The 72,089-nt window shown below is 46.2% G+C and overlaps 1 protein-coding gene across 1 annotated transcript; it reads left to right on the top strand.

Moving 5' to 3' along the window:
- Window positions 1–35,790: 35,790 nt before the first annotated feature.
- LOC149443727 (uncharacterized) lies at window positions 35,791–53,641 on the top strand. The gene is made up of 5 exons (XM_089655351.1): window positions 35,791–35,871; window positions 36,067–36,156; window positions 41,479–41,608; window positions 42,471–42,545; window positions 53,480–53,641. The coding sequence occupies exons 1-5, from the start codon at window positions 35,791–35,793 to the stop codon at window positions 53,581–53,583; spliced, it is 480 nt and encodes a 159-aa protein (XP_089511477.1). The 3' UTR covers window positions 53,584–53,641.
- Window positions 53,642–72,089: the final 18,448 nt, after the last annotated feature.

Here is a 72,089-nt window from a genome sequence, read left to right as displayed (position 1 = left end):
CCGCGTAATCTAATGTGTGCCCACCATTAGAAGTGGGTGGATGCAGGGAGGAATATTTTAATGGTGGGCAGAGATTTCTTCTCTTTTTTTCATTCAGTCCACAGGCTGCATACAAAAAAAAAAAGAACATAGCATATATACCCAACAAGGATCAGCGATGTACTGGTACATCACTGGACTTTGAATGGTTATACCAGGATGATGCCTACAGCTGCAGGCATCATCCTGGTATCATTTGTTTCAGCTGGTGATCGGCTTTCATGTAAAAGCAATGCTAGTGGCTAATTAGCTGCAGGATTGCTTTTAAAAGCAGCAGGAGATGATGCCCCCCTTCCCCCTCTGCCTGCCATTGCCTTCTTAGGCAGTCCTGTGCCATCGGGGGAACCTGAGAATGCAGTCGGTGTTTCTACCAGCTGACCATAGAGCTGATTGGAGACCAGAATGGTGCCAATCATCTCTATAGTCTAAGAAATCAGAAGCTACGAGCATTTTATCACTTCAGTTTTGCAGGATATAAACAGCGCCATTTGTAAATTGGGAAAGCATCTAATCACACTGATCTTGGTTTGATTAGATAATGTAAGGGCAGAGGAGATATCTAGAGTCTAATACACCCCAGATTTCTCAAAAAATAATATATGACAATGCCCATTGAAGTTATAGGGGATATTTGCATTCCCTGTGAAAACAAAAAAAAAATGAAAGGGACAGTGTAAAAATAATTAAAAAATCAAAATAGCTTTAAAAAATGGCTTAAAAGAAAAAAAATCTCGCCCCCCACATGTGCACACCTGTGTGCAGGAGCATTGACCCTGTGACGGTATGTAAACAGCGGTTGCACAATGCATGTGAGGTGTCAGCATGAATGTCAGATCAAGGGCAGTAATTTTAACACTAGACCTCCTCTGTAAATCTAAAATGGTAGCTTGTAAAGGCTTTTAAAACCTTGTCTATGGATATTTAAAAAATGTATGTAGTTTGTTGCCATTGCATGGGGCATGCACAGTTTTAAATCATGTCATGTTTGGTATCTGTAAATTAAATTAATTTCCTAGCAAATCATACGTTTTTTTTTCATGTGAACAAAAAGGCCCTGATTTACTAAGAATTGAGTCTACCAGCAGATGCTGAACATTCAGGCAGACTCAATTCAATAAATCAAGACCTGTCAGTCTTCAGAAAGGCGCCCAGCAAGCTGATTAAAAAGAGTCTACTTTCTATACTCTTTCCTGTTCGTAAATACGAAATGACATTGTGCGTATTTCTAGATGCAATGCTGGATATGTTCGCTAGGTGGCACACAGCCACGGACTTTGTCCCATTGGTGTTTATCTGTTTGCATATGAGAATACTTATAAATTAAAATAAAAAGCACACCTATATTATAATTTTTTTTTAATTATTTTTTGTTGTTGCTGTTTCTCCAAAAATGATCGGCCAACTAATGCATTTCCTAATCAATGTCATGCATTCTATTTTCAAATGTCAAACATTTTCACACTTATATCTCAAATAATTTGAATGTCTCGTTATAATTTCCCAATATAATTATATATCTTCATTCTCTTTATCATGTAACTATTCTAGATTTCAACTCAAACTCTGTCTGCTACAGTGGCTTAGTGGTTAGAACTCATAACTTACAGCACTTGGGTCATGGGCTCTAATCCCAGTCATGGCTGCACCTGTCTGGAGTTTGCATGCTTTCTCTGCACGGGTGTATTTCTGCCAACACTCCAAAGACATGCTCTTAGGTTAATTGGGCCAAGTATATGTCTGCATTTCTGGCCTTAGATTGTAAGCTCCTTGACAGTACAGACTATTGTGAATGCACAAAATATGGACATCAATTTCCAGGGTTCTGTCAGTGCCAGGAATATTGATCAATCAATTAAGATTTTGGCTACTGACTAGAAAGTGAAAAGGGAGTGAATCTTACCTGTGTCCTGTTCTTCTGACAAGTTTTAAACTTTCAATTTTCCTTCTGTTTATATTTCATTGCATTTTTGTTTCTCTTCTCTTAAGCTACGCTCACACTAGCTTTGTCAGCAGGCATCAGACAGACGTTTTGAAAGCATTTTTAACGCTTCTCAAAGGCCTAGGAAAATTCTGCACATGGCAGTACACAGTGCTGTTCACACTCAAGCGTTGCCATTGTGGCGCGGCAAAACTGGCGCCTCATGTCAAGTCAGGAGGAGTTGAAGCCTCCCATTCAATTCTATGGTGCCGCTCCTCAAAAGCTTGGCAGGCGATTGCGGTGCGATTGCGACATGGTTGCGAGGCATTTGTGGAGTGTTAATACCATTTAACTTCATTACAGGCGTTTGTGGTGCAGTTTTAATGCTTGGCAAACGCCTCAAAACCGCGCGTAGAGAATTTGAGGAAAGTTAAAAATGCTTCCTAAATGCCTGTCAAATGCTATAGGGCGGTTTGGCAAGAGTTAGAAATAAATCAAGTGTGAATGAGCCCTTAAACCTCTCTCCTTATACAACTTGACCCCCACCCCCCTGTCATCACCTGTTCCATTTGCAAATCTATGTACAACCGCCCCACTCTTTTTATTTAACTATTTATTTACTGATCAAGTTAATGTGTCTCATTTCCTATCACCTATAGCTCAGATCTCGCATTATTATAAGATTCCTAATTGTATCTCACCACTAGTCTGATTGAATTCACAATTCCTGGTCAGTCCCATTCCCTTACCTATAAAAACCTTTAGGGCCAGTTCACACTACATTTGTTTCAGTTGCTTTTTTCTGCATCCACAATGCACAGAAAGAAGGTTATATGGTTGCCAATGTCATAGTCCATATCAGTGCCTGCATTTCCAGTGCGTTGCAGGTGCTGCCAAAAAAGTCGAACAGGCTGCATTGTTTATGCACAGAACTGTACTGAAACGCGGTAAATTGCCCTGGAACGCACTAAAACGCACATGTCCCTAATTAAATTGAAGAAAAATAAAGGGGAAAAAATTAACTGGAATGGACACAAAAGTGCACTAGAACGCGTCAAAATGCATCCAAAATGCACTGGAACACGCTAAATATGCATCCAAAAATTAAATGCAAAAACGCATCTGAAACACATCTAGATTGTGTTTCTATAGTGTGAACTGGCAAAGAAATGCAATGCCCTTTGCAGATGTGCGCGGGTACCATGATGAAAACTTAATTGCACCTCCACACGTCTAGTAAACACAGATGCATTCACAGCCACTAAAACACATGGCACCACACCACTGTGCGGTTAGGAGCAACACACTTTTAAAATAATATGCATGCAGTATTTTGGTATGTTCCTACACGTTAGGCAGCCCATTGAAATTAAAGGGCTGAGGAAAAAAAAGTCAAAAATGCCCCATTCACACAGGTCCTCTGGCCTGTACAGCATGAATGAGTGGGTTGTTCATGTGGTTGGAGCCACCTGTTACACTATGGGGACACAGCAGCTGTATGAACACAGGTTTTAATCTGACAGGTGTGCAGGCGTGGGGAAGTGGCGCTGAATGCTCACTGTCTGTGTTCAGGGCTGTACACCTGCGCCCATATGCTTGTCAAATTAGGACCTGCAGCATTTCCATAGTGTAACATAGGTTGCCTGCAAATAGCGACAGCCACAAAAACAAACCACTGATTCACACTCTACAGGCCACAGCACCCATGTGAATGAGCCCCAAGACCTCAATTATACACAGCTTTATTTATTAACTCAGTACAGTTTTATCATTTAGATTTAACAGGAATTTGGTTGGGATTGTGTCCATTAATAATGTTTTTAGTGTATTTTTACCATAAATATATTTTGAATATTTTCCCTGGTGGTGGGAGGCTGTCAGGTAAGCTGTACGTGGCTCCGTGATATCTAACAGTGGCCCTGGGTGTTTGCTTGTGTCTGTGCCACCTGTATAATTAGGAAGAACAATAACTTCTTCTATGGAATACCTTGAACCTCTGCTATGTAGCTCAATGTATCTAGGAATCGGACATGTTTTCCACCAAGCACCTCACTCACTGCCCTTGAGATTGCCAATCACTTCAAAAACAAGATTGACACAATTCGCAAGGACATCGCCGCAACTCACACGTCCTCTCAACCTGTCCCCTCTCACACAGCTACCCCCTCATCCCCCCTCTCCCTCGACATAACCCGCAGGGACTTCGTTGCTGCTCAAACTCCCTCCAACCCCGTTCCCCCTCACTCAGCTACCCCCTCATCACCCCTCTCCCACGGCCCCACCACTGCTCTGACCTCCACTTCCACCCCACCCTTCATTCCTCATACTGAAGCCCCCCCAACACTTCACACCTTTGACCTTACTACCATTGAGGAAGTCTCCAAGATCCTCTCTGATGCCCGCCTCACCACCTGCCCCCTCGACCCTATCCCCTCACAACTCCTATGACTTCCCTCCCCCTCCATCCTACGCTCCCTCACCCACATCTTTAATCTCTTCCTCTCCTCCAGCACTTTCTCCTCCCCTCTGAAACATGCACACATCACCCCCATACTAAAAAAGCTCTCCCTGGACCCCAATGACCCAAACAACCTCAGACCCATCTCCCTGCTCCCATTTACATCCAAACTCCTCAAGCGCCTAGTCTACACCCGCCTATGCTCTCACCTCAACGACAACAACCTCCTCGACCCCCTACAGTTCGGCTTCCGTCCCCTACACTCCACCGAAACTGCCTTACTCAAACTCTCCAACGACCTGCTAACCACCAAAGCTAATGGCCACTATTCAGTGCTCCTACTCCTTGACCTCTCTGCGGCCTTCGACACAGTCGACCACCTTCTCCTCCTCAAAAAACTACACTCCCTTGGCCTTATAGATTCTGCTCTCTCCTGGCTCTCATCCTACCTGTCACAATGCTCTTTCAGCGTTACCTATAATGCTACCACCTCCCCCTCACTCCCCCTCTCTGTTGGGGTCCCTCAAGGCTCCGTCCTCGGGCCCCTTCTCTTCTCCATCTACACCTCCTCCCTTGGCCAACTCATACACTCTCACGGCTTCAATTACCACCTATATGCCGACGACACACAAATCTATCTCTCAACCCCCCACCTCACCCCCTCAGTCTCTGCCTGAATCACACACCTACTGAGCGACATATCAGACTGGATGTCACTCCACTTCCTTAAACTGAACCTCTCCAAGACTGAGTTTCTTGTCTTCCCCCCAGCCCGGACACCACCCCCCATTGTCCAACAACGCCACCATCAAACCTGCCCCGCAGGCCAGAGTACTTGGTGTCATTCTGGACTCCAACCTATCCTTTCAGCCCCAAGTCCAATCTTTAACAAACTCGTGCAGATTCCACCTCCGCAAGATCGCCAAAATCCGCACGTTCCTAACCCCAGAAACCACTAAACAGGTCATCCACTCCCTCATCATATCACAACTCGATTACTGCAACTCCCTCCTTACTGGCCTGCCTCGCCGCTGGCTATCCCCGCTTCAGTCGATCCTGAATACGGCAGCCAGACTCATTCACCTTTCCAACCGCTCCATCTCCGCCACCCCCTTCTGCCAATCCCTCCACTGGCTTCCGATTGCGCAACGGATCAAATTCAAAATCCTAACACTGGCGTACAAAGCCGTCCACCACACTGCCCCGAACTACATCACTGACCTAATATCCAAGTACCACCCAGCACGCACACTCCGCTCCTCACAAGACCTCCTTTTCTCTAGTTCCCTGGTATCCTCCTCCCATGCCCGCCTCCAGTACTTCTCCAGGGTGACACCCATCCTCTGTAACTCCCTGCCCCAACCCATCAGATTATCACCTACTCTCCTCTCCTTTAGGCGCACCCTGAAAACCCATCTCTTCAGGGAAGCCTACCCCACCCCCTGCTAACTTGCCGACCTCCTCTGCTCTTCCTACCACTCCATCCCCCACAGCTATCTCCTCCTGTGCCACCATCCCCTCCCTCCTAGATTGTAAGCTCGAAAGAGCAGGGCCCTCAATCCCCTCATGTTTTGCATTGTATTGTTATTGTTCTGTCACATGTTCTGTCCCCCTTTGTAATGTACAGTGCTGTGCGAACTATCGGCGCTTTATAAATACTGTATAATAATAACTGAAAATACATCAATTAATAGTAATGTTTCCCCTGCAAATGAGGATCAGCTCCTTGATCGAGAACAGCGATCTCGCCATGTCCAGATGTGGTCTGGAATTCCACAAAAGTACAATTCACAAAGCCAAAAAATAGATTTGCAAATTACCACTAAACTCTTGTAACTACACTCCCATCCACTAACACTCCCCACTACCACTTCCGGGTGTGCGTGAACGTCTTTCCGCAAACGTGATGTATTTCCGGTATGACAGCTGCTCTAGCGCCTCCTCCAACAGCCGTCTTGGCGTTTATTTGTGCACCATAGCAATTTTCCATGCTGCTCCATTGTGTATATGATATTCGCGAACATATGTTTGCAGTTCTATTGTGTATTTGGCATTGGTGAATATATGTTTGCAGTTCTATTATGTATTTGGCATTGGTGAATATATGTTTGCAGCTCTATTGTGTATTTGGCATTGGTGAATATATGTGTGCAGCTATATTGTGTATTTGGCATTGGCGAATATATGTTTGCAGTTCTATTGTGTATTTGGCATTAGTGAATATATGTTTGCCGGTAAAGGCCAAAGTCAACATAAATTGGGGGCCTAATTTATTACTGTTAAGAGGATTGTAGAAAAAGAATAGCAAGATGCACATTGAACACAACCTATTCATTGGTACATAACACGGTCTTGTGGTGCAATAGGGGGCTTTTAGTTTGTTAGTTTGGACATACTTGCATCTGTGCACTCTAACAAGCTAGATTTGGGAATATTATATAGCTCACAAAATATAAGTGTTAGGGGTGCTAATATATTGAACTTGACTATGAAATAACCCCCCAAAAAATACATAGTCCAAACATTTATTGATCAAATATATATTCCACATTTATTTGGACAGCAGCAACAAGTAGGTACAGTCAACTTCTTGGTGGGAAAAAAAAGAAAAGCAGGATTGATGTTGCTAAAACAGAATGGTCCTGCTTATAAGAGTTTATAATCTATAGATTATACTTCTAATGAACTGTGCTTTCACAGATTACAGCAGGAAACAAACGGTTAATATGAATCAAGCAACATTTTCAGGGCCATAAAATTAACACACACCATCACTTAGTAGGATTATCTATCCACAAAACAGGCTGCAGATCAAAATATCAAGATAAAAATACATAAACTACCAAATTAAATGCCTCCTACCTCCCCAAATCCCCCACACATACATTTCTCATTAGGTTTGTCCTAAAACTGCATTTCAGTTTAAATAAGCAAACTATAGCCAAGTGCAGATTTGGAACAGCAGAGCAATTGACACGTGTTAGGATTACAATGCAAAGATAATAAACACACAATCATTGTACAATAACACACAAAGACACTTTAGAAGGAAAAAAACATTTACAGCCCACATCAAAACACAGCCTGAGTGGGGTCTGGGGCAATTCAGCACAATATCTCTTCCTCCCCAAACCACCACAAGCACGGACTTGCTGAAAATAACCTGGCCTATTAATAGGTAAAATCACCCACTGCTGCAGATCTTCATATAACATAGGTTGGATTTGGAGCACGCCAAACAAGGCCCCACCCCCAATGAAGGCCACACCCACCACTGTCATTCATTTGGTCAGAAAAAGGGATTGCACCTTATTATCCGGCACCAATCCTCTTCCCACCTGCGTTTACCCTTAATATACAGGCCCCACAAATCAGAGTCAGAAAGAAAGCAACAGTGAAGTGTACCTGTGCAGCATACAACAGAAAATTGATCAGGGATATGAAGGGAAACCCCATGGCAACATTTATTGGCACTATGGGCACAATTCACTCCAGATTATCGCATGAGTTAAGGCAGTTACATGACCACATCTCGCATGCAATACTGAAAATGTCAATTGACTTTTGCTAGTATGCGGGATTCCACATAAATCGGAAAAACACTCCGGAAATCAAACATAAAAAGACCGTACACCCCGGTCACATCAAAGCCGATTTAGAAATTGTGCAACTTACAGTGAAGTTGTTGATGTCTATGCAAATCTCCACGAAAGTAGTTCTTTTCTGCATTTTGTAGCGATTTCACATATAGACTACAATAGAAATTGCAATGCAAAACACAATTGAAAACGCAATAACTCGTTGGGAAATCTACAGAAAACACGGTGAAATTGCCAACAAAAATCGCAATTTTAAATCGCATCTAGTGTGAACCAAGCAGGCAATTCAACAAAGGAAATAAATCTTTGAAGGCATGAGGTATCTGCATGCTCGGATAAGGGTCTGTTATGGATTTGGGGGGGACTCCATGCCATTTTATTTTTTTTTTTTAATCTTTCTCTCTCTCTCTCAGCTCTTGGCTTGACAAACCCTTCCCAAAAGGGAGCGGAGTGCAAATCAGCATAACAAAATCAACCATTAGTTTAGGCCCTTATCTCATCCCATCGTTTGAGATTCACAGCTTATTGCAAAGGTGCAGCTTTGAAGGTGTTTGAACAGACAAGGTCTCATTCTAATCCACATTCTAGGGATCATTTAGACAGAAAGCAAAGATGCTGCCACCAGCACATTTATTTTAGGGCAGCCGCATTCAAACCAACGACCCTAGTGCTGTGAGGCAGCAGTGCTAACCACATCCACGGAGCTGTGACACTTATCCAGCCTATATTTCTGTGTTGTGAATCAACCCTAAGTCCCTGGGCAAGGTCAGTGTAACTAGCCAGATAGCCCAACATTTGTGTCACATTTGAGATGTGTTGCCAATTCAGATGTATGTTTGTTCTATGTATCACAATACAAAGGATTGCAATACTAATACAGGCCTACCTCGGTTTACCAACGCTTCAGTTAATGTAATTTTCAGTTTACGAATAAAAATCCATTGAAAATAATGCCTCGGTTTACAAATTTTTTCATAATTTTTTGCAATATGAAGTGTATGTCGGTGTTGATTTTTAAATGCAAATGCCAGCCTTTTTTTTTTTTCTTCACTATAGTTCACAAGCTTAGCTATGACTTTCCCCAAGTTACAGAACACTTTGTTTCTTTTAAAAAACTAAAAGAAAAAACATTGTTTCCTTTAGGGAAATAAACTCAAAGAAAGCTTTCTCTTTTAGCTGGGGGAAAGTGACAACTGAATTTCTGAGCTATAGTGAAGAAAAAAAAAAAGCGAGAATTACATTTAAAAACCAGCACCATAAAAAATTAAAAAAAAGGCATGGGGTCCCCCCTCCCATCCACAACAAGCCCTTTGGGTCTGGTATGGATTTAGGGGGGAACTTCCATGCCAACATTCTTTAAAAAAAAATGGCGTGGGCCCCCCCCCAAAATCCATACCAGACCCTTATCCGAGCTTGCCGCCCAGAAGGTCAGGAAAGGGGGGGGACGAGTGAGCGCCCCCCCTCCTGAACCATACCAGGTCACATGCCCTCAACATGGGGGGTGCTTTGGGGCAGGGGAAGCTCCCCCCCAAAGCACCTTGTCCCCATGTTGATGGGGACAAGGGCCTCTTCCCCACAACCCTGGCCGGTGGTTGTGGGGGTCTGCGGGCGGAGGGCTTATCAGAATCTGGAAGCCCCCTTTAACAAGGGGGCCCTCAGATCCCGCCCCCCCATGTGATTGAGTATAGGGTACATGGTACCACTACTCATTCACAAAAAACAAAAAGTGTAGTGTAAAACACGGCTTACATCGTGATTGAGGTTGGATCTACTTCGGAGGACATTCTTTTAGATTTTTCTTTTATTAAAGGACTTGTCAAAGACCGTGTCCTGTCTTTTGTATACTACACTTTTTGTTTTTTGTGAATGAGTCACGGTACCATGTACCCCATACTCATTCACGTAGGGGGGGAGTGGGATCTGGAGGCCCACTTAAAGGAGGCTTCCAGATTCTGATAAGCCCCCCGCCCGCAGACCCCCAAAACCACTGGCCAGGGTTGTGGGGAAGAGGCCCTTGTCCCCATCAACATGGGGACAAGGTGCTTTGGGGGGGATCCCTCCTGCCCCAAAGCACCCCCCCATGTTGAGGGCATTTGACCTGGTATGGTTCAGGAGGGGGGGTCCTCGCTTGTCCCCCCCATCTTTCCTGACCTGCCGGGCTGCATGCTTGGATAAGGGTCTGGTAAGGATTTGGGGGGGACCCTATGCCATTTTTTTTTATTTTGGTGTGGGGTTACCCCTTAAGATCCATATCAGACCTGAAGGGCTTGATATGGATGGCAGGGGGGACCCCATGCCGTTTTTTAAATTGTTTTTAATTTCCAACCTTTATTTTTAGATTCAGCTGTCAAAATATATATTGTTTAGACCTTCGAAATATGTAAAACCATTACAGAAATAATTATAAAGGATAAGAAACAAAAACAGAATCAATAGAACTAAGGAAATCAAATTAGAATACAAAAAGATATGCCTAGATACGAATAGTGCTGTTTGACACAGTATATGCAATCGATTGCCATCTTGCAAGAGGATGCCACACAGAGATTTACTATTAAACAGCGTCTAAAAAGAAAGCGCCCACAGCAGACGGCTAAATTGTGTCCTGCACATGCTCATTTCTATCCCTGCATAGACGTTGGAAAAGAGTCTAGTTCTTGACTGTCATGAATTTCCTTAAAAAACAATTTTTTACCCATTGAAAATTTTTTTTGAAATGTAAGATATTGTTTAAAGTGAAGTCCAGATATTTGGGAAAGCAAATTTCAATGTGAGCATGTTTCTGCAGTGAGTTTTTGTTGTGTTAGACATGCTTCTAGCACATCTGCTTTCTTAGACTGATTCCTCGATTGTGCCTAGTTAGTAAATATGCTTTCAAGTCTATTTGTTAGACTCTTTCTTTAGTAAATGTCTTTGCTGTCTAAAAGTAGAAGGACTCTATTGAAAAGTAGATTTTATCCCACGTAAATGTGTCTAGGCACTTTAGTAAATCAGGGCCAAAGTGTCAGAAAAGGCTTGGTCTTCAGTTGGTTAGAAGAGTGAATGATGTGTGGCATAAACTTCTTATGCTGGGCATAAAATGCCCCCACCCCCCAAAACGACCCCTTTTTGGAAAGTAGACACCCCAAACTATTTCCTGAGAGGCATGTTGAATCAATAGAAGAATATATTTTTTTACCACAAGCTTTTGGAAAATGACAACAAAAAAGTTTTACTTTTTTTTACTCAAAATTGTCACTTAAATGATTTACTGCTCACACATGCCATGGGTATATGAGGAATTACTCCCCAAAATACATTCTGCTACTTCTCTGGAGTATGGGGGTACCACATGTGAGAGACATTTTGGCAGTCTAGCCAAGTACAGGACCCCAAAATCCAATAAGCACCTTCCTGACTACCTATCACAGTTTCAGAGGCCCTGAATTGCCAGGATAGCACCAAACACCCCCAAATGACCCCTTTTTGGAAAGTAGACACCCAAAAGGAATTTGATAAGAAGCATGGTGAGTATTTTGCAGATCTCATTTGTTGCCACAAGTTTTTGGAAAATTAAGAAAAAAAACAAACATTTTTTCTTTTCTTTTTTATATTTCAAAAGCTTGTGAGAAAAAAATAGATCTGCAAAATACTCACCATGCCTTTTTTTAAATCCCTTGGGGTGTCTACTTACTTTCCAAAAAGGGGTCATTTGGGGGGGTTTGGTGCTATCCGAAACTGTCATAGGTAGTGAGGAAGTGAAATGAGGAAGTTACGCACCTTCAAACTTTCAAAGTGGTCATTGGATTTCAGGCTCCTGTATGTGGCTAGGCTCCCAAAAAGTCTCACACATGTGGTATCCCCATACTCAGTAGAAGTAGCAGAATGTATTTTGGGGTGTAATTCCACATATACCCATGGCTCGTGTGAGAAATAAATAATTGAAATGACAACTTTTTGTAAAAAAATTCGAAAAAGTTTTTTGTCATTTTCCAGAAACTTGTGGAAAAAAATAAATCTTCCATGGACTCAAAATGCCCCTCAGCAGATAACTTAGTGTGTCTACTTTCCAAAAAGGGGTGTTTGTACTATCCTGGTATTTTAGCACCTCAAGAAATGTGATGGGCAGTCAGAATGTAAAAGCTGTGTAAATTCCATTATCTATACCAGGGGTGGGCAACTGTGGCCCTCCAGCTGTTGGTGAACTACAAGTCCCATCATGCCTCTACCTTTTGAGTCATGCTTGTAACTGTCAGTTTTGCAATGCCTCATGGGGCCTATAGTTCTACAACAGCTGGAGGGCCACAGTTACCCACCCCTGATCTATACCATAGTTTTTATACGCTATAACTTTCACACAAAGCAATCAATATACACTTATTGGAATTTTTAAACCAAAAACATGTAGCAGAATACATTTTGGCCTAAATTTATGACAAAATTTTAGTTTTTTTGGATATTTTTTATGACCGAAATGAGAAAATATTGTTTTTTTTAAAAAAAAATGTTTTTTTCTTCAAAACTTTTTTTGTTTATAGTGCCAAAAATAAAAAGTGCACAGGTGATCAAATACCACTAAAAGAAAGCTCTATTTGTGTGAAAAAAAGGACATACATTTCATTTATGTACCATATTGCATGACCGCATAATTGTCCATTAAACTAGTGCAGAGCTGTATAGCAAAAAAATTACGTAAATATCAGTATCTATTCCACAGTTTGTAGACGCTATAACTTTCACACAAAGCAATCAATATACACTTATTAGGATTTTTTTTTACCAAAAACATGTAGCAGAATACATTTTTGCCTAAATTTATAACTAACTTTGAGTTTACTATATATTTTCTATAGCTGAAAGTTGAAAATATTGTTTTTCTTCAAAATATTTGGTCTTTTTTTGTTTACAGCGTGAAAAATAAAAAGCCCACAGGTGATCAAATACCACCAAAAGAAAGCTCTATTTGTGTGAAAAAAAGGACGTAAATTTCGTTTGGGTACAGCATTGCATGAGCACGCAATTATAAGTTGAATTAGTGCAGCACCAAGTAGCAAAAAGAGACTTGGTCATTAAGGGGGGGTAAATCCTTTGGAGAGTGGTTAAAGACACAGAGCAATGATAAACAAGTGATGGTCACAGAGAAATAATAGTAAATCAAATAGTAATTTACACTGGGTAAAATAAATATTGAACATAAGTAGTATAAGTAAAATAAGTACTGAGCATGTCGTAGGTAAATAAAGGTGCTATTGACATGACATTTTCACCCTATGTTGGTAACAACCCATGCAATCCATACATACAAAGAAACCAAAACAAATATGTTCAGAAATTAACCACTTTCAGGCCACAATGTACTGCGGACGGGTGGCAGCTACAGGGCAAGCGACGTACCCGTATGTCGCTGGTCCTTTGTCAACACACGGGGGCGCCACGTGCCCGAGCGGGCATGAAACCCTACCCCCCAACGTTTGCTGTGTCCAGCGGACACAGTAGAATAAAAATGTCGGTAATCTGAACCCGGTGTTCATGTGATCGCTACGCGATCACATAATCACAATGAAAACAAAGCTTTTATGAATCAATCTGATTCATAAGAGCTTTGCTTCTGTTCCTGGAAAGGTGTGATTGGTCCACAGCTCTCACATGACACATGGGGCCAATCACAGCACCCTGTACCACGTGACCAGCTGGATCCAATCACAGATCACTATTTTATTGAACTGTCAACTGTCAGGGCAGGGGCCGAGGAACGGACAGGAAGGCCTAACAATGTAACGCACTGGCTGACGACAACCACCACCCACAGACCGAAGTCCCTCAGGGCGCGGAGTCTAAGTCCCAGGCTGCCCTTCACCAGGGCCCCTGATGGTGGGGATGGACTTGACGCAGCCAGGAACCAGGTCGCGGCCCCCGAGACACCTCAGCTGCGGTAATGGCCGCCGCCAATGGCGTGTAGCTGGTGGAAAAGACAAAAGAGTAGTCAGACAGGCCGGGTCAACAACAACGGGACAAAACGGTACAGGACAGCAGATGAGAATCACAGGTCACGAGCCAGGTTCAGCAACAGAGGGTCAAATCAAAGGAGAACACAAAGAATAGTCAAGTAACAAGCCGAGTCAGAATCCAGGAGCGTAACGAGAGTCAGAACAGAGTAATAGCAACACAAAGACACAAGTGCAAAGAGCATGTGCGGACCACAGGCTTATATGTCATCAGCCACACCCCTCTGGGGGATAGACCTCAGAGACCTGAAGGCATAAAAGGATCCCCACCATGCTCAGCAGAAATCCAAGATGGACGCCAGCACATGGAGTAACATAACCTCAGGGAAAAGGTAGGACCTTGACAGTACCTCCTCCTCAAGGGCCCCTCCCCCTCCGCAGCTCAACAAAAGGTTTTTGAGGAAAGCGGGTATGAAAAGCGCGGAGGAGGGCAGGAGCATGGACATCCGCGGAAGGAACCCAGGAACGCTCCTCGGGACCATAACCGTGCCAATGAACCAGGAACTGTAATCGACCGCACACCAATCGAGAGTCCAGGATCCGGCTCACCTCATACTCCTCATGACCGTCAACCCGGACGGGACGAGGCTGAGGCAGAGAGGTAGTGAAGCGATTGCAGATCAGAGGTTTCAACAGGGAAACATGAAAGATATTGGAGATCCGCATCCCAGGCGGAAGGGCAAGGGCATAGGCCACCGGATTCACTTTGCGGAGAATGCGAAAAGGACCGACAAAACGGGGAGCTAGTTTGGGTGTGGGCACCCGAAGATTGAGGTTGCGAGTAGACAACCACACCCGATCTCCGACCTGGTATGAAGGAGCGGGCAACCGTCTGCGATCAGCCTGGAACTTCTGGCACTGAGCTGAGTCCCTCAAGGCCCTCTGGATCTGCCCCCATGAAGAACGCAGGGCAGCAAGATGGTTCTCCATAGCCGGAATGTCCTGTGGTGAGAACCTCTCAGGTAATACCGCGGGTTGGAACCCATAGTTGGCCATGAAGGGAGACATCCCGGAGGAGGAGTTGACCGCCGAGTTCCTGGCAAACTCTGCCCAAGGCAGGAGATCGGCCCAATCGTCCTGATGGTCCGAAATATAACACCGAAGGAATTGTTCTAAGGCCTGATTGGAACGCTCCACAGCCCCATTGGACTGTGGGTGGTAGGCTGAAGAAAAGGAGAGACTAATACCCAACTGGGAGCAGAAGGCGCGCCAGAATCTGGACACAAACTGACTCCCGCGGTCTGAGACAATCACCTTAGGCAACCCATGCAGGCGAAAAATCTCCCTGGAAAAGACCGTGGCCAGTTCTTGCACTGTTGGTAATTTCCTGAGTGGAATGCAATGGCACATCTTGGAAAACCGATCGACGATCATGAGGATGACCGTATGACCCCGAGACACCGGGAGGTCTACAATAAAGTCCATACCTAGGTGTGACTAAGGACGCTCCCCATTGGGAATGGGTTGCAGAAGATCCAAAGGGAGATGCTGTGGAGACTTATTCTGGGCACAGATCAAACATGGCGCTACATAAGAGGCAATATCGGCACGGAGGGTTGGCCACCAGAATAAGCGAGAGACGACCCAGCACAGCTGATTCTTCCCCGGATGCCCGGCAGTTTTGGCGTTATGGTAGGTACGCAGCAGGCGGGTGCGCAATCCCTCAGGTACGAAACATCTACCCTCTGGCCTCCCGGGAGGAGCATCAGTTTGAGCCGCCAAAATCTGCTCCCCAAGAGGAGAGGTCAGACTGGTGCGAATGGCAGCCAGGATCTGATCTGGAGGTATAACTGAGATTGGCTCAGAGTCTTCCCTGGACAACTCAGAGTATTGCCGTGATAACGCATCAGCCCTGACATTCTTGGAACCAGGCAAATATGAAACCACATAGTTGAAGCGTGACAAGAACAGAGCCCATCTGGCCTGGCGGGGTGTCAATCTCTTGGCCTCCGAAAGATAAGTCAGGTTCTTGTGATCGGTAAGAATGAGGACCGGAACCGTGGAACCGTCGAGCAGGTGCCTCCATTCCTTGAGAGCCAGAATGATGACCAAAAACTCCCTATCTCCAATCTGGTAGTTGCACTCTGCAGAGGAAAGCTTCCTGGAGTAGAACCCGCAGGGAAATAGGGGTCCATCGGGCGACCGACGTTGAGACAGGAGAGCCCCTACTCCCGTCTCGGAAGCATCAACCTCGAGGACGAATGGCAACCCAGGATTGGGATGAGAAAGAATCGGAGCCAAAGCAAAGGCGGCTTTCAGAGCCTCGAAAGCTACAATGGCCTCGGATGGCCACTCGTGAGGGTTACTCCCCTTCTTGGTTAGGTCAGAGAGAGGCTTTGCCAATGTGGAGAAGTTCCTGATGAACTTCCGATAGTAGTTGGCAAAACCCAGAAAGCGCTGAATAGGCCGAAGACCATTGGGACGAGGCCACTGCAGAACCGCTGCAACCCTCTGAGGGTCCATGGAAAATCCCTCTGCGGAAATTATGTAGCCCAAAAAGGCAACTTGGGATCGATGGAACTCGCACTTCTTGAGTTTACAAAAGAGTTCGTTCTCACGTAATCGTTGCAGCACCCGCTTGACATCCTGGACATGGGACTCCATGGAGGTAGAGTAAACCAAGATGTCATCCAGGTAAACCACCACGCACTGCTGCAACAGATCATGAAGGACATCGTTTATGAATTCCTGAAAAACCGCAGGCGCATTACACAACCCGAAGGGCATCACCAGGTATTCATAGTGCCCGGTTCTGGTGTTAAACGCGGTCTTCCACTCATCCTCCTGTCTGATCCGTACGAGGTTGTACGCCGCCCTAAGGTCGAGTTTGGTAAAGACTGTTGCTCCCTTAAGGCGGTCGAACAACTCAGAAATCAAAGGAATTGGGTATGCATTTTTAATGGTAATCCAATTGAGACCCCTATAATCGATGCAGGGCTTCAATTCCCCACCTTTCTTCTCTACGAAAAAAAAACCTGCTCCTGCTGGAGAAGTAGACTTACGAATGTGCCCCCGTGAAAGCGCATCCACAACGTACTCCTCCATGGCCTTATTCTCCGCAACCGAGAGAGGGTACACCCTGCCACGCGGAGGAGTGGCACCGGTTTGCAAGGATATGGCGCAGTCGTAAGGAAGATGCGGTGGTAAGGCACCAGTGCGTACCTTATCAAACACGTCCCGGTACTCCACATAGTCGGTGGGCAACGCAGAGTCCGAGGAGGCACACAATACCCTAACCGGCCCACGGATGCACCCGGCCCCACACTGTGGAGACCATGAGAGAATCTCGGCTGTTTGCCAATTGAAGGTTGGATTGTGCCTCTGGAGCCAGGGATACCCCAAAACCACCGAATAGTGTGGGGAAGAAATCACCTGAAAACAGGCCAACTCCCTGTGAACAGCCCCAATGGCTACCTCTATCGGCAGAGTCTCATGGGTAACCTGCGGCGGTTGCAGGGGCCTGCCATCTATTGCTTCGAGAACCAATGGGGTAGCACGAGCCTGCAGGGGAATGGAGTGCTGTGCAGCAAACGAGCTGTCCAAGAACAACCCACCGGCCCCAGAATCCACCAACGCCTGAGCCGTCACCGAGCCCTCCGTTCAAGAAAGGACCACGGTGATCAGTGGCTTATCCTTGCGGAACGCCGGGGACGAGGAAACTCCACCCAAGATCTGTCCCTGACATGATCTCAGGTGCGAGCGTTTCCCGGACGGACCGGACAAGACTGCCGAAAGTGCCCACTGAGGCCACAGTACAGGCAGCGACCCTCCCGACGCCGAGCAGCCCGCTCTCCCTCGGAAAGGCGAGCAAACCCCAGCTGCATGGGTTCCCCACCAGACAAGCTATCCCCAGGAGGCATGGGAGGAGAGGGAGGAACGGGTGGAACAGAAAGGTGCCAGTCGATTGGAAGGCCTCCGCAGGCGTTCCTTGAGTGAAGGCCTCTCCCTGAGCCTGGTGTCAATCAGGATCAGAAAAGAGATGAGCTCCTCCAACTCCACAGGCAGTTCCTTAGCTGCAATCTCGTCCTTCAATGTGTCAGAAAGACCATGGGAAAACGCAGCTACCAGAGCCTCATTGTTCCAACCCACCTCTGCCGCCAGGGTACGAAACTCTATGGCGTACTCGGCCACGGTCTGTGAACCCTGATGCATGGTCATGAGCAGCTTGGCCGCCGAGGCGGAACGAGCCGGTACGTCGAATACCCTGCGGAAGGCATCGACAAAACCGGAAAAATCTTGAATCACCGGGTCGTTCCTCTCCCATAAGGGATTTGCCCAGGCCAAGGCCTTGTCTGAGTAGTGAAATTAGGAACCCCACCTTTGACCTCTCAGATGGAAAGGCGTGGGGTATTAGTTCAAAATAAATACCCACCTGGTTGAGAAACCCACGACACTGACTCGGCTCACCCCCAAAGCGCTGTGGAAGAGGGGCAGAACCAGTCATACCTCTGGGCGCCGCTGATGCAGCCGCCGAGGTGGTGGACGCAATAAGTGGAGAAGCAGCGGGAGAGACCACCGGAGTGACTACCGGCCTAATAGCACCAGGAGCAAGGTGTGCAGTGCGTGCAAGCAGAGTTTGCAACGCCTGAGCGAACTGATCCAACAGGTGATCCTGTTGATCGAGTCTGGCGACTAGCGTTGGGAGCGAAGGCGTGCCTGCACCGTCAGGGTTCATGGCACTTGTGTAATGTCAGGGCAGGGGCCGAGGAACGGACAGGCAGGCCTAACAATGTAACGCACTGGCTGACGACAACCACCACCCACAGACCGAAGTCCCTCAGGGCGCGGAGTCTAAGTCCCAGGTTGCCCTTCACCAGGGCCCCTGATGGTGGGGATGGACTTGACGCAGCCAGGAACCAGGTCGCGGCCCCCGAGACACCTCAGCTGCGGTAATGGCCGCCGCCAATGGTGTGTAGCTGGTGGAAAAGACAAAAGAGTAGTCAGACAGGCCGGGTCAACAACAACGGGACAAAACGGTACAGGACAGCAGACGAGAATCACAGGTCACGAGCCGGGTTCAGCAACAGAGGGTCAGATCAAAGGAGAACGCAAAGAATAGTCAAGTAACAAGCCGAGTCCGAATCCAGGAGCGTAACGAGAGTCAGAACAGAGTAATAGCAACACAAAGACACAAGTGCAAAGAGCATGTGCGGACCACAGGCTTATATGTCATCAGCCACACCCCTCTGGGGGATAGACCTCAGAGACCTGAAGGCATAAAAGGATTCCCACTATGCTCAGCAGAAATCCAAGATGGACGCCAGCACATGGAGTAACATAACCTCAGGGAAAAGGTAGGACCTTGACATCAACTCTTGCCAGACAATTCACATGGAAACCTATCACAGTTTCTGAATTTAAAAACTTTTTTGGGTCTAACCCTCAACCTGGGCATTATAAAAAAGAATGAATTGCGGTCATATTTGTGCACAGACCCGATTCATCATAAGTCCATGTTCATTGCTGTTACATTATATGCCCAACATGGACCAGCAACGTTCCCACTGGGGAACCCAAAAATGCAGCAGGCAGTTCCACAGGCTGACAATAGAGCTGATCGGAGACTGGAATGCCTCCAATCATCTCTATGGTCTAAGAGACCGGAAGCTACGAGCATTTCATCATTTCCATTTTGCCGGATATAAACAGCGCCATTTTAAAGTTGGGAAAGCATCTGATCATACCAATCTTAGTGTGGTCAGATGCTTTAAGGGCAGAGGAGAGATCTAGAGTCTAATAGACCCCAGATTTATCAGAAAAGAATACCTGTCACCAGACACAGAGATATTGTGTTGAATGGGCCCAGACCCCATTCATGCTGTGTTTTGATGTGGGCTGTAAATGTTTTGCATTTATTTCCTTCTAAAGTGTGTTTTTGTACAATGATTGTGTGTTTATTATCTTTGCATTGTAATCCTAACACGTCAATTGCTCTGCTCTTCCAAATCTGCACTTGGCTATAGTTTGCTTGCTTATTTAGACTGAAATGCAGTTTCGTACAAACCTGATGAGAAATGTATGTGTGGGGGATTTGTAGAGGTGGGAGGTGTTTGTTATTTTAGCACTTATGTATTTTTATATTGAAATTTTGATCTGGAGCACCGTTCATTAGACGTATAATCTTTTAGATTGTAAGCTCTTATGAGCAGGACCGTTTTATTTTAGTAACATCAATCCTGCTTTTTTTTTTTTCGCAACAAGAAATTGACTGTACCTACTTGTTGCTGCTGTCCAAATAAATGTGGAATATGTATTTGATCAATAAACGTTTTGACTATGTATTTTTTTGGGAGGTTACTTCATGTTCAAGTTCAATATACTAGCACGCCTAACACTTACTTTTGCTACCTATATAACATGCCCAAATCTAGCTTGTTAGAGTACACATATGCAAGTATGTCCAAACTAACAAACCAAAAGCCCCTGTAAGGGAATTCACGTGAGACGGCTGGTGAATAGACGTGCGCATTTGCACAGAAATGCACGATCGTGCACATGTACGGTGAAGATTGGCGCCAGATGGACTATTTAAAAGGTGCCTCTGCATGTGCTGAGTGCTGACTGGTCTTCAGCTGTTCCCCATTTCCTGCTCTTTTCTGTGTGATTTCCTTGTTGCTGACCCGGCTTGTTCCTGACCTGACTCTGATTACTCTCCTGCTTGATATTGGTTTCTGACTTCGGCTGTGCTCCTGACTTTGGCTTGCTTATGATTTGGTACTGTAACGGACCGCCTGACAGTACCTCTATCAGTCCCCTGATAGACTCCGCACTCTGGGGAGGCTCTAAGTACCGGAGCACTTGTTCACCAGGGCCCCTGATGGTGGGGATGGACTTGGAGCGCTCCGGGACCAGGTCGCAGCTGCTAGGTATCTCTACCAGAGGTAGAGGAGTCTGCCAAGGGCTCCCGCGAGTTAAGAGTCTGATGTGAGGGAGCCCAGGGATACCTGAGGGATGGATGGATGGATGAGCAAAGTCAGAGTCAAACAAGCCGCGTCGGTAACTAGCGGGTCGGCGAGGTACAAGACGATAGGCAAAGGATAGTCGGGTCACACGCAGGGTCAATACCAAAAGATCAGATCTATAAGGGAACATCCAGGAGCAGAGTCAGGCAAGCCAAGGGGTCAGGACAGGAGAAGGCAACAAGGTCAGACAATCCAGATCAGAGTACTCACAACACAGGCAACAGGATACAAAAGACCATTCGGCAACAAGCATCTGTGCAGGGCTAGTTTAAGTAGCCCACCCTGCACCTGACAGGCGCCGCCTAGGCCCCAGTGCCTGCCTAGTACTGTCAAGATGACGTGTGCGCCTGGGTCCTAGTGCCCTGCTACCTGCACGTCTTGACAGACGCCTACGCATGTGTAGACCCATGCGTCGTGATGGTCCCTGACAGGTACCTTGCTTTCCGCCCGTTGATGACCCTGGCTATTCCTTTGACACAGCTCCTGTCTCCCATCCCTGCTTCCTAACCTTGCTCTGGTGCACACCTGGCGATCTACCAAACCAGCTCTGCATATCACTACTGTGCTTGACTCGGAGGTTCATCAGTCTTCCAAAGTCTCCAACTGCAAGAGCTGCAAACATCTGCTGGCGCTCTTGTCCCCCTGGTCCCTAAACACCCTCTGTTCCACTTCCAGTGGGGTCAGGGCTAGTGACATAAGTGAGGCCAACCTCGTCATTTCAGTTTCTAATCAGGTACGTGACAGTACCAGTCAGCCAGTGATGGAGTCTGAAAGGGAGGCCTCTGCAATGGGGGACATCTGTCAATCAATCTCTGCCTTGTCTTACATGGTGCAGAGTTTGCAAAGAAATCTTGAACACATGGAAAACCAACTACCAACCAAGTCAGATGTCTCAACAGCCATGAGTCCTTCTGCAGTCTCAGACATAACTACCCAGACAGAGCTCAGCATGATTCATGGAACTTCTCCTAAACCTCCGGGTTCCAATACCTGAGTTTTTCACGGGAGACCGCAGGAGGTTTCGAACCTTCCGTAACTCCTGTGAGCTATATTTTTCTCTGCTACCAAGAACCTTTGCATCACAAAGCACCAGAGTGGGATTCATTATTTCACTCCTTCAGAATGAACCCCAATCCTGGGCACACCGCCTTCGTGAGCAACATGATCCGGCTCTGACTTCTACGGATTTTTTTTTCTCAGCGATGTCACAACTTTACACTGATCCCTTCCGTCGTCAGACTGCGGAATCTATGCTTAGCAAGCTACAGCAAGGCCAAAGGCCTATAGAGGAATATGCAAACACAAATGCTCCTGCGCTTGGGGATGGACTCGATGCTACAACCACATTAAGAATGTCCTGGAACATGCACACCTTGCTGCCCTCAAATGGACCGGGGGAATCCAAATATACTGAATGGGGAAAGAACAAAAAGAGGGCGCACAGGCCTAGTGCATTACCATACAAAATGTTTAATAAAAAATAAAGTAGGTGTTGTACTCACAAACGACAATATAGTCAAGGCACATCATAAAAGAACAGCTGGATCAACACCGCGCTGAGTAACAGTCCGCAATAGGGAGTCCAGACATCCAAAAGGCTGACGCGTTTCGAGGACTTGCCTCTTCCTATAGAGGAATATGTCACCAAGTTCCGTATATGGAGTTCCGACACTCAATGGAACGAGTCTGCTCTCCGCCATCAGTTTCGCCTTGGTCTCTCTAATATCTTGAAAGATGAGCTTGCCCTATTTGGGGTACCAACCAGGCTAGAGAACCTGATAAACCTAGCCATTCAAATCGACCGACGGCTCCGGAAAAGGCAGGGCAAAAGAATTAGCAGGGGTGTCTTGATCTGCTCTGAAATAGAGACTCCTGTCCCCTCACCCACTGCTGTCGCATCAGACATACTCTCCAGCAAAAGGAGGCTTTGTAATTCTCCTTGTAGGAGCTTTTAGAGATCACGGTTATCCTCTGCTGAACGTCTTCGACGACAAGACTCCAACCTCTGCCTCTACTGTGGTGATGCGGGTCACTATGTACTGAGACAGTGATACCTCCTAAGCCCTCTCCGAGCTGTTTCCATATGATGCACCCACAAGGAACAAGTCAAACGCACCTCTCCTTCCTTCTTCACTTGCAACTTGCTGTAAGAACTATTTCTGTTTTAGCAATTATAGACTCTGGTGCTTGTAGCTGTTTCATGGATTCTACCTTTGCTCATTAATACAATATCCCTCTCTGTACCAAGAAACAAAGATTTTCGGTCCATCTGGCTGATGGCTCTGGTATCAGTTCTGGCCCAGTGACGCAAGAGACTATGCCAATCTTCTGCCACTCATCCTCAGGACATCAGGAACTTCTACGTCTGGATGTCATAACCTCACCAATGTTTCCAGTCATCCTTGGCATGCCTTGGCTAAGGGCGCACAACCCATCCATTAACTGGCTCTCTGGGGAAATCTTCTTTTCTTCCGAATACTGTCAGAACCATTGCATTCCAAAGGAACCATGCACAGTGACTCCTCTTCTTAGCATCCATCCTGATTCAGAGATGATGAAACTTATCCCTGCTGTCTACCATGATTACTTGGATGTATTCAACAAAAAGAGTGCCAATGCTCTTCCCCTGCACCGGCCCTACGATTGTCCTATTGAACTCCTACACAGTGCTGAGATCCCTTTTGGGCAAATTTACCCTCTCTCTGAATTAAAACTAGGAGGTCCTCCGGAATTACATAGATGAAAGCCTGGAAAAAGGGTTTATTTGGCCCCCTACATCACCAGTGGGAGCTGGCATCTTCTTTGTCGAAAAGAAAGATCATACTCTTAGACCATGTGTGGACTATTGTGATCTAAATAAGATCACAATCAGTCAAGAACTGTTATCCTCTTCCTCTGATTCCTGAATTATTCCAAAGGCTACGAGGAGCATGTGTCTTTTCAAAACTAGATCTGAGAGGTGTATTCAATTTAGTCAGAATTCGTTAAGGGGATGAATGGAAGATGGCCTTTCGAACACGCTTTGGGCACTTCGAATACCTGGTTATGCCATTTGGTCTTTGTAATGCCCCAGCAACATTCCAACATTTCGTTAATGATATATTCCGGGACTATCTTGATTTATTTATCATTGTTTATTTGGATGACATCCTAGTCTTCTCAAGCTCAATAGAACAACACCGGGACCATGTGAAGAAGATACTGGGTAGGTTACGCCAACATCACCTCTATGCCAAAGCTGAAAAGTGCGAATTTGAGAAACAGACCATTCAGTTCCTCAGACTTGTGATTACTCCCGATGGCATTGCTATGGATCCTCAAAAAGTGACCTTTGTATTAGAGTGACCCGTCCCAGGAGACAGGAAAGCAGTACAATGCTTTGTGGGGTTTGCTAATTTCTATAGAAAATTCATTAAGGTCTTTTCTGGTATCATTGCACCAGTCACGCAGTTAACCAGGCAACATGTTGCTTTCAAATGGACTTCTGAGGCTCAAGCAGCTTTTGAACAACTAAAGACCTTATTCACCTCTGATCCTATCCTGAAGCACCCAGATCCTGCTTTAGCTTATGTTCTCAAAGTAGATGCTTCTGAAAATGCTGTTGGAGCTATATTGTCTCAATGACAAGGACCCAAGTCCCTCCTTCACCCTGTTGCCTTCTTCTCTAGAAAGTTAAGCTCCCCTGAAAGGAACAGGGAGCTGTTAGCCATCAAGGCGGCCCTTGAGGAATGGCGCTACTTGCTGGAGGGAGCTTCACACCCTATCCTCATTTTTACGGATCACAAAAATCTAGAATACTTGAGAACTGCAAAATGCCTAAGGCCACGGCAGGCAAGATGGGCACTTTTCTTCTCCTGCTTTGTGTTTCACTTGACATACCGTCCAGGATCAAAGAACGGCAAACCCGATGCACTCTCACGCATGTATCATGACCCAATAGTACCATCTGAGCCTGATATGATCCTGCCAGCTAAAAACTTTTTACTCCTGCAAGCAGACCTTGTATCACAAATAAAGGAAGCTGTTGTTGAGCATCCACCCCCCTTGGAAATGCATCTTCAGCTAAGGGACGGCCTGTATCTGTATAAAGAACAGATTTATATACCGGATCAACTCAGGACTCTCATTCTTAAAAGATGCCATGACCATCCTTTAGCGGGTCACTTCGGGATCCACAAGACCTCAAATTTGGTCTCCCGTTCCTTCTGGTGGCCAAACTGAACGAAAGATTGTAAAAATTACGTTAGATCTTGCTCGGTATGCCTCCAAAACAAGTCTGATAGAGCCAAGACCTGGGTCCTATTGGAATCCCTTCCAGTACCTGAAAAACCATGGAGTATGATTTCTCAGGACTTTATTGTAGAGCTTCCCCCATCTGAAGGGTTCACCACCATCTTTGTCGTGGTTGATCGTCTGTCAAAGATGACCCATTTCATACCCCTGAGAGGGACTCCTGCTGCTGAGATTGCTTCTGCTTTCGTTAAAGAGATTGTGAGGTTACATGGTATTCCCAGCAATATCGTATCCGATCGGGGAGTGCAGTTCACCTCTAAGTTCTGGATAGCTCTGTGTGAGGCACTAGAGATCGAACTTCGCTTTTCTTCTGCGTATCATCCACAAACGAATGGGCAAACTGAGAGGACAAACCAGACCCTTGAACAGTATCTACAATGTTTCTCTTCTTACTCACAGGATGACTGGGTGTCTCTCCTTCCATTGGCAGAATTTGCATATAGCAATTCCATCCACTCTGCTACCAAACAGTCCCCTTTTTATGCCAACTATGGATGCCATCCTTCCTTCCTCCCTGAAATGCCAGGGGAACCTGCTGTCCCGGCGATACAAGAAATGCTGGATTTCCTCAATAGGAATGGTCAAATGTTACGAGAAACTATTTTGGAGGCTCAGGCAAATAACAAGGGATTTTTTGACAGAAAAAGAAGGGGGAATCTGAAACCAGGAGATAAGGCTTGCTTATGATTTGATACCTCGCTGTCCGCCTGTTGATGACCCTGGCTATTTCTTTGACACTGCTCCTGTCTCCCATTCCTGCTTCCTGCCTTGCTCTGGTGCACACCTGGCGATCTACCATACCAGCTCTGCATATCACTACTATACCTGAATCGGAGGTTCATCAGTCTTCCAAAGTCTCCAACTGCAAGAGCTGCAAAACAACATCTGCTGGTGCTCTTGTCCCCCTGGTCCCTAGACACACTCTGTTCCACTTCCAGTGGGGTCAGGGCTAGTGACACAGGTGAGGCCAACCTCGTCATTTCAGTCTCCAATCAGCCCCCTATTGCACCACAAGACAATGTTATGTAGCAATGAATAGGTCATGTTCAATGTGCTATTCTTTTTCTACAATTCTCTTAACAGTAATAAACTAGGCCCGCACTGTATGTTGACTTTGGGCCTTTGCCAGCAAAAATATATTCGCCAATGGTAAATAAACAATGTAGTGGCAAACATATATTTGCAAAAGCGAACATATAGTGGCGCCGCCCAGAGATGTCACTATGGCGCACAAATAAACGTCAAAACGGCTGTCGGGGGAGGCGCTCGAGCGGCTGTCATACCGGAAATACATCATCACCTTTGCGGAAGGACGTTCACGCACACCAGGAAGTGGTAGTGGGGAGTGTTAGTGGATGGGAGAGTGGTTTGTGAGTTTGAGTGTACTTGGTGATTTGATTTTTGGTGGATTTCAAGACCACAGCTGGACATGGCAAGATCTCTGTTCTCGACCGAGAAGCTGATCCTCATTTGCAAAGTAAGTGTGGCCATTGCAACTATGTTCATAACATATGGGGGGACAGGTAATTGCAGCTTTTGGGGACCTAGCAGAATGTCTACTTCCTGCGTATCTGCACATTAGCTCGTGGGTATTGATGGGTCACTGATATTAACCATCACACCAGCTAGGCCTTCATGTTTAATCTGTGCATATATGTATACTGAGCACCGTGCCTTAGTGTACAGTGCATTAGTGTCAGGGCTCCGGGTATGACCAGAGGTGTGTGGCCTGACACAGGGAAACACAGACTTCAGTTAAAGCATGTAAGACAATATAATTTATTAAGGCAACAGACAAACGCAGTGCAACAAACTAAACCCAAAGCTAACACAAATACGTACAACAAGGTGCAAAAAACCCAAACCTTAACTGATATATATATAAAAAAATATGGAGCACAACGTAGTCAGGCGGGCCGGGTCGGTAGCAAACGGGCAGACAAGGTACAAGGAGTAGGCAGAAGATTGGTCAGGATTAGCAGAGGTCGGTGCAGGCAGAGTTCAAGCAGAGTCAGGATCAGGCAGGAAGCAGACAGGATGCAGGTACAGGAGCTCATGGGAACAATACACCAAGGCCCTGAGTGCAGGCCTGGCCATTCCGTAAATACACCTCCTGCAATCAGCCTCAGGTGATGGCTTGATTGCAAGAGTGAGCTTCTGGCTGCCGAGAGCACCCGCTGGCCAGCCCTGGTACTGCAGCCCGAGGCAGTAGAGTCCCACCACCATTGGCGAGTCCATTCCTGACAATTAGTGTAAAATGCATTAGAGTACAAAGCATTATAGTGTACAATGTGTTGGTGTACAGTGCATTGTGCTCTAACGCATTTTACACTAATACACTGAACACGCTAACGCATTTTACTGTTTTAGCGTAAAATGTGTTAATGTGCAATGCGTTTGAGGGTACACTGCATTTGCAATATTGGTGTATGTTTATTAAGCAGAGATAATTGATCTCATTTCAGTTTTCAGGGAAAAGTCTTCTCCTCTGTCCCCCTGTTTATGAGGCAGATGACATTTGTTCTCCAAAGGAGAAGAGAGGAGAAGTTTTTTCTCTGAGAACAGCTGAGATCTGTGTAGATGGTTGAGGGGCTGCATGTGATCTCCTGAGATAATTGTGATTACATTTCACCTGAGGTAAACCAGTGAAAGCAAAGTCCCAAAAACAATTGCATGAAAATAATAAGCACTGACCACTGGGATTTTTTTAAGGCACATTTTGGCACATTCCAGGATAACACTGATGCGGTGTGCAATTTGCAGCATTTTCTGTGCAAATGCCGCACCGCATCACAACCGCACCCCGTTCATGCCACCACCTGTGTGTATGTGAAGTTAACAGCACCCCAAAATTGGTCCACAAAACGCAGTGCGATGTGCAGAATCGGATTGCATGGCTATTCACACCCATGTGCAGACCATACAAAAGGGTCCTACACCTTTTTGGACCGGATGCGGTGCAATTTGAGCCGTGCCAAATGTATGCCTCCAATCACAACGCACACAAATCGCATGTGATTTGCACAGGAGTGCGGTTCCTGTGAAAATCACATGTGATATACCGCATCGCATATATGTGAACCCAGGCTAAATTTTTATTTTGGCTCCTTTTTATTGCGCACTTTAGCAGTATTTAAGTGCATTTTGCAGCTGTTTAAGATGCTGTATATTTGTAACATGCATTTTGATGTGGTGCTTTTTTATGTGCATTTTTGCACTTTTCTAAACACACATTATACCAGTAGACAGCTGCCACCACCCATCGTGGTTGGCCAATATCCCCAAAGGTCAGTTTATGAGGATCAGGAGAAACTGTACAGATTTAAATACTTACCATTCACAGGCCCTGATCCTCAAGCAGAGATTTTTGAAAAGGGCTATGATGAAACAACCTTAAATAACACTTTGAGCCTGGTGACTGATATGAACAGGGACGACATGCTCAGGAATAGTGATAGGCATGGGCAAACTAGAATATGCCCCTTTGTCACTACTTTTTCCACACATCCTAAAAATAGATCCATTCCTGTCCCAAAGTTATTCGATAAGCCGGAAATCATATTTTGGAAGGCAGTTGCCTTAAGGAATCAAATAGCGCCTAATGTGGTCAACCCACCTGAAAGTGTTCCCCTATTTTCCAATTTAAAGGATTTTACCCATGTAACCAGTGCGTTACTGTATTTATCAATGCAACAATACCAGAAAACAAAGAATTACTTCCTATACATCCCAAAATACAGGCAGATCATATAACATTGATAAATTCATTTCATGCAACAGTCGCTATGTACTGTATTTTTCTCTCCATAAGACGCACTTTTTTCTCCCAAAAAAGGGGGGAAAATGTCAGTGCGTCTTATGGAGCGAATAAGGAGCGGCCGGTCCGGTATTCCCACCGCCGCTGCCGTGTCAGAATATCGGGCCGGCCGCTCGTCTCTTCTCTAAAGCAGGACCTTACCTGTTCCTCGGTCCAGCGCTGCGAAGGTTTCCCATGTTGGCATCTTTAGTGTGGGCTCTTGGCTGTGACAGCCGGGTGCCCAGTGCGCATGCGCAAGAAGCGCTGCGCTTTGTGAATAGTACGGCGCCTTCTGGGACACATGACAGGTCCCAGAAGATGCCGGACCAATCACAAAGTGCAGCGCTGCTCGCGCATGCGCACTGGGCACCCGGCTGTCAGACAGGTGCCCACACTAAAGGGACGACAACTCCGCGGAAGTGGGAGCGGGTACTTGTCAAATTCAGGTACCCACTCCCCCTCCCTCCCCAAAGGTCAGCAGTCTCTGGTCATCTCCTGTACTGTCTGCAGTCTCTGGTCATCCCCTGTACTGTCTGCAGTCTCTTGATCATCCCCTGTACTGTCCGTAGTCTCTGGTCATCTCCTGTACTGTCTGCAGTCTCTGGTCATCCCCTGTACTGTCTGCATTCTCTGGTCATCTCCTGTACTGTCTGCATTCTCTGGTCATCTCCTGTACTGTCTGCATTCTCTGGTCATCTCCTGTACTGTGTCCGCAGTCTCTGGTCATCTCCTGTACTGTGTCCGCAGTGTCTGGTCATCTCCTGTACTATGTCCACAGTCTCTGGTCATCTCCTGTACTATGTCCGCAGTCTCTGGTCATCTCCTGTACTGTGTCCGCAGTCTCTGGTCATCTCCTGTACTATGTCTGCAGTCTCTGGTCATCTCCTGTACTGTGTCCGCAGTCTCTGGTCATCTCCTGTACTATGTCTGCAGTCCATTGGTTCAGAATATTTTTTTTCTTGTTTTCCGCCCCTAAAACCTAGGTGTTTCCACAATAAGTACCCCTCCACACTCAAATTTGTGGGGATCGACATTGTAACACCACATTGGAGGGGCACACACAAAAGAAGGGCTGTCTCACAACTCGAAACTAAGTGGATTTTCGAAATAGGCACTTTATACCCCGCTGGACATAATATAGAGGTGGATGTTAATTGTTTTATCAACAATAGTTAGACCTAGCTTATATGCCGGTCCACATATATACCAACATTTATAGGTATATGCATGATCTTAGTACATTGTTCTTTCGCAGGGGGTTTACTAGATATATAAGTTCATTATAGTAGTTTTTAAGAAGCTTTGTCTCCTTTTTACATGGATTTCATTCCTATCTGATTCTATATTTTATTAGATGTATGAATGCGATTTGTTCGGGACTTTTTAATATTCCAGCAACACCCCTCCATTATGTTATTATTCCTCTTAGGTTGATCCCACTATTTTAGATTTTACTCCATTCTATTCTACATTGGTTTTTTGAGGACATGATATTTTAATATTATTTATCTATGTATGATGGAAACGTATGTTTTTTGCTATGGATTTTTCAATATTTTTTACATTTCGATCCTAAGCATATTCTTTTAACATCCTCCTTTTTATCTATCAAATTTTATGTATTTATCCGGATTTTATATGAACCTTTTTGATGAGATTTTGATGATAAGATTTCTATATGCTAACACACGGGTACCGTTGGGTTAGATATATTAAAATTTATTTTTATATACATTCATATTTGCCCATGTCTGTACAACTGGGGTGTATCCCCTTATACCACAGGTCATATATTCCCAGTATGGCTCCACTGTATGGGTCTGTAATATACTCTGTGGCCGCTTGAAAGGTGGGCTGTAATTATAAACCCCCTTATCGTTATGGAGTTCCCGGAGTTTTATTTTGTCACTTTTGGAATTTTGTGGCTAATTGTTATGAAGTAAATTGTCCTCCGATTTGATATTGATGCTTTCCCTGCAAATCCATGGTAAAATGGCGCCCCTGCATGGGGTTTTTCCCTTCACCAAGATTGCGTCGGCGTAGTGCGCATTCGCCATCTTCCCTATAAATTTAGACGGCACACGCCATGGCAGTATTGGCATCCCCTCTGAAGACTTGCGTGGCACGAAATGCGTAAGGAGGAGCCAATTCACCGTGACGTCACGCCGCGGAGCCTCGTGCAGGTCCGGCGGCCATCTTACTTATGGACGGTTAGTCCTGTAACACTGCAGTTTTTTACCCTGGATTCACCATTTTACTTGTTATTAATATACTTATTTTACCTATCTTTTTGGAATAAAAACTTTATCTTGATTTACTACACTATGGTCACCTGTTGTGTGGCTCCCTTGTGGAGCTATTGATTTTTAGAGCCCATCCCAGAGTCGTGATCCTATCCTAGTATCCAGAGGAGGGTGTTCCTGTAACACAGGCTGCAACACCCATCCATCCCTTAAAGGGAACCTCTGGCTGATTGGATCCTCATACTACCCAGGAGTACCTGCTGTGGAGGATAATCCTTTGCCCGGCCTAACTCTGGTGAGTACGTTTTTTACCACACTTTCAAGCACAAGCACTGAAGCATCGCTGCAGTTGACACTTTAAGCACGGATTGTCATTTTCTGAACTTTTATTCATTTACCCTATTTATACATGTATTTGGTCATTCATACGGACATTATTATATTTACTAGCACTGCACTTGGATTTATATTTATGATTGAGGTTTTATCTGGTCACCTTTAGTGCAATAGCTGCTTTTACTGAGAGCTCTCACTGATTTATATATATTTTTATCCTTCGTTATCGCCTGGCACAGGGGGGGTTATCCCCCACGCAGGCTGCAGATTATGGAAGGTAAGCACAAGCTCTGGAAGCTTGGACCTCATGACCTTGCCATTATTGGCATCTCCCCACTGATCTAGAGTGACTGTCAATTGTACATTAATGCCACATTGTTTGCAAATGACATAGTAACCATTTGTTAATCACTAATAGAGCTGTCTTTGGTGTCATTTGATCCCCAATGGCTGTTTTTTCTGATTAGAGATTTTGGCATACAAATATTATGGCTTAGATGTTCAAAAACATATCCCATCAAAATCTCAGTCATCATATTTTTGTTTAAAAATTGACAGAATTGGACTTGGTTTGAACCATTAAGTTAAAATAAGTGTATATTATGTATGCTTTTTGCAAGTTGCAGAGTATACAAATTATGGGATATTTCTGCCTAAAATGCAACTCCATGATGTACTGACAGCCAATCTCATTTGGGGAGGCCCCATAAAATGACAGAACCGTGGAAATATGAAATATTCCACAATGCATAGTACGTTAGTATTAATAGATGAATACAGTATTAGAGAGAGGGGAAATCAGTTTTTTTTTTTGTTTTATTTGGGGGGGGGGGGGGGATTTCATAATCTTGGCTTGTCCTTAAATTGAGGATCATTGTAACAGAAATGTTTAACATTGTCTTGCTTACATTACTGCCATCTGGTCTTTTTGGTGATCTGGGATAGTCTACAGCCAATCATATTGTACATGGTGTTGTGATTGGTCCAAATACCATGTGATAAGTGTGGTCCAATCCCATTAGGAATTCCAAGAGTTCCTAATATATGAATTGACATTGTGATCATGTCATTGCATAGCAAATACATGATCACCAAGCTTAACAAATCATCCTGCTACCATGAGTTGCTATCAGCTGTAGTGCAGTGGACAAAGTTGGGGAAAAGGATGCAGTCTGCCCCACCGGATGCACATCCCAAGTCAAAAAACAACAAAGTAGGGACATGAACACAATTATGCATGTATGTGTGGCCTGACCCCAGGAAATGGACAGTTGTCATTCAGCACTGTGGACTTAGCTTTGGCACACAGGTTTGTGAGAAATTAGTAAACTTCCGACATGTTTTTAGGTTGCAAATTTAAAAATTCTGGCATAACTCTCACATTCCATCTGAACCTAAGGAACACATTCTCATAGGCCCTACTTTGTCCTGTTACCATCAGATCTGCAGGAACACAGAGTTCTCATCCTCCCCTGGTCCACTCACCCCAGTCAGATTGAACCCAGACTTCCCCCCCCAGGTATGTCGCCTGCCTTTCTTGCGGGATCTGGCCTCACAGACGGCGTGAGTTTGTACCACCTCTTCAAAGATGGATTACTCTTATTCAGAGACCTCCTTCTGCATAAATGGCCTACCTTGACCTTAACGCCGGGGATGTATAGACAACTCCACCACTTTATCCACAGCTCACCACATTTAAAAGAATATACTAGACATCTTACCCCCTTTGAGAAATTTTGCTCAACGGACTCTCCCCAGAGACATGTTATATCCCTGCTCTACACATGTCTCGAAAACACCAGTGACCTCTCAACTAGGAAAGCTTGCAAGGCCTGGAGCACTGACTTACAAATCCATTTTTCGCCTACCGACTGGGATCACATATTTGAACACATCCACAAAGGATCTATATGTGTCTCCACACAAGAAAATAACTTTAAAGTATACTCTAGATGGTATAGGGTACCATCCCTGCTTCGTCGCTTCGACTCCAACATCTCTGATTTGTGTTGGAGATGCCATCAAACGACGGGTACACTCCTGCACATCTGGTGGGAATGCCCATTGTTATAAAAAATAGTGAAGCGCTAACAATACAGTACAAAACACAAGAAATGTAAAATAAGCATACACATGACAAATACATTGACATAAACAAAGTGACAAACCAAAGTGATGATCCAAACGGATCGCATAAAGTGTTGCTGATGGTGAACAGGTACAATCTGTACTCTACCAAGTGTTCTTTCAGACCTTTTCTTTTCACACCTGTTATACCACCCTATCATTCATTCTTCACCAACCAAATAGAGCAGGCATGTCCAAAGTCCGGCCCGCGGGCCATTTACGGCCCAGGGGTCGATTTAATACGGCCCTCCAGCAGCCCTCCTTGCTCTGTGTAATGTGGCCCTCCCACGGCCCTCCCTTCTATGGCAGACAGTCTTCTGCTTGAGAGCAGAGGGCAGTGTGCATGCCTGACTGCGGCGCGTTCTCCCTGGTCTGTGTATATGCGGCTGTCGCACGGCCCTCCCTTCTGTGGCAGACAGTCTTCTGCTTAAGAGCAGTGCGCATGTGTGACTGCGCCGCGCTGGGAGAGACAGAGGACGGTGACGTCAGGGCCGGGCTTCCAGCGTGAAGTGTGTTTCTCTTCCCCTCCCGGCTGCCGAGCAGAGACTTCAGCTCCAGCTACCTTTTTCACCCTTCACATTAGTGCAGGTAAGTTTTTTTTAAATTTATTTTCAATACATTGTGAAAACTCAGCTGTCAGTTGATCTTAATGTTATGAAATGAAAATTATGTCATTTGCAATTAACTTGGCATAAAATAATTTATTTGCATTTAATTGTAATGGTTCAAAGAATGTTCGGAAAAATGTTCGGCCCTCCACCATGTTCACTTCATCCAATCTGGCCCTCTTTGAAAAAAGTTTGGACACCCCTGAAATAGAGCATTTACTTCCACAGAAATATGACTAACTGCAACTATATCACTCATTAAAGCTATAAATACTGTGACAGTATGAACAGCGAGGTGATAGAGGGACGCTATGTGTCACCTCACATACGCTCATACCTGGCAGTTTAGGTGGAGTCCACTCCGGGTTTTCGGGGCCACAGTTAAGGAGGTCGGTCCGGACCAGAGTTTGGGCTCCACTGATGACCACCAACAGGTGATACAAAAAGGGCAGGGCTGGAGCAAGGAGTTGCTCGTGGCCTGGGACTCAGAGAGGTATTCTGAGAGAGCTGTGTGTGTACTATACCTACAAGAAAAGGTTTGCTTTTGTTTTGTTTGGGTGACAGGGAGAAGCCCTTCACCTCTGAGAGAGGAAACGTCTCCTGTTTAGTTAGTGCCTGGATGGCAAGGGTTTATTTTGATGTTTTGTTTATTTTGATATTTTTGCAAACCTTTTAAATAAAACTGACAACCAGTCAGATTTTAAAGAAAGCCTGCTGTGCGGTCTACCTTTTTCCCAGGGAAGGAGATCCCCCACCTGAGCTAACCCCACAATACGTAAACCATGACTTTCACAGCATCCAAAGCTTTCCCTACCCTAACCTCCATATCACCTTTATCACTTAGAATTGCTGACATTCAAGCAGTGACATGTACTGTACATACATAGAGCCTCTTTCCTCTGCATATCCACTGGTCTACATTATATGCCTGACGTAATGTTCTACCCCATTTTGACTTGTATTACTGTTTATAATATGTCCCGTCTGCGAAACGGGAGGCAACATGTCATGTTTATGTTATGACTGTGATCTATAGCTGTATATGCTCTATATGCTATTTTGTTTCTTCTTATATTAATAAAGTATTTTTGGAAAAAAAAAAAATTCTGTGTTATTCTTTCTGTAGAGCAAGATAGTGAAGAAGAGGAGGGCCACTGTAAGTGCCTTCAATGTGATTGCCTGTTCTCTGTGTGCATTATGGAACTTTGATGTCTGCAATGTGTTTGTTGTGTTCTTTCTTGTTGTTTATGTAGCACCAGCCATGTTTGCAGAGGAGGAGGAGGAGGAGCACGAGGAGGAGGCCACCTCCTCTTAGGCCCACTGTAAGTGCCTTGAATATGCTTGCTTGTTCTCTGTGTTCCTTGTTGTACTTGGCTCTCTCAAAGGGGTTGGTGTTGTTCTTTCTTGTTGCTTGTGTAGTACCAGTCATGTTGTCTGCGGGGAGGAGGAGGGCCAACAACTCCAGCAGCCTCCACCCCACCAGGAGGCCCCCTCACCTCCAGCCCACTGTAAGTGCCTTGAATGTGCTTGCCTGTTCTCTGTGTTCCTTGTTGTACTTGGCTCTCTCAAAGGGTTGGTGTTGTTCTTTCTTGTTGTTTGTGTAGTGCTTGTAAGTGCCTTGAATGTGCTTGCCTGTTCTCTGTGTTCCTTGTTGTACTTGGCTCTCTCAAAGGGGTTGATGTTCTTTCTTGTTGTTTGTGTAGTACCAGCCATGTTGTCTGCAGGGGAGGAGGAGGACCAACAACTCCAGCAGCCTCCACCCCACCAGGAGGCCCCCTCACCTTCAGCCCGCTGTAAGTGCCTTGAATGTGCTTGCCTGTTCTCTGTGTTCCTTGTAATTGGTTCTCTCAAAGGGTTGGTGTTCTTTCTTGTTGTTTGTGTAGTACCATCCATGTTGTTTGTGGGGGAGGAGGAGGACTAACAACTCCAGCAGCCTCCACCCCACCAGGAGGCCCCCTCATCTCCAGCCCACTGTAAGTGCTTTGAATGTGCTTGCTTGTTCTCTGTGTGCATTCTGGATCTGAGATGTCTTGAAGGTGTTGTGTTCTTTCTTGTTGTTTGTGTAGCTCCAGTAATGTTGGAAGAGGGTGAGCTGGAAGAAGAGTGGAGGGATGACTTCTCTCCCTCTCACGCCCACTGTATGTACCTTCAATGTGTTTGGGGATATTGGTCTATGTAGGTGACATCAAGGTTGAGGTGAAGGATTTGGTGACTGAGGCAGAGCTGCTCACATCAGGGCCAATGTTAGACTTTCCATTGCTGCTATTTTTTTCTTTCCTTCCACCTCATGTGGAAGGGGTAAAAGTTACTTTATTCACATGTCAACACAGTCATTGCTGCTGTGTGATTGTCTGCCTTTGTGTTCCTAGATTCTGGTAGTTGGAGATGTGGGCAGCATTCAGGGCTGGTACAATACCCTGTTTTTAGTCCCCATGGCTATCTCAGCTGCAAGTAACTGTGTTTGCCAAAAGCAGACATGCTGTTTGTACCCAAGAAAAATCCTCATTTGCCTTCTGTACAATCATGCTGACCATAGCTGTAGTATAATTTGGCTGATTAATATTAGCCGGACCGTAGTTTCTTATCTAAGTCGGCCTTGTTTTTGTTTCCACTGCTGCGACTTACCTAGGTGGTTGAAGCATTGTTCCAATACTTGATCTGTTCCCCTTAGGTTGTAAGGGTGCTAACTCTGCAATCACATGTTTACTGTCAGCTCAACCTCCCCAGCACTCACTGTAGCCCTGGGCTGTGGAGGGGGAGGCAGCAGCAGGCTCAAACTCTTTTTTTTATTTATGGCTAGGCTGAGCCAGTTGCTGCTCTAGAGTCTGCAGTATATCCCGACTTTAAAGTCGGGATCTTGACCTAGTCTGACTGTCACAAGCTAGCCTGCAGTTTCTTGTTTGTGTTCTTACCTTCTTGCTGCAGTCCTGTTCCTGATCCCTTCTCATGTGGTTGTCTGTGCTCATCTATGGGCGTCGTCTGCTGTCTTTTGGGTTTTATTTCCTTCCCTTCCATCACTTCCTGGCCCACCTCCTTGTTTGCCTGTCTATACAGTGGGTCAAAAAAGTATTTAGTCAGCCACCAATTGTGCAAGTTCTCCCACTTAAAAAGATGAGAGAGGCCTGTAATTGGCCTCATAGGTAGACCTCAACTATGAGAGACAAAATGAGAAAAAAAATCCAGACAATCACATTGGCTGATTTGGAAAGAATTTATTTGCAAATTATGGTGGAAAATAAGTATTTGGTCACCTACAAACAAGCAAGATTTCTGGCTCTCACAGACATGTACCTTCTTCTTTAAGAGGCTCCTCTGTCCTGCACTCATTATCTGTATCAATGGCACCTGTTTGAACTTGTTATCAGTATAAAAGACACCTGTCCACAACCTCAAACAGTCACAATCCAAACTCCACTATGGTGAAGACCAAAGAGCTGTCGAAGGACACCAGAAACAAAATTGTAGACCTGCACCAGGCTGGGAAAACTGAATCTGCAATAGGCAAGCAGCTTGGTGTGAACAAATCAACTGTGGGAGCAATAATTAGAAAATGGAAGACATACAAGACCACTGATAATCTCCCTCGATCTGGGGCTCCACGCAAGATCTCACCCCGTGGGGTCAAAATTATCACAAGAACAGTGAGCAAAAATCCCAGGACCACACGGGGGGACCTAGTGAATGACCTGCAGAGAGCTGGGACCAACGTAACAAAGGCTACCATCAGTAACACACTACGCCGCCAGGGACTCAGATCCTGCAGTGCCAGACGTGTCCCCCTGCTTAAGCCAGTACATGTCCAGGCCCATCTGAAGTTTGCTAGAGAGCATTTGGATGATCCAGAAGAGGATTGGGAGAATGTCATATGGTCAGATGAAACCAAAATAGAACTGTTTGGTAGAAACACAACTCGTCGTGTTTGGAGGAGAGAGAATACTGAGTTGCATCCAAAGAACACCATACCTACTGTGAAGCATGGGGGTGGCAACATCATGCTTTGGGGCTGTTTCTCCCCAAAGGGACCAGGACGACTGATCCATGTACAGGACAAAATGAATGAGGCCATGTATCCTGAGATTTTGAGTGCAAACCTCCTTCCATCAGCAAGGGCATTGAAGATGAAACATGGCAGGGTCTTCCAACATGACAATGATCCCAAACACCGCCTGGGCAATGAAGGAGTGGCTTCATAAGAAGCATTTCAAGGTCCTGGAGTGGCCTAGCCAGTCTCCAGATCTCAACCCCATAGAAAACCTTTGGAGGAAGTTGAAAGTCTGTGTTGCCCAGCGACAATGTCAGGGCTCCCGGTAAGACCAGAGATGTGTGGACTGACACAGGGAAACGCAGGCTCAAGTATGGTGTAACAATATAATTTATTAAGGGTTATACACAAATATAACGCACAATATAACAAAACCAAACCTCCAACTAATAACGGAATGTACACAGACAAGAGCAGTCAGGGCTGGTGAGGTGGAGTGGTCAGGCGGGCCGGGTCAGGAATCATCGGGCAGACAAGACACAAAGGAGTAGGCAGACCATAGTCAGACGGGCCGGGTCAGGAACAATCAGGCAGACTAGGTACCAAAGGAGCAGGCTGGAGAGTGGTCAGGAATAGCCGAGGTCAGGACAGACGGAGTTCATTCAGGGTCAGGATCAAGCAGAATCAGGAATCAGGCAGGAAGCAGACAGGATGCAGGTACAGGGGCTCATGGGAAACATACACCATGGCACTGACTGCAGGTCTGGCCATTCCTTAAATACACCTCCTGCAATCAGCCTCAGGTGATGGCTGATTGCAGGAATGAGCTTCTGGTTGCTGAGAGCACCCGCTGGCCAGCCCTGGTACTGCAGCCCACAAGGCAGGTGAGTCCCACCACCATTGGCAAGTCAATTCCTGACAGACAGCCCCAAAACATCACTGCTTTAGAGGAGATCTGCATGGAGGAATGGGCCAACATACCAGCAACAGTGTGTGCCAACCTTGTGAAGACTTACAGGAAACGTTTGACCTCTGTCATTGCCAACAAAGGATATATAACAAAGTATTGAGATGAACTTTTGATATTGACCAAATACTTATTTTCCACCATAATTTGCAAATAAATTCTTTCCAAATCAGCCAATGTGATTGTCTGGATTTTTTTTCTCATTTTGTCTCTCATAGTTGAAGTCTACTTTTGATGCCAATTACAGGCCTCTCTCATCTTTTTAAGTAGGAGAACTTGCACAATTGGTGGCTGACTAAATACTTTTTTGCCCCACTGTATTAGATGTGCTCAGACTAGGCCACTTTGCCTGAGCAACTTCCTAGTTGTCGGAGCTCCTGTGTGTTACTACTGGCTGAATCCTACATTGACTACTTGTGTACCGAACCCGGCTTCGTTCTCTGACCTTGATTGTTTTCTGCCTGTCCTGACTTTGGCTAGCCTATTGGATTCTGTTTGTCTCCTCCCATTATACTCTGCTCACGCGAGCAGTCTCCTCAACCTCAGCTGGGCGTACCTGGGGGTTGTGACCAGGTCCCAGCTTGCTGCAAGTCCATCCCCACCATCAGGGGCTCTGGTGAAGAAGCAGGCTAGGGCTTAGACTCTGCGCCCTGGGGAACCCCAAGTTGAGTATCAACAAGAGCTCACTACCACAGGTGCTGACACTGGCCATGCTGTGTGACTTCAGTGGACTTCAGGCAGCTGTCCCCTGAAAATGGGTCACAGGAGTGCCAAATGAACTACACTTCTGTAATCCCCAGGAGAGGTACAGCCAAAACATCTTTGGCTGGACTTCCCTTTTAATCTATGTATGTCAGTCTTAAAGTGTTAATGAACCCCAGACCCTGCATTCAGTATATCCGCTCTCCCTGGACCCTGCATTCACTCTATCTGGTCTCCCACAGTAAACAGAACATGGCAATGCAAGTATTTTAGTCCATAAAAACTGCTAAATACCTTTTCTCATCAGCAGTTAGAGCAGTCTTGTGACTTCAGCAGAGCACTGTTTAAAATTTGTTGGAGGATTTTTCTTTCTGCTCTAGGAGGATGTGAAACCTCTGCCCCTCTGTCTGAACAGTGCTGATTAGCCCTGTGCTGATCACATGCACCCTCCCAAGACCAACACCCAAAAAGTATAGCAATGCACTCCAAACTGAGCATGTGCATGTGACTACGGATTCAGTCTGTATCAGGTGGTCATTTCAACAAGAGGAGGGGCAGAGAAGACAGGATGAAACAGCCTTTTTACACAAGACAGAGGATTAACCCCTTAGGTTACACAGCGAGTATAACAAGGATGCTTTACTGCATATCTAGACTGCTTTGACTGTTGTGGGTTTAGTAATACTGTAAGTACCATTGCTTGCTTCCTCATCACACATGCTCAAGCAGTTTTGGGAATACAGCTTCCAATGTGGACTCTAGAGTAGTGGCTAGGCAGTTATTAGCTCAATATGTGTAGGCCTGTACACATCCATACCTTTCTGAGACCAGGTTCTGCTCTCTAGCACAGCATGGGATGATAATTGGCCACAGGTCAGTATTTTGGGGGCCTGAGGAGGTTGCCAAGCAGTGGGGCCTTAATGCTGCGAATGCATGAAGGCAAGAAACTTCTGCCTTTGGGCCAAATTTCCAATGACCTACCAATGCAGGATATGTGCCCCCAAAATACACTAGCAGAGGGGTGGGAGAGCTATCTCTGAGGAGCTTCCCAGCTCTTAGTGTTTGGCAAGTGTTCCGAGTTGTGTGTCTTTTACTATCCAATGCGTAAGGCCTTTCCCTTGTGTCAACCTTTGAAAAGGTTACAGCTAAGGGTATAGTGGCTGTTGACACCACAACCCCTTACAATATCCAACATAAAGATTGGACTTTGTTCATTTGCCTGAGCGCACCCTCTTCTATTTGGATGTTCAAGAGACAGAATTTCACATGTTCGACTTTCTTTGAATTCCGTGGCTCCCTAGGGTCATACACTATCCAAACTTATCTGGAGTTAGTCTGCTCCTTGTGCTTCAAGTATGAGAGAATTTAAGGCTTGGGATCAACATTGTGTGTGTTTCTAGTGAACTCTTAAATTTACAAAGCCTAGAATTAGACTGACATCTGGAGCTCTTTTGCTTTTTCAAGTTTCCTGGCACTCAGAAAGGGAGTGGCTGGTCTAAAGAGCTCCCAGGAGAGGCTGGATGGCCAAGGAGTCCTCGGAGGAGGGGAAAACGGTCGTCCGAATCCCCGGAGCCCCAGGGCCCAAGTTGGCCAGGTATGTCCCATTTGTGTGAATTTTAACCACTTTACAATATTTGCTTTTGGACAGTGTCTATGTGTGGGGGTGTCACAAGAGGTCTGGTGGGTAAAGGCTGGGAAGGCTGGCCCAAGACTTATTTGTTTTTCTGCTTCACAATCTGCTCCAAGCTCAAAATGCCACCTTGCAGTATGCATGTGTTAACACTCGAGGTGGCATTTGTGTTTTTGTGTAGGGGAGGGAAATATTTTATGAACTGAGCCCTTTTGTAGCTAGACTGTCAAGGACTTATACCTTGTGACATCTTCCTGTGAAGCCTGAGATCTGCTGCCGACCTGTGGCCTCTGCTTTGGGATGCTTGAAGTCACTATACTGTAGAACCCAGGAAGGAAAGTGGGAATGGCTGCAAGGGCTGGCCAATTAGTGTTTCCACTCTTACTGTAGTGTAAGCGTAGCTAAGCTGGTGTGTGTGAGCCAATTACTTTTGTCAAGAGCAAGGCTCTACAACATTGGAATGCTGGCACCACACCACTGCCAAGGAAGACTGTTCCTTGTCATGGCTGTCAGCTGTGACATTTGGTTAGGTCTTATGGTGACATGAAACATCGTCAATGGACAGCCAGAGAGTGTTAGCATTGTAGAATATGAGCAGCTTGCTGGAGTGTGGGTGCCAACAAGTGGCCAAATGAATTTGACCTTAAGCCCTTCTGGTTCTGGTCATCTAGTTTAGTAACCCAAACCAAAAGAGGACTTTGCTATGATGGTTAGGGCTAGGGCTAACTACCTGGGGCCTGTACTATGTGACTGTTTAACATCCATGTGTTTCTCGAATGTCAGGGTTTGCATCTTTACTTGCTCTTTTTTTTTACTCTTCACGTAGTTGTACCTCAGGATGGCCAAGCTGCTATGGGGGAGCTCCAGCCCCCTCTGGATGCAGAGGCCAGCATCCCTCAAGGTCAGTTTCTAAACTGTTTACACATATGTACATGTAACATATGTAGAAGGCTTCACCTCCCCCTTGTCTAAATTGGTTGGCCTCATCCTGTGTTTAGGATGGCCCCCCAAAGAACTAAAACATTCACACTAAACACCACATCAGTCAGATATGGGCTTAATCTTCACACTTAGACCTGAGAGCTGAGTTTGTCTACATAGCCATACATTAAAGTGTTTTTCAAATTAAGAAAGGACAATAAGCAAAGAATATGATACAATAGTGAGCACTAACCTGACACTCGAGTGAGCAATAACCTGCTTCCCAAGTAACAAGTGTTTCTTCCACTCTGGTCTCTCGTCTCACCGCCATCTTAAAGATTCACTCCAAATGCAGCTGACACCTCAGCTTCCTGGGAGATGGTCCGCCTCCCTTCAAGGACACACCTGGTTACTCACACTGCCAGCTCTGTAGGAATCTCTGGACCTGTGTGGAGGGAGTTGAGCCACTAGCCTCCAATAGGCTCACAGAGTTTGCTCAGCTCTGTGCTCTGGCTGTGTATAATGTGTGTGTAGGGATTCACCCCCCCCCCCCTGCAGCTAATAGAAAGCTAGGATAGGTGTCTTTGGGAACTCTGTGGAGGAGATATGTCAAGGATCCGGGTATGACCAGAAATGTGTAGACTGAAGTAACAGGCTTCAGGAATGATATAATAATATAATTTATTATTAGCTACCCAAATATACAAAGCACAGTAAATAAACCAACCTTCCACTAATCTTAGTATGTGCAGGAACACAGGCGCAGTCAGGGCTGGAGAGGTGGAAGGGTCAGGCCGGCCATATGGTTCTGTTAACGACCGTCTGGTGGTACCCCTAGCAGTCCTCAGGACAGGATTCCCCAGGGCGCGGAGTCTAAGTCCCAGTCTGCTTATTCACCAGGGCCCCTGATGGTGGGGATGGACTTGGAGCAGACAGGAACCAGGTCGCGGCCCCTGAGTACACCTGCTCGTGGTAGAGGGATCCGCCAGAGGTATATGCAGGTAGGAAGCCTGATGTGAAGAGGTAGAAGGTGTGAGCAGGGATGGCTGGATCCGTGCAGGATAGATGGATCATCTGGGTAGCGTAAGGCGTAGTCAGGCAGGCCAGGTCAGCAATGTGTGGGCAGCGAGGTACCGAAGGAGCAGGCAGAGAATAGTCAGCCTTTTGTGTACAGCTGCTGTAACCTGGGAATTGATAGACTGGAAGGCGCTCACTTACTTTATATGTTTTTAGTACTTTTATTTACCTATTAGAGTTGAGCAGCCTTTCCTTCATTCTACTAAAATGGTAGATATATTTGAAATGAGGTCATTAAGACCCAATATATCTGACAATGTTTTTACGGTTGACGAGGAGGTTAATGATATAAAAGGGATGTTTATACAACTTCGTAATCTGACCTCGGCGGAGGTCAGAACACTCTGGGACATATCCTTTTTAGATAGGTATATTAAGGAACAGATGGTCCCTCGTTCCTTAAGATGGAATATTTCCCCTAAAGTAGGAGATACCAATGGTATATCAGAATGGTCCTAGTATTTCAACCTAGCAGGACTAAATCTGCTCAGATTTTTAATTACATGAAAAAGGAAAAAATTTAATTATTTGGACGTAGAGATTAATAAAATAAGAGAAAAACTTGTTCCATTTAAAGAAAAGGACGAGTATAAATCAGAGTCCAATAAACTTAAACTTTTTCTGGAACATATAGAAAAAGAGCAGAAAATAAAAAAACAAAAGAAATACATATGTGACCACAAAGATTATGCTGAGAACAAAATCTTTAAATGGCAAACAAAAATGGATGAATTGGACGGGGGATCCTCTATACCCATGGATACCACGCCACATACATCCAAACCTAAAAAGAAGCAATATGGATGGCAGGGTTCTAAAAAACGGAAACAAACAAATTACAATCAATACCAGCCACCTGCGAGGGTGCAATTTAACCAGAGAACCAGTATACCTGTCTCTAATCGGTTTGAAACTCTGAGATCCATATCAGACGATAATATTGGATCCAGGGGTTATGAATTGTATCCTAACCAAGGATATAGGAATAACCAATTCAAGAAACCGAATAAATCCCCTTATTATAACAATAATAATAAATTCCCAAACAATAACCAAGGAGGATCTTACAGACAGGATAACTGGAGGACACAAGAACCCAGAACACCAAGGAATAACAATGGACGGCAGCAATATGCCTCACCATATAGAAACACTTACCATCCCCCATTGGCTAATAATACACCACATCAGAATGGAAATAGAAATAATGCTCCGGTTCATTTTTTAGAGGAAGGGAGCTCACGCAAAAGAAGCGTTCGAGCAGAGGAAAAAGGGGAGGAAAAAGGGTCAATAAACCCAAAAAAGAGGAAGTTTTGAAAGGTAAGGGGATTTTTAACTTGAGTGGAAAAATTTTAACCACACAGGAATTGGATATCCTAGACAAGGGATTAAAATATGCACCGGATAATAAGCTAGATAAATTCCGAACATATATAGATCTACACAAATTTGTTAGATCAATATCCCTAAAAAAACACTTTTTCCTAAATCCTATAACCAGGAGTACCTTAAATGTAACAAACTATTCCAATTTGCGTAATGCATCCTTGTTCAATCCTCCTCCACAATCACAAAATTATATAAACGCATTTAAGGAAACGACATTGAAGGATTTGGCAGCAGTTAAAATAAAAAATTATGGGATTCATCAAGGGTCTTTTAGAGCTATAGACTCTCTCTTAAGTCAGAAGGACTTAGTTATAAGACCTGCCGACAAAGGTGGCGGAGTGGTACTTCTGAGTAAAGAAAATTATGTTAAGGAAGTCTATAACATTCTTGGGGATAAAGATACATATTGCCCCTTGCCAAAAAATCCTTTGGTAGCATATAAGAAATCCTTGAAAGATATTATTGCTAGGGGCTATCAGGATAACGTAATAAATAAAAAAGAAAGGGATTTCCTGTGCCCCTCAGCCCCAAGATTACCTATAATGTACATTCTCCCAAAGGTACATAAGAACCCCGAAAATCCCCCCGGAAGACCAATCATCAGCGGAATTGGTTCTCTGTGTTCGAGAGCCGGGGAATACATAGATTATTTCTTACAGCCGTTGGTACGTAAAACACCCTCATACCTGAAGGTTACCAAACAGGTTTTACAGGATATAAGAGACCTCTCCATAGACAGTGATAGTCTATGATGAGTCTACTTTATCAGTTTTACACCAGGGTTTTATTTTAATGCTTTTAGACTTCGCCATGACCAGAAACTACTTCTGGTTCGACGGTATTTTTTATCTACAGACAAGAGGTGTGGCTATGGGAGCCAAGTTCGCTCCGAGTCTGGCCAACCTATTTATGGCCAGATGGGAGGAGGATGTCATATATGCCAGGGATTGGCCAGAACTGTGCTTTTATAAACGATATATTGATGACATCCTCCTTGTATGGAAAGGAGATGAACAAGCCTTAATAAACTTTTTTCGGACACAATAACAATACCCTGAACATTAAGTTAACATTTGAATATAGTAAGACCAGTGTCAACTTTTTAGATTTAACATTGATGAACCTGGATGGTGTGATTGTAACTTCATCTTTTTTTAAAACAACAGATAGAAATGGGTATATTCCCATTAATAGTTGCCACCATCCCTCATGGCTTTCTAATATACCAAAAGGACAATTTCTTAGAATAAGACGAAATTGTACCTCCTTAGACACCTACTTAACCCAAGCCAATATTCTAAAAAGTAGATTTTTGGAAAAAGGATATGAGGAAACGCACCTCACTCATATCATTCAAGATGTGGCACATATGAATAGAGAGGTGTTATTGACTAACAATGTATCACAAAAATCATCAAAAGTCTGTCCTTTTATAACCACATTTTCCAGGCAGTATAAAACAGTATCTAAGATAATACACCAGAACTGGAAGATTTTAAAGGCTGACCCGGTTTTAACAAGAATTCTACCAGAAAAACCGGAAATAGTCTATAGAAAGGCACAGACTTTGAGAAATCTGATTGCCGCGAACATTGTTAACCCTCCACAACCGGTCTCTTTGTTTGGTGATATGAGAGGTTTTTATCCATGCAATAGGTGCGTTATATGCACCTATAATGGAAAAAGGAAGCGTAAAATTGAGAACTTTACCTCCACTACTGCAGGAAAAACCTTTCTAATTAGGAACTTCATTTCTTGTTATAGCAAGCACGTGGTGTATCTCTTACAGTGCCCATGTAAAAAACAGTACATTGGACGCACGACTAGAAGATTGAGAGATAGACTTAAGGAACACGTTAACAATGTGAAAAAGGGCTATAAAGATCATTCATTGTCCATGCACTACAGCACACATCACAACAGAGACCCGTCATCCCTAATATTTATAGGTATTGATATGGTACAACCCCATTAGCGGGGTACTAATAAGAAGAGAGCAGTGTCCCAAATGGAAACCAAATGGATTTTCCAGATGGATTCCATGCGTCCAAAAGGGTTGAATATAGAACTAGATGTGAATTGTTTCATCGATAACAGCTGATGAATTTTACACATACTTAGATTTATTACAATTCCATATCTTTATATATGAACATAGAAAATTTAAAACATGTTTTGATTTTGAATTTGGTATTGAATCTGTCTGGTGATTTCTAATCATGGCGAAGTCTTTTTATAAATTTTTTTATATATTTTATGGTTTTTATTTTTTTACATGTTTTTATATGTATCATTATACGTTTACTTCTATATGTTTACAATTATTGACAGATTTTATATATGCATGTATATATGCATTTTTACAAGATATTAGAAGATATGGGATATTCAGATTTATAAAAAATGGGTTTTTATATGTATCACTATACGTTTACTTCTATATGTTTACAATTATTGACAGATTTTATATATGCAAGTATATATGCATTTTTACAAGATATTATAAAATATGGGATATTCATATTTATCCTTTTTTATATATTATGTATCTTATTTTTATTTTTATATATCTTATAATAAATGTGCTATAGATCATAAATAATAGCATACATGCATATACATATACTAATGTAGTATGCCTATAGGTACTGCATAGTTACATATGTAGTTTTATTAGATAGATAATATTATCAAATCATACGAATGCCTTTCTGAAATGCCACACAATAAGATATTTAGTGTGACATATATCTCTTTGATTTGATGTATTTATGAATATCCTTTATATCAAGTACGATCATGTTGCAATAAGTCATATAGAAAAATCTTTTTGCAAGGTGCAATATGTGTAACATTACCAATATAGGATCACCTGTGCTATATGTAGCTATATGCTTAGATATAATTTGAATTTTAAAGTATTATTTTATCCTTGGACCAGAACAATAAAGTCCTTTTTAATAAGGATAAATTAAGTTTTCTTTTATGTAGCCATACCTGAGAGAATTGCCGTTTAATTGGTATACCCCCCTTTTTCGGTATTTATTTATTTATTTGAAATTGGGTCCGGGACTTACACTGGATTGTAATATCTCCATGGTAACATGCTTTTATCTGGTGATCCTATATGATGGTATAGCGATGTTTCTGGGATCTGACACACGCTCGCACATGTGCAGTCAGTCCGGACTACGCCAAAATGGCGCCGCTTGTAAGGACACTCATCTCTGGGAAGATGGCACGTGGCAATGATACACGCACCACTCCCACTATTTAAAGGACAGTGCGGCATCAACAGTTCATGGCCAGGACACCCTATGACTAAGAGCACTTGCTGTAGCTGTTTTGACGCCTTACCGCCGGCACCACAAGGGGTCCCGGCGGCAGCTTGCAATCGGTCAGTAATCTATTTTATTTGCTTTCTTGTTGTATACATACCCATTGTGTGGAATAAACATCCTAAGGCAATATTGCACTACTGGCCTCCTCTGTTGTTTCTTTCTGAGCTCCTGTGGGAGCCAGGTACATCCGCAGAGTGGTTACCATTTGGGAAGGCTAAGTGCAAACCGTGGGATAGCGAAGGAGGCATTGACCAGATCTGACCAGACCTTTTTAATGAGATGTCTGAAGTCTGATGTCCTTATTATATCATACAAATGTGCAAAAAGGTTGCGTATCTGGTGAGTGTGCAATCTACACTTTAATTGTCTCACCTTATCCACAATCTGTGTCTTTTGGATACCAGAAGATCATTTGAGATCTCGTTCACGCCTGCACTCTGGACTTATGTTTTAGACACAGTGTTTTCTTTCACGTTTATATTGGCCACATATTCTAGTGGCACATACATAGATGCACAGTGTCACTTGATATATTTGTGTGCACTTTCTTACATGTTTATATATGTATTTATTTATTGGTTTTAACAGCGCTGCACGTTTATGTTTTTTAGAGAATAGTCAGGGTCACAAGCCGGGTTCAGTAACTCACGGGCAGTGCGGTACAGAGGATCAGGCAGAGAATGGTCAGGGTCACAAGCCGGGTTCAGTAACTCGAGTGAGCTTCTGGCTGCTGAGAGCACCCGCTGGTCAGCCCTGGTACTGCAGCCCACACGGCAGGTGAGTCCCACCACCAGTGCTGAGTCCATTCCTCCCAGTACCCCCCCCCCCTCAAGCAGCGGCCTCAGGACGCTCCAAACAGTCCTTAGTGGGCAAAATGTTCCACCGCCCGGGTCAGGTAGCTGGCTGGATATCTTACTGCCGGAGTCAACCGGCTGGCTGTGTTTCCTGCTGGCAGACTTCTCTTTATGTAGGGGAACCCAGGAAGGCAGGTCGCTGGACACAGGATCTCCAGGAGCAGGCTGGGAATCAGTTATTGGCCAGTTTAGCTGGACATCAGGGGCTGGCACGTCGGGCTGTGCAGCGGGCAGAGGCACGTCGGGCTGTGCAGCGGGCAGAGGCACGTCAGGCTGGGCAGCGGGCAGAGGCACGTCAGGCTGGGCAGCGGGCAGAGGCACGTCAGGCTGGGCAGCGGGCAGAGGCACATCAGGCTGGGCAGCTGGCAGAGGCACGACAGCGGGCACCGAGTCATCTGGCACGACAGCGGGCACCGAGTCATCTGGCACGACAGCGGGCACCGAGTCATTGGGCAAGTCAGCGGGCACCGAGTCACCGGGCAAGTCAGCGGGCACTGAGTCACCGGGCACGTCAGGCTCCGAGCCATCTAGCAGAACCGCGGGCACCGGGTCACCAAGCTCGACAGCGGGCACCGAGTCATCTGGCACGACAGCGGGCACCAAGTCATCTGGCACGACAGCGTGCACCGAGTCACCAGGCAAGTCAGCGGGCACGGAGTCATCGGGCACGTCAGCGGGCACCGAGCCATCTAGCAGAACCGTGGGCACCGGGTCACCAAGCTCGACAGCAGGCACCGAGTCATCTAGCACGACAGCGGGCACCGAGTCATCTGGCACGACAGCGGGCACCGAGTCATCTGGCATGACAGTGGGCACCGAGTCACCGGGCACAACAGCGGGCATGAGTCACCGGGCAAGACAGCGGGCACCTAGTCATCGAGCACGTCAGCGGGCACCGAGTCACCAAGCTCAACAGCGGGCACCAAGTCATCGGGCAAGTCAGCGGGCACCGAGTCATCGGGCACGTCAGCGGGCACCGAGCCATCTAGCAGAACCGTGGGCACCGGGTCATCTAGCTCGACAGCGGGCACCGAGTCATCTGGCACGACAGCGGGCACCGAGTCATCTGGCACGACAGCGGGCACCGAGTCATCTGGCACGACAGTGGGCACCGAGTCACCGGGCACAACAGCGGGCATGAGTCACCGGGCAAGACAGCGGGCACCTAGTCATCGAGCACGTCAGCGGGCACCGAGTCACCAAGCTCGACAGCGGGCACCAAGTAATCGGGCAAGTCAGCAGGCACCGAGTCATCGGGCACGTCAGCGGGCACCGAGCCATCTAGCAGAACCGCGGGCATTGGGTCACCAAGCTCGACAGCGGGCACCGAGTCATCTGGCACGACAGCGGGCACCAAGTCATCTGGCACGACAGCAGGCACCGAGTCATCGGGCACATCAGCGGGCACCGAGTCATCGGGCACGTCAGCGGGCACCGAGTCATCTGGCACGACAGCGGGCATCGAGTCACCGGGCAAGTCAGCGGGCACCGAGTCATTGAGCACATCAGCAGGCACTGAGCCATCTAGCAGAACCGCGGGCACCGGGTCACCAAGCTCGACAGTGGGCACCGAGTCATCTGGCACGACAGCGGGCACCAAGTCACCAAGCTCGACAGCGGGCACCGAGTCATTGGGCACGTCAGCGGGCACCGAGCCATCTAGCAGAACCACAGGCACCGGGTCACCAAGCTCGACAGCGGGCACCGAGTCATCTGGCACGACAGCGTGCACCGAGTCATCTGGCACGACAGCGTGCACCGAGTCATCTGGCACGACAGCGTGCACCGAGTCATCTGGCACGACAGCGTGCACCGAGTCATCTGGCACGACAGCGTGCACCGAGTCATCTGGCTGGGTGGGGTCATCAGTCTGGATCATGAACACCGGGTCATCAGGCTGGATCGGGTCATCAGGCTGGATCACGAACACCAGGTCATCAGGCTGGATCGGGTCATCAGGCTGGATCGGGCCATCAGGCTGGATCACGAACACCGGGTCATCAGGCCGGATCGGGTCATCAGGCCGGATCGGGTCATCGGGCATCAGGGCATCAGGCTGGACAACGGAAGGCGGGTCTTCAGACAGCAGGCTGACTGGTTTGGATACTGGTAGGATGGTACTGGTTGGAAAGAATTTTCGCTTCTTCTTGGGTTTAGTTACTGGAGCACTGTAAGTAAATGCAGGTCTGTAAATGGATGGAGCAGCTGAAGACAGGGAAGAGCCGGAGGATGGAACAAAGGAGGGAGCAGTTGCTACAGAGGGCTTCTTTACAGGGTAAAAGGCAGGATAGGTGCAGCGAGTGGGAGCAGGGGACTGACATGTGGTAGCTAGCAGGGTATACTGGGCTGTCATTGGGGGTGCTGTCGGGAGTGCAGGAAGAGAGCTTTGAGCAGAGGAATGATGAGAAACAGGACTGGTTTGTTGCAAGCTGACTGAGGCTGGGTGTAACAAGTCTGCCCAGGACTGTAGTATTGGTTGAACACAACTCCGCTTACACATAGCCTGTCTGACCAAAGACTGCACTGCGTCTATACACTCCACTAGCACATGTGATGGACAAGCTGCATAATGCTCATGGAAGCAATCTGGATCCTCCACCAACAACCATACCAGCGATTCCACTTGATCTGCACTGAATGGGGGAAAAAAGTCATCCCTGCTTTCAGGGGTACTAGCTGAAGCCAACTCCACACAAGCCTGAATTAATGGTTGTACCTCAGAGAACTCTGTGCCCTGATCTACCAGGGAATGCGCGACCCCTATGCATTCTAGCAGCTGATCCCTGGTATACTCCTGCAGAGTCTCATAGGCATATTCTTTGTCATCAAAGACTAGCAGACACAAGTATATAACCTCCTCCAGATGCATCCTTCACAACAATAAGCCAAGATGGCTTCCCTGTGCAGCCACTTCTGGTCAGGAATGGCCTTGGTGTAATGTCAAGGATCCGGGTATGACCAGAAATGTGTGGACTGACACAGGGAAGTAACAGGCTTCAGGAATGATATAATAATATAATTTATTATTAGCTACCCAAATATACAAAGCACAGTAAATAAACCAACCTTCCACTAATCTTAGTATGTGCAGGAACACAGGCGCAGTCAGGGCTGGAGAGGTGGAAGGGTCAGGCCGGCCATATGGTTCTGTTAACGACCGTCTGGTGGTACCCCTAGCAGTCCTCAGGACAGGATTCCCCAGGGCGCGGAGTCTAAGTCCCAGTCTGCTTATTCACCAGGGCCCCTGATGGTGGGGATGGACTGGGAGCAGACAGGAACCAGGTCGCGGCCCCTGAGTACACCTGCTCGTGGTAGAGGGATCCGCCAGAGGTATATGCAGGTAGGAAGCCTGATGTGAAGAGGTAGAAGGTGTGAGCAGGGATGGCTGGATCCGTGCAGGATAGATGGATCGTCTGGGTAGCGTAAGGCGTAGTCAGGCAGGCCAGGTCAGCAACGTGTGGGCAGCGAGGTACCAAAGGAGCAGGCAGAGAATAGTCAGGGTCACAAGCCGGGTTCAGTAACTCACGGGCAGTGCGGTACAGAGGATCAGGCAGAGAATGGTCAGGGTCACAAGCCGGGTTCAGTAACTCAAGGGCAGCACGGTACAGAGGATCAGGCAGAAGGATGGTCAGGCAAGCCAGGGGTTAAACAGGAGACGGTCAGCAGGGTCAGGAACAATGCAGAGTCGGCAACAAATCAGATAGGCAGAGGAACAGGAACACAGGATACAAGGTACAGGGGCTCATGGGAAACATACACCAAGGCACTGACTTCAGGTCTGGCCATTCCTTAAATACACCTCCTGCAATCAGCCCCAGGTGTTGGCTGATTGCAGGAGTGAGCTTCTGGCTGCTGAGAGCACCCGCTGGTCAGCCCTGGTACTGCAGCCCACACAGCAGGTGAGTCCCACCACCAGTGCTGAGTCCATTCCTGACAAGATAGGTGTGCCAAAGTCATCTGTTGTCCTTAGTGATGAGATTGCCCTTTTCACCGCTGCCCACAGATGTATTTGTAGTCAGTGAGCAAACACTTTAATCTAGGCCTAAGGATTCCAAGCTCACTTCCTGGGCCATGAAATCATCCCAGGCAAGAAATGGAAGTTCTGTGTTCCAATTATGAGGTGACAACAGCATAGAGTGCTTTCAGGATAATGGACAAAGTTAGACAAGTATTGCATGCTGTTGTTGCTTGTTTGGGAAGCGTGTCTCCTTTTTTTATTGCAGCTAATAAATTTTGTTTGTCTTTTTCTACAGTGTTCAACTATCCAGCCATTTGTGGTCTCATGGGCTGGGTGTGCCGGGCGGAGCAAGCGGAGGACCAGCCTGGCATTGTTGCATATTTTAGAGAACAATTATAAGGGGGGGTTTATATTTGTTTATTGTTTTAAAAATAAATGTTATCTATCTTTGACAGTGCACTGGGTTGTGGCCTTCTTTAGCCTTTGCAGGTAGGCAGTCTTCTTCATTGCAGTTGTAGCTGATCTGCATGTCCCTAAAGCATTGCAGTACTCTGCTAGCTGCAGTGTCCAATCTTGCTTACCTTGAATGTCCAAACTAAGTCTTTTCTGGCAAGTCCAGCTTTAGGACTGTAGCAGATAGGATTGCATGTTTACAAGAGGTACACCAGCTACTTCAATCTTAATCTAGGATACATAAAGATTGAAGTTTTCTGCTTGTTGTCTGCAGCTACTCCCAATCTTGGTTTGCATCCTCTTGTGAAATGCTGTAATAGTTTACACAGAACACTTCATCCACTTTACATTGTTCATGTCTGGAGTAGCTCTTCATTGCATCCAGGGACTTCTATGTAGCTTGGTGGAGTGTAGTTTTGCAGACTGCCAAAAGGGGGGGTGCAACCCAGTAGATATGGGTGGATCCTGTGGCCCAACTCTGTCAAGATGTTTCCCATCACCTCATCTCTAGTTGGGACTGTCAGTACACAGAAACCATATGACTTGAAAGCTGCTTTTGGAAGGACTATCAGTTATGCAAGAGACCATGCAATGTCCCGCAAAAAAGAAGGGGCCCTAATGGGCAAACTGACTATCTGCTCAACACATACCACTTGTATCCAACTTGTTGCTCATTCACAGGTCAGTGTTTTGGCAACAGGAGTTTGGGAGGTAATTAAGTGAGGAAAAAGTGTCCACTGGGCACATAAATTCCATAGGCACACATGTCTAGAATCATGCAGCTAAAGGTCCTATGCTCCCCAACCAATCTCGGGGCAAGATGTTACACAGTGTGTTAAGCAAACTTAGTCTGGGTCAAGTTAGTCAAGCATAATGATAGTCCAAACAACAGAAGTCCATTTTCTTATTCTCCCAACTTATATGTGTCTCTAGCCTTCCTTGGCAGACTTACTGTTTGTAAGTTGTGGTCTGGTTTCGCACCTGGTGCCCTGGCTATTTAATCACTTCTTTTATAGTGTGTCAATGAAGTAGCACCGGGAACATATTTGGACAGCAGTGTCATTCTCTGACTCTGGGGAGGTGAGTGTTCGATGCCTTGTTCAAAATCGGCACCCCAAAAAGACAAAAGCTAGCCAACACTTGGAAAAGAAGCTGTAATATTGTCTTTTCCCACAATTGGGAAAGTTACCCTTGCCCAAAGAGTCCACTGATAATTCTAAGCTCCTTTGGGACAGTCAAATTGTTAGTAGATAATGGCCAATTGCTACATCTGCAAGAGAACTTGTTTGATGTGGAACAGCTAAAACTATTTAATAGACAGACCACCAGGTGAAAACAGCAGAAAGGCCAAAGAGTCTAACCTTTGGAAGGGTCAACTTTAAATTTTATTTATGAAGTGCTGCTTTTTTAGTGTTCGCTATTTGGAATTATTGGTAGCAACACTCAAAAAAGCACCTGTGTTGGATTCCCTACATGACCAAGCCACCACTATTATCCCAAACACATTTGACAATTCACAAGACACGTTCAGCCACTTTCAAAATCATGTTTATTACAAAAAAAACAAACAAACATAATACAAAATCCAAAATTAAAGGGGGGAAGATGGGGAGGAGGAGGAGGAGGCTGCTGCTGCTGTGGAGGGGGGAAGGGGGTGAGGGTTGGAGAAGTACTGTGTGTGGAGGGGCTGGGAAAGAGTGTGGAGGATAGAGGGCTGGTGGAAGGGTGAAGGAAAGGTGGGGACGGAAGGCAGGGAGGATGTGGGGAGGGGCTGGGAAAGAGTGATTGGGAGGGAGTGCTGGAGAAGGGGTTGAACTTGGGGTAAAGGAAAGGCGGGAACCTAAGACGGAGGATGTGGGGAGATGCATTTGAGGGCTGAGGAAAGTGGGCAGGACATGGAAGGTAAGGGTGGAAGCAAGATTGAGAGAAGGGGTGTATAGAAACAAGGGGAGGGGATGTGAAAGTGGGGGTGTGGTCAAGGGGCAAAGTGGAGTGTGAGGAAGGTGCAGAAGTGGGATCCACGGGGAAGGAGGCATACTGGTGATGGGGTGGGGTTTGTTGAGGGGGCTGCTCCAGAGTGGGTATTTCCAGAATCTGCAATTCCCAAGCTTGTTCCTCTGCTGATTCCCCGGCACTTTCAGCAGGGGAACTCTGTGGCACCCTTGGTATTGGCCCCAAACTGCTGCACAGGAGTTCGGAGCCTCTGTCCGAAGGTGTATTTTGTTCAGCCACTGCTTGACATAAGGCCCGGATATCATGACTAAGGGCCTGCAGCGCTGCAGTTTGCTCCTGCAGCACTGTAGTCTTACCCTGCAGCGCTACATTCTGATCCCTGACCGTGGTGACAAGTTCAAGCAGGGTTTCATGTTGGAGCCCCAGTAACCTTTCCACATTACTTGGTGCATTAGAAAGCCTCCTTTGCTCCCATAGTCTCTCCATGTTGAACCCCAGCCTTTCCCAAAGCTTGAGAAGGGGGCTGGGTCCAGGTGGAAGGGGTGTCTATCCAGCTGCATCCAATGTTGACTGCAAGGAGAAACAAACAAAAAAATTAACGTGTTTAACCATTTGCTGCCCGCCCTATGGCCGAATGGCGGCCGGCAAATGTCATCAGCATTCCGGGTGGACGCCATATGGCGTCCTCCCGCACATGCGCAGGTTGCGCTCCTGCAGAGCCACGCAGCGGCGTGATCTGTCACCATCCGTGTACCTCGGACACGGCCGATGACAGATCTGAGTACTGGCCCCCGTTGCTGGTACCATGTGACCTACTGTGACCAATCACAGCAGGTCACATGAAAGTTGTATACAATGGATGGCTTCATTCATGCCATCCATTGTATACTAGTGTCTAGCTGTGAATGGTCACAGCTAATCACATGCACATGTCATGTGATTAGCTGTGGCCAAATCACAGCTAAGCACAAAAAAAAAAACCCTGAATGAATCTATGTCATTCAGGTAAATGCTTGCTTATAGCAAAGTAATTCTTTGCTATAAGCAAATTGTGTAAAAAAAAAAAAAAAGTACTGATCACTTCCCCAAAGTAGTACAATGTTACTATGGTAACATTGTACTACTTTGGTCATACTGAAGTATGAAAAAAAAATCTTAAAAAAAAGAAAAAGAAATTAATAAAAAATAATAAAAAAATATATATATTTTTTTTTTTCATACTGTCACCAGTCAGTGTCCCTGATCACCGCCATGCCAGTTATATGATGACGCTGTACTGCACTGGTGACAATATTGTCTTGGAAATTCGCTTTAACGAATTTCTCCTTACCGTGAGTACTCGCAGTTGGATGCGCAGAAATCCCCCATAAAGCTGTGCGAATCTCGCTTACCACGACTGCAGCTAAACTACCCAATTCCTGCCCATCCAACTACTTTTAGCTTCTGTTGAGATGTGGGGGTGGAGCTCCGTTACCCTAGAATGATCAAACGACACTCTCAGGATGGTGTTGCAATTCACATAAGGGCTGGTTTCAGACTCAGCTCTCTGTTTTATTAAAAATACACACATGCCCCCCACATGAATAAAGTCAATCCCCTCCCACCGAACAATGCAATGGGGAGTGCCTATACACAGGATGTACATTCCAATTGGAGCATAGCCTTTCCTATTATCTATCACTGGTCCTCCCCCATGAGTCTTCTGAGGTCAGCAGACTTCCTCCCCTTCCCCCCCATGAGCCATCTGAGGTCATATTTCCTGTCCTACTAGCTTCTATTGGTATGTAAATTCTTTGTACAAGCATTCCCTAAAAATATCAGTCTGTACCTGGATGGGCCCGATACGATCTTTATTAAAACACATCTATCCAAGATACAGTTTCAAGTTGGTAATGGGTTGTAAGATATGCATAAGCCTACACGTGGAGTTCACACCGCTTGGCGCCTTGCGTTATGAAGCCCATGTGGTACTATGCTGCTGATATGTGGATACAGGCCCACGGTCTACTGCCAGCGACATTCGCATCGAATGCCGTGGTGGTATACACGCCGGTCTATAAGCGCAGATCTGCCATCTCATCCATTACCAAGCTGAGTACTGTAATACATACATTGTACATGCGCATGGCCCAATTGCAGCCTTCAGAGCTTTAATTAAGCCACACGAGAGACATATGAATAACACGAATATATGGCACATTTAAAGTTTGACCAACAATACAAAATTTCCATGACAATATGTAAAAAAAAAAATAGTGAAACTAATTTGTTTAATTTTTTCATTTTCCGAAAAATTTGTTCATTTTCCGAAAAAGGGGTCATTTGGGGGATATCTGTAGTGTTCTGACATTCTTGGACCTCAAGAAATTAGATTGGCTGTCAGTATTTCAGGTTTGATCAATATTCAGATCTATACCATAGTTTGTGAACTCTATAACTTTCCTACAAACTAAAAAATACATCCTAATTTGGGTTATTTTCACCAAAGAAATGTAGCAGAATACATCTCGGCCTAAATTTATGAAGAACAATTATTTATTTGCAAACTTTTATAACAGAAACAAAGAAAAACGTGTGTTTTTTTTCTAAATTTTTGGTCTTTTTTTGTTAATTTAGCAACAAATAAAAACCCCAGCGATGATTAAATACCTCCAAAAGAAAGTTCTAGTTGTGTGAAGAAAATGATAAAATTTTAGTTTGGGAACAATGTTGTATGACCGCGCAATTGTCATTCAAAGTGTGAGAGCGCTGAAACCTGAAAAAATGGCCTGGGCAGGAAGGTGTAAAAGTGCCAGGTATTGAATTGGTTAACACACAGCACAAGCATACAGTAGGACAGGGGGCTCATCTGACACTAAACACTAGCTCTTGTTTTTGTCCTGCCCCTAGGACCAGTTATTGGCAAATGCCTTTCCCTGACATCATTACACTGGATGAGCATTTGACCGAAATGAATGATTTTGCATCTTTACCCAGACTGTTACCTTCCTGCTCTGAAATGTGATCTGATTTGGATTTAGACAAAGTGAAATGCTAAAATGCTGATTTGTCACATGCACATCACTCCCTCCAGCTCCTGACTAAGCAATGATCTGAAAAAAGTAAGTTACACATCACATTGCCAAATCCTGGCCAGCCAGGAACTGAGTTAAACTCTAAATGGGTGACTCATTAGGGATAACACCTTTAGCATCTCTTACCAGACTGTCAGGCAACTCAGGTGTAGGTGACAGCCTTTGATGTAAGTTTGGAGTGCCTGAACTTCTCTGCACCACAAAACAAAAAAAAAATGCATGACATTTCCAAAATACATATGCAACATGCATTTGTACATCCCCACCCCATTACAGCAGTTCCCATACCCCAACATCAGATGCAGATTCTTCTCCCACTCCAACAGCTGGGGCATCAAGGGCCAAAAGATGATCTGCAAATATATTTCAAGATGATGATTAGCAACAGATACTAGTTAGGCTGTATATATGATCTGACATTTTTGACCAAGGTTTGAGGGATTGCTCATTGGTATGTTTTTCACACCAGTTAATCCAGAGAAATAGGACACTGGCAGCCACAGCCCAGGAGACTGTATGGGAGTAGAAAGAGGCATGGTAAGGCTCAGGAGCAGGGGCCACAAGAATTAGTGGCCACCTTTCCTACCAAACAAAGAGGCAGATGTTAAATATTATAACCTTTTTGTGATAGAATTACATAAACATAACAATATTCAAATTACATAATAATATCATAAATACTCAAAAGAAAAACAAAAAAAGTCCAATAAAAAAATGTGTCTCAATAAAAAAGTGTCTCAATCAAAAACAATAATGTCCAAAAAAAAGTCCCAAATTTTCAAACTTTATCATCCAGTAGGAAGAAATCCCATTTCATCCCGTGGTACCTCAAAAGATAAAAAATGAATAATCTAGTGCATTACCTTTGTAAAACAATATATATTCACTCAGTGCAAAAAAACACAAAAATTGTGCAAAAACTATATATATATATATATATATCTCGTGCATATATGGATTAACTGTGACCACTCCGTGAACACTGCAACACTGTGTATCCACCAACACCAATAGTATTACATACTATTACCCTCTGTATCAATATAATCAGCATCCAATCAGAGATCTTCTATTTCCTCTCCAAAGAAATTTTTCCAAGGTCCTCAAAAGACAAGAAGGGTCTCAAGGCTCATGTTCAAGGTATAGGTAAAAAGATTTTAATAGCCACTTACATTAAAATTCCACATATCCAGCTCCTAACATGGTTCCTATGCGAGTTCTGCCAAACAAATGCAGTAAGCCATGTGTAAACAACCCACAAAATGGCCGCGGCGACACTTCCGGTCTGCGTGCGTGCGTCTCGACGTCACACCCCTAACGCGTTTCGTCACTTCCGGACTTCGTCTGAAGGGATACGGACGTCCCACATCTCTCTCCTTATAAGTCAATGTCTCTTAATGGTATGAGGCCACCGCCGCCATTTTGCAAAAGGGAAACCAGGCAATAACGATTCCTCTATCACTCTAATGGGTACACAGAACCTAACATATATCGGTCTGATCAAATCGCAATACCCAAAGAGTAACAGAGGACTACAAATTACTAATACATATAATAAATTACAGTATACAAATATAACTCTATACATCCTTGCCTTAATATTAGCCGAAAATATTAAAAATAAAAATAAAACATTACACCATATACTAAAAATATATATATTCCCTATACTCATCCCCATATTTAAAATCTTTTTAATGAATACTCAAAAATTAAATAATATTAACCTTAAAATACCACGGGATGAAATGGGATTTCTTCCTACTGGATGATAAAGTTTGAAAATTTGGGACTTTTTTTTGGACATTATTGTTTTTGATTGAGACACTTTTTTATTGAGACACATTTTTTTATTGGACTTTTTTTGTTTTTCTTTTGAGTATTTATGATATTATTATGTAATTTGAATATTGTTATGTTTATGTAATTCTATCACAAAAAGGTTATAATATTTAATTATTGCACTTTCTGGGGAGAAAGTATGACTTTTTGAGGAATTTTGGGGTGGAGGTGGTTATACACCTATTTAAAGAGGCAGATGTGTTACGGTAGGATGGCTACATTATGCCCATAAACTACTGCAGCCTTTTTGACCACGGGCTTCAAACATTAAAGCAAAAGATATAACATTTGTTGTTAAAGCAACATTCCAAAAAGGATTCAAAGGGGAAAAAATGGTAAAATCAAATATGTTCCCCAAAATATTTCCAAAGCCAAATGCATGTAAATGCATCCAAAAGAACTGTTGATATAACTGTTGATCTGAAGAGATCAAGAGCAATGCATCCAAAACTCCTTTAATCACTTTTAAACCGCAAGTGAAAAAACTCAATGCAAACTCAACGTGAAAAAGAAAATTATTAACTCATGTGGCAGTCTCAGAATATCCAAAAAGATTAAACAGCCTTTCCCGACAATCTGAAGCTGTTCGAGCTACAAAGGGTGACCCAACTCAGTATTGAACCATACAGAATAAGACTGGGATGCCATTCAAGTTCATGTGTGCGGAAAGGAAGGCATCCCAACAGTGTTGGCAATATAGTGTATTTGTCAATGACCAATAGATTAGTCTTTATGATGCCTTTTGGGCTTTAGGCGACTTAAATCCAGAGAATCTCGGTGGATAGGTCTGGCAAAGGAATAGATCTTCCTGCTAGTCATGTGATGTACAAAACTCAAGCAGTCTAATTATTGGCCCCATGTTTACATGAGAGGCCAAAAGCATTATTTAGGTTCCTTTGTTTTGGGGGGGGGGGGAAGGGGCACTGTAAAATGATTTGCCCCTGGGGATTCCTTTTTCGGGACTTAGAAAACTGACATTTTTGTGTGCTTTTATTTTGGATCTGGCTGGGTTTTTGGGCTTCAGGAAAATGGCTCCAAGAATACTCAGTCTTGGTATGTATTTGATTTGGCCTCTACATTTGGAGCAATGGGAAAATGGTCGCCGTCACTTGGAACTTGACAATTGGGTGAGTAACTACATTTCTTGATGTTGACCTCAAGTTTTACTATGCTTAAGTCCCAGATCACATAATGAAACAAGTCAGTAGAGGGGGCCCACTAGATATCACTGCCAGCAGTGTCAGCACAGCTTTTTTAACCACTTGCCTACTGGGCACTTAAACTCCCTTCAATTTTCAGCTTTCAGTGCTGTCGCACTTTGAATGACAATTGCGGTCATGCAACACTGTACTCATATGAAATTTTTATAATTTTTTTCTCACAAATAATGGTTGCTTTTGGTGGTATTTAATCGCTGCTGGGTGTTTTTTTTTTTTAGTGCTATAAAAAAAAGAGCTCAAAATGTGAAAAGAAACTATGTTTCTCTTCTCAAATTTTTCAAACAGGTAACTTTTCTCCTTCACTGATTTGTTGATGCTGCTGCAATGACCTGCACCAATGATGGGCACTGATAGGCAGCGCAGACTGGCAGCCCTGCTGGTCACTGATCATCAGGGCAATGATCATCAGTGCCCTGATGATCAGTGGCGATCCGTCCTCTGCCAATTGCCGGTTATCTGTAGTACTTTCCTCACACTGTGACAGTGTGAGGAAAGTGCAGCCGATAACTGGCAACTGCAATTACCAGTGATCTACCTTGACTTCTCCATCAAGATCAATAACACAATAATCATTCCCTTCCCTCATGCCAGGGTACTAGGTGTAATCCTAGACTCCCATTTGTCCTTTCAGCCCCAAATCCAATCACTGTCCAAATCTTGTAGACTTCACCTCCGCAACATCTCCAAGATACACCCGTTCCTAACCTCGGTGTCAAGAATGGATTCACTACTGGTGGTGGGACTCACCTGCCGTGTGGGCTGCAGTACCAGGGCTGGCCAGTGGGTGCTCTCAGCAGCCAGAAGCTCACTCCTGCAATCAAGCCATCACCTGAGGCTGATTGCAGGAGGTGTATTTAAGGAATGGCCAGGCCTGCAGTCAGGGCCTTGGGGTATAGTTTCCCTTGGCCCCTGTATCCTGATCCTGCCTGCTTGAATCCTGACTTTGCACGAACTCTGCCTGTACCGCCTCGGCTATTCCTGGCTACTCTTCCGCCTGCTCCTTGTACCTTGCCTGCCCGTTTGCTACTGACCCGGCCTGCCCGACTACGTTTAGTATTGTTCTTATTGTTATCTGTTGGAGTTTGGTTTGTTTGCACTGTGTTTGTTTAGTCTTGCACTGCGTTTATGTATTGTTTAGTCTTTAATAAATTGTATTGTTTATACTATACCTGAAGCCTGTGTTTCACACATCTCTGGTCATACCTGGAGTCCTGACATTACACCAAGGCCAGTCCTGACCAGAAGTGGCTGCACAGGGAAGCCATCTTGGCTTATTGTTGTGAAGGATGCACCCTGAGGATGTTGTGTATTTGTCGCTGCTAGTCCTAGATGATAGAGATTATGCCTATCAGACTCTGAAGGAGTATGCCAGGGATCACCTGCTAGAAAGCATACGGATCGCTAATTTCCTAGTAGATTAGGGCACGGAGTTCTCTGAGGTGCAACCATTGAATCAGGTTTGTGCAGAGTTGGCTTCATCTGGTACCCCTGAAATCAGGGATGACTTTTTGCCGCCATTTAGTACAGACCAAGTAGAGTCACTGGTATGGTTATTGGAGGATGATGTGGATTGCTTCTTGGAGCATTATTCAGCATGTTCACAACAGGTGCTAATGGATTGTATAAACGCAGTGCAGGCTTTGGTCAGACAGGCTTTGTGTAAGCTGAGCTTTGTTCAACCAGTACTACAGACATGGTCAGATTTGTTACATCCAGCCTCAGTCAGCTTGCAACAACCCAGTCCTGCTTCTAATCACTCCTCTGCTCAAAGCTCTCTTCCTCCAGTTCCCACAGTATCCCCAGTGACAGCCCAGTATACCCTGCTATTACCACATGTCAGTCCCCTGTTCCCACTCGCTGCACCTATCCTGCCTTTAACCCTGTAAAGAAGTCCTCTGTAGAAGCTGCTCCCTCCATTTACAGACCTGCCTTTACTTACAGTGCTCCAGTAACTAAAACCAGGAAGAAGCGGAAATTCTTTCCAACCAGCACCATCCTGCCAGTATCCAAACCGCTCAGCCTGCGGTCTGAGAACCCGCCTCCTGTTATCCAGCCTGGTGCCCCGGTGCCCGCTGTTCAGCCTAATGCCCGGATGCCTGATGACCCAGTGTACGCTACCCAGCCTGATGATCCTCCCCGGCCTGATGATCCTTTCCGGCCTGATGATCCGATCCAGCTTGATGACCCGATCCAGCCGGACGCCCGGTGCCCGTGGTCCAGCCTGATGCCCCAGTGCCGTGCCAGATGCCTCGGTGCCCGCTGTTGAGCTTGGTGACCCAATGCCCGCGGTTCTGCTAGCTGGCTCGGTGTCCGCTGTCGTGCCAGACGCCTCGGTGCCCGCTGTCGAGCTTGGTGACCCGGTGCCCACTGTTCTGCCAGCTGGATCGGTGCCCGCTGTTCTGCCAGCTGGCTCGGTGCCTGCTGTTCTGCCAGCTGGCTCGGTGCCCGCTGTTCTGCCAGCTGGCTCGGTGCCTGCTGTCATACCAGCTGGCTCGGTGCCCGCTGTCGAGCTTGGTGACTCGGTGCCCACTGTCGTGCCAGGTGACTCGGTGCCCGCTACCTCGCCTGATGGGCCGGTGCCCGCTGCCTCGCCTGATGGTCCGGTGCCCGCTGCTCCACCTGATGTTCCGGTGCCCGCTGCCCAGCCTGATGTTCCGGTGTCCGCTGCCCAGCCTGATGTGCCTCTGTCCACTGCCCAGCCTGATGTACCTCTGCTCGCTGCCCAGCCTGATGTGCCAGCCCCTGATGTCCAGCTAAACTGGCCAATAACTGGTTCCCAGCCTGCTCCTGGAGATCCTGTGTCCAGTAACCTGCCTTCCTGGGTTCTCCTACACAAAGAGAAGTCTACCAGCAGGAAACCCAGCCAGCCGGTTGACTCCGGCAGTAGAATATTCAGACAGTTACCTGACCCGGGTTGTGGAACATTTTGCTCACTAAGGACTGTTTGGAGCGTCCTGAGGCCGCTCCTTGAGGGGGGTACTGTCAGGAATGGAGATTTTTATTTATGTATTAGTGGCATACATAAACCAACATCATAAATTTTAAATATAAAAGTACAAAAACATAAATAAATACAAAACTCAACCAAAGAACCGAAAAGTCCCAAAAAGTCCCTGGGGGAAGAAAAACCAATAATAAACTTAGCCTTTATGGCTGTAACTTAAAGTCCATCTCCTGAAAAGGAGCCTTTACGGCTCGTAAAGCAAATAAAAAGTCCCAATCCTGAAAGGGAACACTTAAACTTATATACACTATATACAATATGTACACAAGGGCCTTTATGGCCAAGACCCCTGCAAAGGAAGGCGCACAGGAGAAATCTCCCAAAGGAGCCTTTATGGCCCAGCACAGACACATAAACAATTTCCATACTAACTGCTGCTTGCGGCCTTTATGGCCTAAACCATATAGACTATCAACCGACTAACATAGCAGAATATATACACTGCAGGAGAAGGACTAAGGAACCCCCTACAACCTACCAGAAAAGGCTACCAAAAAAAATCTGAAACGCAAAATCTAGGGAGTGAACAGAGACTGAAACCAGGGACAGATCCCACCACCCAAGATCAACAGACCGCAGCAACAGGCTTGATGTTCCTCCACGCCTCCATCCAAGTCTTGCACCGCAGCCTGTCGTTCTCAAGACCCCAAATTTTTCCCAACCTCACCAAGGATGTCACTCACCACCACCTGAACAGGGAGGACCTTCTGCCGAATGGAGACCTGACACCGTGCTATCCAAGTGTAATAGCGGGTCAATAAACTGACTAAGAATAAGGTGTCCAAATCAAAGCCCATGCGACGCTCGAATGCTCCATACACCCACTCCGCATAAGACATGCGATGGAGGAAAGGAACACCTAGAGCCCCACCCACCTCTTTGTACACTTCCACGTTAAGGGGCACTGAAGAAAGAAGTGGTCCATAGTCTCCACTTCACCCCCACAATCCAACCTCGGATAGCCACGGTCATCCGGAGGACGGTACTTCAAGTTACCCCTCACGTAGAGCCTGCCGTGGAAGGCGAGCCAGGCCTGGTCCCGCAACTTCAGAGGGATCCGCTCCAGATTTATCAACCACAAACCCTCCCTCAAAACATGGCCTGGGCAATCTCTCAAGGCCAGCGGTGCATGGAAAGCGGACACCACAATCCTCTCACCCAGGAGCCTCCTAGGGAGGGACCGGACCTCTTCCGCAGTCGCATGCCACCGCCGGAGTAACTTCAGGCACGGGGCCACATAAGCCGGCAGCTTACCATGCTTGACCGGCAGGCTTCTCACTGGCCCGCCACTCTCCCAACTGCGCAGAAAGGGTCCAAACCAGATCTGGAACAGTCCTACCCATGCAGGTGGTCTCTGCCAACATACTACCAAAGTTATGCTTCAAGAACATAAGAGAGAAAAAGACCACCGGGTTGACCATACCTAAGCCACCCTCCCGCCTGGATGAGTAGGTCACGTCCCTCTTAACGAGGTTCAGCCGATTCCCCCATAACATCTGGAAGAAACAACTGTAGACCCTCATATAGAGCGATTCTGGCAAGAGGCAAACAAAGCTGACATACAAAATGACAAGGAGCAGGAAAGTCTTGATCAAATCAACCCTTTCCCTCAAGGAGGGCCGCCACCCCTTCCAGCATCTCACTTTTGACCTTGGTATCTGTCAGTTTGGTCTCCCAATTTAGCTTGCTGTAGTCAGCAGGGCCAAAATTGATGCCCAAAACTTTGATGTTCGGAAGGTGTCCGGAAGTGAGAGCTCTCACCCTCCCTACCCATCCAGAGGACTTCACATTTATCCTGGTTGACCTTGGAACCTGATGCCTCGGCATACTGATCCATCACTGAAACCACCTCCTGCGCCTCTTCTTGTCCAGAGATGAAAACAGAAACGTCATCAGCATAAGCCACAACTCTCAAAGGCGGATCTCCAGTGGCACCCATCGGCACCCCGCTCACCGCCCCACCATCTAACCTTCTGACGAAAGGGTCGATGGCAAAGGCATAGAGCAAGGGACTCAGCGGGCACCCCTGGCGCACCCCAGATCCAACCTCAAAGGGCTGCCCAACCCAACCATTCACCAACATGAAGCTCTCAGCCCCTCTGTACAATGTCTTCAGCCAGCCGATGAACCTCCACTCCAAACCATACCAGTCCAGGAGATGCCAGAGGTACTCATGATCGACTCTATCAAAGGCCTTTGTCTGATCCACTGCCAGCAAGAACTTTCCCCATCCTTCAGCCTTACACCGCTCCAGAGCCTCACGGACAGCTAACACCGCTATGAAGGTACTCCTGCTCTAGACCGAGCAATGCTGCTGATGAGAAAGCAAACCGTCTGCCACCGACGATAAACGCCAGAATAAGATCTTCGCCAGAACCTTTCTATCGACATTGAGAAGGCTGATGGGGCGCCAGTTCTCAATAGCCGAAGGATCCTTACCCTTTGACAAGAGGATGACTGCAGACTGCCTCATGGAAGGAGGGAGAGATCCCTCATCCAGACAGCTGTTATACACATCCGCGGGACGAGGTGCCAGGCAGGACTTAAAAGCCTTAAAGAATTCGGCTCTCAGGCCGTCTGGCCCAGGAGTCTTTTTAATGGCCAGACTATCAATCGCTCTGGACACCTCTTCCACAGTAATCTCCCCAGTCAAACTCACCAGAAGGACATCACTATGCAGACCAGGCGTGGATTCCAAAAAGCTTAACATCTTTGTCCGGTCAAGGTGCTTCTCACCCAGTAAATCTGCATAAAAGGACCTGGAGACTTCCAGAATCCCTGACCTGGATTTAGCCAGGGACCCCGTACTATCCCTCAGAGCAGAGATCATCTTAACCGCTGCACTCTGTTTGCAATTCTGGAAAGGGTCGGGTGAGTGGTATTTCCCATAATCCCTCTCCAGAACCAAAGAGGCACGCCGATCATACTGGAGTTTCCCAAGGAGAAGCTTTACCTCCGGGATTGCCCCCGAATCTCCACCGCTAGAAACAAGGCGATCGAGCTTCCTCCGCAACCGCTGGTAGGCGTTATACTGTTTAAACTGACGTCTCTTACTAATGGCCTTGAAAAACCTGCTGAGCTGCACTTTAATGAGCTCCCACCACTCAGACTTACTGCCGCAGAAATCCAGCACGGTCTCCTGCGCCTGAAAGAACTCCTCGAAAGATCGTCTCATCTCCTCATCCTCCAGCAGAGACGAATGATGAATTCATTCTCCAGATGCCCTTTCCTCTCAGGGGCATGTCTGAAATATTCAAGGTGACAGACAGCATAAGGTGATCGGAAAACTCCACCGCCTGACACTCAGGTGCCGAGAAGGCAGAGTTCTCCTTCAAATAAAACCTGTCTATCCTACTCTGGCAGTTACCTCTCCTATAGGTGAAACCCGTGCCGTCTGGGACACTTTGAATCCAAGAGTCAACCAGACCTGCCTCCCTGACTATAGCATTTAGATATCCCAGCCTGTCAGTGAAGCCTCTCCTGTCCTTGGGCCTAGTGATGGTGTTAAAATCACCTCCAAAGACAACCAGCCGGGATGTAAAGAGGTAAGGTTTAATCCTCGCAAAGAGGTTCTTCCTGTCCCACGTGGACTGTGGGCCGTAGATATTGATGAGCCGTAGCTCCTGCCCCCTTACAAGAACATCCAGAATCAGACATCTTCCGATCTCTACCTCAATTATCCGCCGACACGTTACCATGCCGGTAAAAAGCACCGCAACTCCGCTGTAAGGCTCAGCCGCAGGAGACCAGTAGGAGGGCCCACGCCTCCACTCCCGCTTGGCCAGATGGATATCAGCCTGTTAGGGATCCGGGTATGACCAGAAATGTGTGGACTGACACAGGGAAGTAGCAGGCTTCAGGAACACAGGCGTAGTCAGGGCTGGAGAGGTGGAATGGTCAGGCAGGCCGTTAGGTACTGTCTTGCACCACCCGGCGGGACCTCTAGTACCCACAGAACGGGATTCCCCAGGGCGCGGAGTCTAAGCCCCAGTCTGCCTTTTCACCAGAGCCCCTGATGGTGGGGATGGACTTGGCACAGGACTGAGACCAGGTCGCGGCCCCTGAGTGCACCCAACTGTGGTAGAGGGGTCCGTCGAGGGTATGTACCGTGGGAAAGCCTGACGTGAAGAGGCTGGCAGACCTGGTAACAGGGACAGATCTGTGCGGGATGGATGGATGGATCATCTGGGTAGCGTCAGGCGTAGTCAGGCAGGCCAGGTCAGCAACATGCGGGCAGCGAGGTACCAGAGGAGCAGGAAGAGAATAGTCAGGGTCACAAGCTGGGTCCAGTAACTCACGGGCAGCGCGGTACAGAGGATCAGGCAGAAGGATGGTCAGGCAAGCCAGGGATCAAGCAGGAGAAGTCAGCAGAGGTCAGGATCAGGCAGGGTCAGCAACAAATCAGATAGTCAGCAGAACAGGAACACCGGATACCAGGTACAGGGGCTCATGGGAAACAATACACCAAGGCCCTGATCACAGGCCTGGTCCTGCTTAAATACACCTCCTGCAATCAGCTTCAGCTGATGGCTGACTGCAGGAGTGAGCTTCTGGTTGCTGAGAGCACCCGCTGGCCAGCCCTGGTACTGCAGCCCACACGGCAGGTGAGTCCCACCACCAGTGCTGAATCCATTCCTGACACCGTGTGGAGAGGCTGTGTTGGACTGTGCTCTGCTTAGCCCCAGGTAGGGGAAGCCTGGGGCTAAAGTGCCCTGCCCAGCCCAGCCAGGATGGCGGATCCTGGGCCTGGGTCCTGGAGGGGCCTAGTACCGGCCTCTCTTTTCCACCAGTAGAGGACCTGGGAACGGCCCCTAGGAAGGGGGAAGTTTACTCTGCCTACCGGGACCGTGTGGCCGCTCGGGCAAGGTTAGTAGAGAAGGAGGAAGCCAAGCTCCAGAAGCTGACTCTGGAGCTAAAGAAGCTGTTATGATCCGCCAGGTGGTGCCTCTGGCTGCCCACTTGACAGACCTACCCAAAGCGTGGAGTCTAAGTCCCGGTCTGTGCTTTCACCAGGGCCCCTGATGGTGGGGATGGACTTGTAACAGACCAGGACCAGGTCACGACCTCTGAGCAGGCCCACCAGTGGCAGAGGGAACCTCCGGGGATATGTAGGTACCGGGAGAGCCAGATGTGAGGAGGCTGGCAGGACCTAGCAGGATGGGTCACGAGCAGTGGTCCCGTGGGGTAAACGAGGTACAGAATCAGCAGGCAAAGAGTAGTCAGGTCACACGCAGGGTCAGCAGGATAAGTCAGTCCGCAGATAGGTCAAACAAGCCGGGGATCAGGAGAGGAGAAGGCAGAGTAGTCAGGGCGATCCGGGTCAAACACAGGAGAAGGCAGCGTAGTCAGGACAATCCAGGTCAAAACACAGGAGAAGGCAGCGTAGTCAGGGCAATCAGGGTCAATATGCAGGTACAGGAACACAGATAGACCTTGCGGCAATCTGTGACAGTGCAGGGCATCTTTAAATATTGCGCCCTGCACTGTCATTGGCCGTCCAGGACGCGCCCCCGGGCTGTCATTGGCCGCCTGAGGCGCGCCCGTGGCTCCTACTGCGCATGCGCGGCGTCCTGTCAGCTGTGGCCTGCCGGGACCTGGTGCCTGTGTCCCGGCATGAGCCGCCGCTAGTGCGCATGCACCGGAAGAGGGGCCACCGTGATCCCTGACATTGCCCCCCCATGGGCACCCTCCGGGAGCCCCACCGATCTCTCCACCGCAGGTGGCCATGAAAGAATTCCCGGATGAGCCTGGGGGCGTGAACATTCTGGATGGGTTCCCATGAGTTCTCCTCAGGGCCATAACCCTTCCATTTTATCAGGAACTGCATCTGGCCCCCCCTCTTTCGGCAACTGAAAATAGTTTCCACTTCATACTCTTCTTGTTCACCTATGGTGACTGCCTCGGGAGGTCTGTATTCACGATCCGGGAAGGGATCTGGTCTGGATGGTTTCAGGAGAGACACATGGAACACAGGGTGTATTTTGAAGGTTTCCGGAAGCTCCAGTTCGTAGGCCACCTCGTTGATTACCCGTTTAATTGGGAACGGGCCAATGTACTTTGGTCCTAGCTTCCTTGAAGGACACAGCATCTTCAAGTTGGTCGTAGCCAGCCAAACCTGATCCCCCGGTTGGAGCAACAACTCTCCTCTTCTTTTCCTGTCGAACGCCTTTTTACTGTCTTCTTGGGCTTCAGCGATGGCCTCCTGAATCGTCTTGTTATTGACAGAAAAGAAATGCAAGACATCTTGAGATGCAGGAACCGGATTTTCGGGCATCAGGTCAGGGAGAAATGTAGGATGAAATGTAGGATGATATCCGTAATTGGTAAAGAACGGGGATTGTCCCGTAGCTGAGTGGTTCGAGTTATTGTAGGCAAATTCCGCGGAAGGCAACAGTGTTAGCCAGTCGTCCTGAAGGTAGGATGTGTAGCATCTTAGGTACTGTTCCAACGTTTGATTGGTCCTTTCCGTTTGCCCGTTGGTCTGAGGATGGTACTTCCTTAATGAAAATCCGTGCAGTCTGGAGGGGCGACCCAGGTGGGACTGGCAGTCCTACGGAAGCGTCGATAAGTCTGGAGCGAAGTTCCGTTTGAAGGGCGAGGAAGCTCCCGGAAGGTAAGATTGTGTCAGGTAACACTGTATCGTCGGGGTCCTCAAACATGCGGGACAGAGTGTCTGGTTTTGTATTCTTAGACCCAGGTCGGTACGTTATATGAAAGACAAACCGAGAAAAGAAAAGAGCCCATCTCGCCTGGCGTGGTCTCAGTCATTTTGCCGTTCTTAAATATTCGAGGTTTTTATGATCCGTGAATATTAGGATTGGGTGTGTGGCTCCTTCCAGGAGATACCTCCATTCTTCTAGAGCGGACTTAATAGCCAGGAGTTCCCGATCTCCAATATCATAATTTCGCTCCGCCGGTGTCAACTTCCTGGAGAAGAACGCCACAGGATGTAGTAGCTCCTTGGTACCATTCCTTTGGGACAGAACCGCTCCTACCGCATTTTCGGAGGCATCCACTTCCAAAACGTATGGGAGAGAAGAATCCGGATGGCAGAGAATGGGAGCAGAGGTGAACAATTTCTTGAGCGTTTCGAACGCAGTCTGAGCTTCGGGAGTCCATTTAAAGCGGATCCCTTGTTTAGTCAGTTGCGTGATTGGGGAGACCAGACCGGAGAAGTTCCTGACAAACTTTCTATAAAAGTTCAAGAACCCGATGAAACGTTGTACCCCCCTCTTATCGGCGGGTATTGGCCAATCTAAGATCGCCGTGACTTTCTGGGGATCCATCGCGACCCCCGCGGGAGAGAGGACCAGTCCCAAGAACGTGATTTTACGCTGTTCGAAACAGCATTTTTCTGCC

Source organism: Staurois parvus, unplaced genomic scaffold (genome assembly GCF_062004578.1).
Source record: "Staurois parvus isolate SC_StPar_1 unplaced genomic scaffold, SC_StPar_1.0 ptg000836l, whole genome shotgun sequence".
NCBI lineage: Eukaryota > Metazoa > Chordata > Amphibia > Anura > Ranidae > Staurois > Staurois parvus.
Note: the sequence above shows the minus strand (reverse complement) of the source record. Positions and strands in the feature narration are given on the sequence as shown.

Coding starts and splice junctions, on each gene's coding strand:
- LOC149443727 (XM_089655351.1), top strand. CDS start 35,791: ATGTTGTCTGCGGGGAGGAGGAGGGCCAACAACTCCAGCAGCCTCCAC. Junction 41,609..42,470: donor CCAGGGCCCAAGTTGGCCAG/GTATGTCCCATT, acceptor CTCTTCACGTAG/TTGTACCTCAGGATGGCCAA. Junction 42,546..53,479: donor AGAGGCCAGCATCCCTCAAG/GTCAGTTTCTAA, acceptor CTTTTTCTACAG/TGTTCAACTATCCAGCCATT.